Raw genomic sequence first — 72089 nt, forward strand, 5'->3', positions numbered from 1 at the left:
GATAGCATGAACTATACTTCAAAAGAGAGAGAAATTAAGCTATTGACAACAGTTGAGGACCTGATTTTCATGGAGCCGGTCCCCCCTCCAAAAGGCTTTGGATTATGGTTTCTCCCATCAAGAGAGACATTTTACAATACAATTCTTTGTGTTCCTTCAATACTAGTTAGTGCAATGAAGATGGAAACTTCAAGCACTAAGAAAAACACTTATAAAACACAACATCAATTCCCTCACGGTCTCAGACCCAAGACCTCACACACCTTCGAAGATGGTGAGAGCTAGCGGGGTATGGGAGTAGATTGAGAGGAAGAAGGAGTAGTCTTACGAGAAAGATGTACATCTCCTCACATATCACTCATATTAGCATAGCTTAGCTTAGTAATTAGCATGGTAGAGGAGATGAGCATGCATTGAAGCTTGGCTCTTGGTTGGATTTGCATCACAAAGCCAAGAGTTGTTGGTGTAGGCCTCCCTTCTCACAAGCTTGGAGTAGGTGATAAGCTTTCCATTAAAGCTTGAGAAGGAGAGAGAGAGAGAGAGAGAGAGAGAGAGAGAGAGAGAGAGAGAGTCTTCTTGCTTCACACATGAGTTTGTCTGAGTGTGTGTGGATAATGCCTTGAGAAAATCAGCCCCCTGTCTCTCTTGGTCGACCCCTCTTGCTATTTGCTCATGCTGCAAACCTATTGGCCCTTTCCAGGCTTAGCCAATGAGTATTAAGAAGCATAAGTGATAGCCTTCTGACTTGTGTCCCCCTTTCCCCTTTTGTGAGAGCTTTAGGTAATTAATAAATGCAACTAAACTCTCACTGGACCCCTTTGCCTCCTGGCCAATAGGAATCAGGCAAGCCATTGGCCTGTTGAATGCTCATTGGACCCCTTGGGAGACTGTCCAGTAGTCTTCTAGAGAGCTTAATTCTTATTGGTTCTTTTATTAAATGTTTTTAAATCAATTAAACTAGACTTACTCTGGCCTAATTCTCATTGGTCCACCTCCATGGCCATCCAATAGGATTTGAGTACACCTTGTGGACATCTGGCTAGGGAGCTGACATGTGTCCCTCTTTCCCCTTGTGTAAAGGAAGCTTGTGAGTGTGTGTGTGTGTGTGTGTGTGTGTGTGTGTGTTTCTCTCTCATCCCCTACTTCCAGGGCTCGCCCCCTCCTATGTAGGACTTTTGAAGACTTTTTGGGACACACAAAAAGCATCCAATTTCCCTAGTGTTTGACCTTTGGACACAACTTTTGATTTTTGGAACCTTAGCATTTTGGAAGTCTTAATGGGCTGAACCTTAGGGTCTTTTTGAAGGAGTATGAGCGGAAGTGCGACGCGAGAGAGAGTGCGAGAAGAAGAGCACGACGATATGGTGCACTCACTCTACTGTAATGTGTAGAGCATAGTGATTTCTTATTAGGTTTTAACAAAAGAATATGTGTACATACCTGGTGGCCCGCCCACTTACCTGGGCGACCACATTGGGCTTTATACCCCAACAACCTCCCACTTAAAGTCCAATGTGGTACTTTAAGTGTGAGAGAAGCTACTATACAAGCTAATATACAAGAGATGTAGAGAAGTGATGTACTACCCTACACCTAATTGCTTGCAAAAATGCGCAAAGCTCTCTGAGGGAAGTCCTTTTGTAAGTAGATCAGCAGGATTTTCTGTGGTGTGAACTTTGACAAGCTGAAGTTGCTTATCCTCGAGCATTTCCCTGATGAAATGATACTTCACATCCACATGCTTTGTCTTTGAGTGATAAACTGGATTGCGAGCCAATTGTATAGCACTTTGACTATCACAATATAACACAGGCATCTCTTCTTTGATTCCCAAATCTGTTACTAGTCGATTAAGCCAAATTGATTCTTTGCATGCCTCTGATGCTACAACATATTCAGCCTCTGTAGTAGACTGAGTAACACAATCTTGTAATGTAGAACTCCATGATACTGCTCCACCAGCCAATGTAAAGACATACCCTAACGTAGATCTTCGGTTGTCTAAGTCACCTGCATAATCTGAGTCTGTAAAACCCTTTACACTTAGCTCCTGACTCCCATAGCATATACGCATACTCTTTGTAGCTTTCAGGTATCTCAATATTCCTTTCACTGCCTCCCAATTTTTCTTGCTTGGGTTTGACATGTATCGACTTACTACTCCCACTGCAAATGCAATGTCTGGGCGAGTAGCAATCATTGCATACATCAAACTACCCACTGCAGACGCATATGGAATCTTATCCATTTCAGCCAGTTCTTCCTCAGACACAGGACAATCTTGTTTGCTAAGTTTCACATATGGTGGCAATGGAACACTCAATGCCTTTCCCTTCTCCATATTGAAACGTTGCAAAACCTTGTCAATATACTCTGTTTGAGATAACCAAATCAACTTCTTTGATCTGTCTCTCTCAATGCGCATACCAAGTATATGACTTGCCTCACCCATGTATTTCATGTCAAACGATTTTGCCATCTTTGACTTCAAAGCTGAAATTTCTTCCAAGTGCTTGCCAGCAATCAACATGTCATCCACATACAAAATAAGGATCAACCAACTACCATCCTTAGCCTTCTTTGTATATAGGCAGTGATCGAACTCACTACGTTTGTAGCCTTGAGAAAGCATAAACTTGTGGAATTTATGGTACCATGCCCTCGGTGATTGTTTTAAGCCATAAAGACTCTTTAACAACTGGCAAACCCAATCTTCCTTGCCTTTCTCAACAAACCCTTCTGGCTGCTGCATGTAAATTTCCACATCTAAATCACCATGGAAGAACACTGTCTTGACATCCATTTGGTGCAACACCAAATCTAATATGGCAACCAATGCAAGAAAGCATCTCAATGTAGTCATTTTGACCACCGGAGAGAAGACTTCATCAAAGTCAATGGCTTGTTCTTGCTTAAAGCCCTTGGCAACAAGCCTTGCTATGTACTTTGGCTGACTATCATGAGCGGTGATCTTATACATGTAGACCCATTTACAAGGTAGAGCCTTTTTGCCCCGTGGTAATTTAACTAGCTTCCATGTCTGGTTTTTATGCAGAGATGTCATCTCTGACTGCATGGCCAATTGCCAATTCCCGGAGTCCTTCATTTGCACTGCTTCCTTGTAACATGAAGGCTCATTGCAATCAGTAAACGTGACATAGTTCATAGATGGAACAAACCTATCAAGAGGTCGCGTGACACGTCCAGATCTACGCACAATAGGTGGCTCAGGCTCAGCCACAACATGTGGTTCCAATCTATCCTGTCCTTGCTCCTCTTGAGCCCTGACATTTTGTCTTGCACGTGCAGGTCCATCTTCTTGGAAGACAACTCTTCTAATCTCCTCAACTTTCTCTGGTTTAGAATGATATTTGGCTTCATTAAAGTGAACATCATTGCTGCGGATAACCTTTCTGGATTCGGGATCCCAAAGTCTGTACCCCATCTCACCAGAATTACCATAGCCTAGAAAGATGCACTTTCTACTCTTTGGCTCAAGTTTGTTCCTAAATTTCTTTGCAACGTGAGTATATGCCTCACAGCCAAAGACTCTGAGATGCTTGTATGAGGGCACCTTGCCTGACCATACCATCTCTGGCACTGAATCCTTCTGCAAAACCTTGCTAGGAGATCTATTTACAAGATGAACAGTTGTTGATACAGCTTCAGTCCAAAACCCATTTGGCAGTTGTGCATTAGACAACATACTTCTGACCTTCTCTTGTATGGTCCTATTCATCCTCTCAGTAACACCATTTTGAGGAGGATTGTAAGGAGCAGTAAGTTCACGTTTTATACCTTTTGACTCACAAAAGTCATGAAAGGCCTTTGAAACATACTCTCCACCATTGTCAGTGCGTAAGCATTTAAGCTTCTTGCCACTCTGATTCTCCACAAGTGTCACAAACGTTTTGAAAACACTGAACGCTTCATCCTTGTGCTTGAGAAAGTAAACCCATACTTTCCTCGAGTAATCATCTATAAATGTCATAAAGTAAGAAGCTCCCCCTAGAGATAGGTTAGGCATAGGTCCACACAAATCACTATGAACAAGTGCCAACTGTGTATCTCTTCTACTGCTTCTATGCTTATGTGGCTGTTGTGTTTGCTTACCATACAGGCAATGTTCACAGAATTCAAAATCATTAAATGAAAAGCCAGGCAAATAACCAGAATGAGACAAGATTTCCATTCCCTTCTTGGACATATGTCCTAACCGGCTATGCCACAAAAAAAACATTCGGCTGCTCGGTTACATTGATAACATTTTTAGAGACATTTGATACATAAATCATGTAAAGTCCTCCAGAGTTTACTCCATGTGCTACTGTCATAGAACCCTTGGATATCTTCCACATGTTCTGTCCAAAAGTGGTGACGTAGCCAGCATCATCAAGTAAACCTGTGCTGATCAAGCTCTTTGTAATTGCGGGAACATGTCTCACATTCTTCAGCGTGAAAGAAGAGCCATTCTGAAACTTCAATTGAACATCTCCAACACCTAAGATCTCACATGTCTGCCCATTGCCTAGCCGAACATGATCTTTAGTAGTCACATAAGAGGTAAACCACTCCTTGTTTGGAGACACATGAAGTGATGCCCCTGAGTCTATAATCCAGTCACTCAGTGCATTTCCATCAGATGCTGTAAGAAGAGCTGAGTCCATTGTATTCTTCAAGAAGTAGATGTCTCCTGACACTAGACTGTCATCCTCTGCAACAGTGTTTGTCACATTTATTTCTTGAATCTTCAATGAGGACTTGTTCTTCTCACCATAGTCTTCAGCTTTCTCTTTGCCTTTTTCTGCTTTCCATTCTTTGCAGTCTCTTTTCATGTGACCCTTCTTGCCACAATGGTAGCATTCTATGTCACTCTTGCCTTTAGCACTGCGGGACTTGCTACGAGACTGATTCCTCTTTCCACCTTTGTACTTTTCTTTGGTCCTTCCCCTGACAACTAAGGCTGTTCCTTTGCCTTTGTCCATTGTCTTTCTATTGGTTTCTTCAGTAAGCAGACTTCCTTCTACACCTGCTATGTTCAAACCATCTGGAGGTGCAGAATTACTCAAAGGTGTGCGAAAAGTGTCCCAACTTTCCGGCAATGTGATCAACAGGAACATAGCTCTAACAGGTTCATCAAACTTGACACCTTGAGCTGACAACTGACTGTAGATTGTGTTGAATTCATTCAGATGATTGAACATAGGCGTCCCTTCTTTCATCTTCAAGTCAACAAGCTTCTTAAGCCAGTATACCTGTGAAGCTGCACTGTGCTTCTCATAAAGATCACTCAGCTTTAACCATGCTTGATAAGCCGACATCTCGTCTGCTACATTGAAGTAAACGCTTTCTGCCAAAGTCAGCATAATGGTAGAAAGTGCCAATTCATCCATTTCGCTCCATTCATCTTCGTCTATATCTTCTGGTCTTATCCCCTTGAGCTTTATAGGTTTTATCTGCTTCTTTTGTACCAACACGTGCCAAATCTGCTTCTTCCACAATGGGAAATTGGTTCCATCCAGTTTCTTGATATTGTAAAGTGCAGTGTCCTGTGATCCAGCCATAGCTACGCTTCACAGTGGTTTACTTTCCTGGGAAAAATTCGACAGAGTTTCCCCTGTAAATTGACCTCTGAACCAATATCAACCTGTCAAATGAACCAAGAAAGCTTCAGATTCTGCATAAATTTCGGCAGAGTCTCCTTTGTAAAATGGCTCTGGTGTACTCAAAAAACACTGTCTCTCTGACACTGTAAGCTGCGGGTAAACCTGTCCTGCACCTGTATTGTCTCTCACTGTCCTGTCACTGTCCTGTAAGCATAGACTGTGACCATGCCTCAACGGCAGTAAAGCAAAGATGCAATCCCAACTGTCTAACTCACAGTCAATACATCCTAGCTGCCTATCTAAGGGTGCTCGAGGGATCGCTCCAAGACCTGTATCACCGAAAGGATCTCAACATTCGAGAATCCCCCAGCTCAATAAAACCTCACTCGACCCTCAACAAAGGCTGCAGTAAATCTGACAATACATAGACTTCCCACAAAGTCATACATCCACAAATTTCCCACTATATGCTGTAACCGCTGCGACGGTTGTTTGCTGCGTGACTCACATCCAGCAAACCCTCAACAAACATACATCATCTCTGACAATACATCCCATGTGGAAGTACCTGCAATGTCAGGATGAAATCTGGAATATCAAGCAGCAAACACAAGCTACCTGATGAACTAGTGGATGTCGCCTATAGTCTGTGTGTAGATGCGCCCGTGTCGTATGTGACACGCCTCCAAGAACTGTGAGTCGTCCTTCGATGTGTAGACAGCCACAAATCAACACTCTGGGAGTGTCGATATCCTCAGCACCTGCATTCGTAGGCCGAAAACCCCAAACTTGCAGAGTCGGATCTGCACCCGCCGAGACCACGTAGTCGAAAATGGCCTGCGCAGACCTTTGTCGAAGCCGAACGGTGGCCGAGATGACCTCAGAATGAAATTCTGAGAACACCTAGGCCTTCGGGCCCTCCCACAGGATTAGGGACCGTGTCTTCGCCTGTCGAATTTCACTCCAATCTGAGCTGGTGACTCTAGCCTCCTGCAGTGCTGCCCCGAGCCTCGATGTGAGCTCTGATACCAGTTGAAGGAGTACGAGTGAAAGTGCAACGAGAGAGAGAGTGCGAGAAGAAGAGCACAACGATATGGTGAACTCGCTCTACTGTAATGTGTAGAGCATAGTGAGTTCTTATTAGGTTTTAACAAAAGAATATGTGTACATACCTGGCGGCCCGCCCACTTACATGGGCGACCACATTGGGCTTTATACCCCAACACTTTTAAGCCCATAGTTGCACATTGATCTTTTGCAGATGGCCCCCCCTTTGGATCCCTATTTTCCCTCCTTTGGATCCCTATTGTGGCCGGTCTGCCAATTTAACCAATATTCTAACGTTTTCTCCCCTGGTGCTTCCCCATATTAAATGATCAGTTTAACATGAGAAAATCATGTAGGAGAATTAGATATTAGTTATTATGACATTACCTCTCTCTTGAAATCATAGTCGTCCTCGACTATGGGGTAGAGAAGATAAAGCATATTCATTAGTCTATTTTCTAGCGGGTAGAGGATCCCAATGTTACCCTACGACATCGTTCCAGAATGGATGACTAGTCCATTTGGCGCTTGAGAGCCTAAGCTGCCGCCGCAAGCATGTTTGCACATTAGTCCTTTCAATCTTCCATAGTAGAGTGACAAGCTCTACTTGTTGTTTGGGAGACGTCGTCTCCGCAAACTTGATCTAAGCATGCATACTACTTCATTTTTGTGCACAATAAAGAAAAAGAGAGTCTTATAAAAAACTTTGTTCATTTTTAACATTTGTACATTTGCTTACTCTAGGGAAGCATCGTAAGCATTGACAAGGTTTAGGTTATCCTTTAGTTGTATGCCTTGCATCCATCTAGCATCTTTAAAAGGTTAATGCATAATAAGACATCGTTGGATAATCTTACCGCCTCTTAGTACCTTGTCTTCATGTCGGAGAATGGACTTGGCCTGCAGCACCTCTTCTTGGTCCTTGACCTCTAGTGGGTCTTGAGGTGGCTCTCCTTTGTAAGGCTTTAATAGGCTCACATGGAAAGCATTATGTATGAGCCAATGGCTGGGCAACTTGAGTTGATAGGCCATCTCATTGATTGGCCTAAGAATCTGGAAGGGACCATAGTACCTTTTTGCTAACTTAGCATAGTACTTTTGGTGTCTCGTAAGATTCTTGCCCATCGTGTGCCTTAATCGAGCCTTGGGAAATTTGAGTAAGACCCAATCATTTTCTTTAAAGGCTTGGGCTCTTCTGTGCTTGTCAGCAGTAGCCTTTTCCCTTTGTTGTGAGATAGAGATGACATCCTTAATCTTTTGGAAATATTCTTGTAGGTCTCGGCTATATTCATCTGCAACAAAGATCTTCCCGTGTACCTTAAGTAGTAGGGGACTTTTTTATCTTCCCTCAATTACCTCAAAAGGTGCTTTTCCCGTGGAAGTATGTACAGTGTTATTGTAGGCATACTCCACTAAGGGTAAGTACTTCTCCCATTGGGATGTTTGATCTACTTCCATTACATAGGATTTTAGTAGATCAAGAATTGTTAGGTTAACTATTTCACTTTGGCCATCCGTTTGTGGGTGATAGGCCAAAGAGAAGTTTATCCTTGTCCCTAAATTCTCAAAGAGACCCTTCCAGAAATTACTGGTCATTGTAGGATCTCTATCCGACACTATGGACATTGGCAAGCCATGGTACTTGAAGATCTGTGAAATGAAGAGGGCTGCCATTTGATGGGCTTTGATAGTCTTTTTGACAGATATAAAATGAGCTTGTTTACTGAACCTGTCTACTATCGTCCATATTCATGTATTCCCATGGATAGGCTTAGGCAATCCAAAGATAAAGTCTATGGATATGCTCTCCCACAGTGAATTAGGGACTGGCAGAGGTTGAAGCACTCCAGGTTGCTTCCCTCTATCAAACTTCGTCTTTTGGCATACCACACATTTAGAAACATACTTTTGTATGTTTGCTTTTATGGTAGGCCAATAGAAATATGTTTCAATTCCCTTTAGGTAGACTGAATCCCTCTATGCCCCGCATAAGGAGGAGCATGAGATTCATATATTACTTTCTCACGTAGTGAGTTAGTAATGCATAGTATATTGCCATAGACAAGATAACCATCTTGTAAGGTAAATGGTTCCTCTTTCTTCCCTAATGCAAGGGCTGAAATCACATCTCTAAAATCGGGATCAATAGCATACTCATCTATCATAAAAGATAGATCATTGTGAGTTTCTATGGAAACCGCATTCACTCTCCGTCGTCTTGAGAGTGCATCGGCTACTTGATTATGCTTTCCAGCAATGTGAGCAATATGAAAATGAAATCGCGAAAGGAATTTGCCCACCTCATTTGTTTGTCGGAGAGCTTGGTCTGCATCATGAAGTACTTAAGACTTTGGTGATCCGTTCACAGAATGAAAGGAGTCCCCAATATATAGTGCTTCCATGAGTCTAAGGCATGTAGAATTGCAAGGAGTTCCTTTTCATATATGCCTAGAGCTTGCTCAACAGGGTCGAGCCTTCGACTTTCATAGGCTATGGCATGCCCTTCTTGGAGCAAAACAGCTCCAAGGCAGTCACCACAAGTGTCACATTGGACCTCAAATGGCTTTGAGAGATCCGGTAGTGTAAGCACAGGTTGAGAGATAAGCTTTTCTTTAAGCTTTTTGAAAGCATTGTTCTCCTTGGTAGGTCATGTAATGGTCCTGCAATTTGTGAGAACTTTTCTATGAAGCATCTATAGTATGCATAAAGCTTCTTAGTTCATGAAGATTCCTTGGTTTAGGCCATCCTTTTATTACCTCTAACTTTGATGGATCCATTTGGATGTCATCTTGAGGGATAATGTGACCTAAATACTGAATCTCTTGCAAGAAAAATTCACTTTTCTTTTGATTAACATAAAGTTTATTCTCTCTTAGAACTCAAAATATTACCTGGAGGTGTTGCTTGTGTTTGTCTAATGAATTAGAGTAGATGATGATATCATCGAATAACACTCTAGTAAAGGTTTGGTGAGGCCTGAATAGCTTCTCCATCAAGCGGTTGAATGTGGTTGGTGCATTGGTCAAGCCAAAAGGCATGACTATATATTCGTAAAGACCAAACGTAGTGCAAAATGCGGTCTTTACAATGTCTTGATCAACTACCCTTATTTATGTCAGCCATTCTAACAACTTTTAGGTGTACTTTGGCACTTCAATCCCTAGTTGGTACTCCTCTTTACCCCTTTAGAAAAAGCACTCAAGCTACTGTACCTGTGGCTCAAACACCATTAATTGCAAGGAATAGAAGAGAGGGTCGTTCAACACCAAAATAGCACTGGCTCCTGTCAAGCTTCTAATAGCTCCATAGTGGTTAAGCCGTAGGAGGCAAGCCCCGTAGGATCCACTATTAAGGCCATAGCTCTCGATGATGATGCCCCGTTATTTGCACAAAGGCAGGCGCACTGCAAGGCTAAAAAATCCCTATTCTACTCACTCACATGCAATTAATAATACCAACCATTTATAGATAGCTTGAGGACCTCTCTTCTTGAGCAAGAAAAGAGAAACCTTGTGCTCTAATACCAATGTAACATTTAATGGCCTAGTAACTTGTGTGTAACGGAAAATAGCACGAACATAGTGAGCATTTCATTAGAATAGATTCCCAATGAGAATAACAAGAGTGCTTGGGTGGAGAGAGCAACAAAAAGTATAACACCTAGTTAGATAGCATGAACAATACTTCAAAAGAGAGAGAAATTAAGCTATTGACAACAGTTGAGGACCATATTTGCATGGAGCCGGTCCCCCCTCTAAAAGGCTTTGTATTATGGTTTCTCCCATCAAGAGAGACATTTTACAATACAATTCTTTGTGTTCCTTCAATAATAGCTAGTGCAATGAAGATGGAAACTTCAAGCACTAAGAAAAACACTTATTAAAAAGAACATCAATTCCCTCATGGTCTCAAACCCAAGACCTCACACACGTTCGAAGATGGTGAGAGCTAGCGGGGTATGAGAGTAGATTGAGAGGAAGAAGGAGTAGTCTTTCGAGAAAGATGTACATCTCCTCACATAATCACTCATATTAGCATAGCTTAGCTTAGTAATTAGCATGGTAGAGGAGATGAGCATGCATTGAAGCTTAGCTCTTGGTTGGATTTGCATCACAAAGCCAAGAGTTGTTGGTGTAGGCCTCCCTTCTCACAAGCTTGGAGTAGGTGATAAGATTTCCATTAAAGCTTGAGGAGGAGAGAGAGAGAGAGAGTCTTCTTGCTTCACACGTGAGTTTTTTTGAGTGTGTGTGGATAATGCCTTGAGAAAATCAGCCCCCTCTCTCTCTTGGTCAACTCATCTTGCTATTTGCTCATGTTGCAACCCTATTGGCCCTTTCTAGGCTTAGCCAATGAGTATTAAGAAGCATAAGCGATAGCCTTCTGACATGTGTCCCCCTTTTCCCTTTTGTGAGAGATTTAGGTAATTAATAAATGCAACTAAACTCTCATTGGACCCCTTTGCCTCCTGGCCAATAGGAATCAGGCAAGCCATTGGGCTGTTGAATGCTCATTGGACCCCTTGGGAGACTGTCCAATAGTCTTCTAGAGAGCTTAATTATTTTTTGTTCTTTTATTAAGTGTTTTTAATTTAAATTAATTAAACTAGATTTACTCTAGCCTTATTTTCATTGGTCCACCTCCATGACCATCCAATAGGATTTGAGTACACCTTGTGGGCATCTGGACTAGGGAGCTGACATGTGTCTCTCTTTCCCCTTGTGTAAAGGAAGCTTGTGAGTGTGTGAGTGTGTGTGTGTGTGTTTCTCTCTCATCCCCTACTTCCAGGGCTCACCCCCTCTTATGTAGGACTTGTGAAGACTTTTTGGGACACACACAATGCATCCAATTTCCCTAGTGTTTGACCTTTGGACACAACTTTTGATTTTTGAAACCTTAGCATTTTGGAAGTCTTAATAGGCTGAACCTTAGTGTCTTTTAAGCCATAGTTGCTAAGCCATAGTTGCACATTGATCTTTTGCAGATAGCCCCCCCTTTGGATCCCTATTTTCCTTCCTTTGGATCCCTACTATGGCCGGTCTGCCAGCTTAAACAATATTCTAGCTTTTTCTCCCCTGGTGCTTCCCCATATTAAATAATCAGTTTAACATGAGAAAATCATTTAGGAGAATTAGATATTACTTATTATGACACATGGACTTGAGTGGTTAAAGCGAAAAACTCACATGCGGCATTGTGGGATTGAACCTATCGCGTGGTAACTCAAAGGCATAAAACCAGATTGGCAAGGTGCCGAAATCCATGGATAAGGCATACAAAGTGCAACAAAAATGAAAGCGGACGGTTCGTAGGAAGCTTCCAAGTTAACCATCGAAGGATAAACGTATTGATGCTCAATCCAAAGCACAGAGGTTTTTCCTAGTCGATCTGTTGGAATTAGGGTCGCAAGAAAGCACACAAGCTTGGAGAAGACGAAGGAAGCTCAAGACACACAACAAAGAGTATATTACTTAGTGTGCAATGGAAAGATAAGTTAGCCCTGGAGTGGTGGGCGCATATACAATGCAAGGGGTAAAAAACCTCTTAGTGATGGAAAAAGTACCCCGACGGTCCTAAGTGTGTTCACACACATCACTACCACATGTATATGGTAACAAATCCCCTTGGGAGTGATGCGGTGAACGAGAGCTGGCACATAGAGTGTAGGGAAGTGCCATGCCCTGAGGACATGATCAGATCTACAAGGTTGTCCTGTGTTGGCACATAAGCCAAGCTGATCTCTCTTGCTGAGAGCCTCTCCTTGTGGTAATGCACCTCAATGTGCTTTGTGCGAGCATGAAAAACTGGGTTCCTCGCAACTTCCAAGCGCTATGATTGTCAGTGTAGATAGTGTTTCTAGTGTCTTGTCCAACACCCAAATCAGCCATAAGGCATCTGAACCATACATACTCAATTGTAGATGTGAAGACTCCTTGTACTCAGTCTCACAACTGGAAGTGGCCATAGTAGGTTGCTTCTTGCTCAACCATGATATGCATGAGCTACCAAGCATGAAACAAAAACCACTTGTGGACACTTGTGTGTCAAAACAACCAGCCCAATCTGAGTCCAAAAAAGCATGTAAATCTCGCGGCAATGATCCCCTCTTGGGATAAAACAAGCCACGATGTAAAGTGTCACTCAAGTAGTGAAAAATCCTCTTGACAGCCTGCCAATGCTTAGACCCTGGGCTATGCATAAATCTGCTGACCTGTGAGACTGCAAACTGAATATCCGGCCTCATCTTGCATACATAAATAAGGCATCCAACATCAGTTTGGTAAAGAGTGGCATCAAAAGAATCAACAAAATCAGTAGAATCATCAGCATCATGAAGACTCAATTTCAAACCTGTTTCCATGGGAGTGGCAATAGGTTTGCAATCCTCAAGTCCAAACTTACATAGTAATGTCTCTATGTAACTTGTTTGACACAAGGCAATACCACCATCACACTTCTTAAAATGTATGCCTAGATAATGATGTAACAACCCCAAATCTTTCATCTTGAAAGTAGCATTCAAATCAGCCCTAAATTCAGCAATATGTCTCTCATTTGGTCCAGTGATCAACAAATCATCCACATAGAGAACCACAATGAGAAGTGCATCACCCTCACACTTTACATACAATGTGCTTTCTGTTGGACTGTTACGAAAGCCTCCTATGACCAAATGAGTGTCAGCCTTCTCATACCAAGCACGAGGAGATTGCTTCAACCCATACAAATCTTTCTTACATATGCACACTTTATCTTCCTGCCCTTTAATGACAAAACCGCGAGGCTGCGTTACATACACTTCGTCAAATATGTCATCATTCAAGAAAGCAGTAACAATGCCTGACTGATGTACATCCCAACCAAAATGAGCTGCCAATGCACATAGAAAACACACAGTAGTCATACGACAAGTGGAAGCAAAAGTCTCTTCATAATCTATGCCTTTCTATTGTGCATAACCTTTTGCAACAAGTCAAGCCTTATAGCGATGAATCTCACCATTCAGCTTGTGTTTCAACTTGTAAACCCATTTTGTATCAATGTCCTTTTTGCTAGGAGGCAAATCACATAAATTCCATGTGTCATTTTCTATAAGTGCATCATATTTTGATTGCATGGCAGCCATCCAATTTTTTGAATTTTCTGCTTCATTAAAAGACAGAGGTTCCTCAACATCACATAACTAATCACAGCCAAAGCATAACAATATGATGCATAAGATGCATGGCAAAAACCTGAACAAGTACAAGTAGACAAAGGTGCATCCAATTTACTGTCACGCAAAGTATGCACCAACCATTTAGGCATACCTATAGCCTGCTCATTCTTAGCCCTTTCCTCATCAAGGACATCATGTACATCTGCATCAGTAATAGGCTGATCTGTAACATTTTCAAAAAATGCCATATGTTGTACATTTGCCTCATTGGAATTTACATCAAACTTCCACCACTAAAAGGAGGCAACAAAGTGTCATAAATGTCCTGTGAGCTTACATATTGTCCCTAGTACATGACAACAAGGGCTGAACAGAATCTTCCACAAACACAACATCCCGTGAACCCAAGATGTGCTTTATTTTGTGGATGATACAACATGTAACCTTTGCTTTCAAAACTATAACCAACAAAAATACATTTGACAGCCTTATCATCTAATTTTTTGCGTTGTGTTTGTGGCACCAAAGCATATGCCAAATAGCCAAAAACGCGCATGTGCTCGATAGAAGGCTTTCCATCATGCCATGCTTCATATGGAGTGATAGACTGCAAAGATTTTGTAGGACACCTGTTGAGGACATAAGTGGCACACGTGATGGCCTCAAGTCAATACGAATGCAACAAAGCTTGACTTTTGACCATGCATCATGCCATTTTCGTAAGTGACCTGTTTTTCCTCTCAACAACACCATTTTGGTGAGGCGTATAAGGCACTGTACGTTGGTGTTGTATCCCACGATTAGCCAAAAATGCATTAAATTCATGAGACATATACTCCCCCCCTCGATTGGAACGGAGGGTGCCCATAGTACATTTCAAGACATTTTCAACCATAGCCAGAAATTGTTTAAAGCACATAAACACTTTGGAATTTTTGTCTAAGTGGATACACCCATGCATGCCTGGAGTAATCATCAATGAAATTCATGAAGTAAAGGTAATTGCACAAGGATGGAGTTTGCATGGGCCCACAAACATCTCTATGTACAAGCTGCAACTTGCATGTGGCCCTAATTGAACCATCCTTTGGAAACTTTGAATGCTACATCTTACCCAAAATACAGCCTTCACAAACATGTTTGACAGTTGCTTCAAGGGGCGGCAAAGAAGCAACCATATCATATTTTTACAAACGCAGCAAACTATCAAAATTTAGATGTCCAAAACGTGCATGCCAAATTTTTGTATCTGAAATAGCCTTAAAATCCACAATTGCATTTGCAAAATTTTTCCCACACTTGTCATACAATGTGAGCTTATACAACCCACGTCATAAAATGCCAGATGCAGCAATTTCATCATTGAAACCGAGATCATGTAATGTACATATGTCATCCACAAATTTGACTACAAGTTCAAGTCTAGCAAGTGCAGATACAGACAAAAGATTCTTCTTGATCCCAGGTACCTAAAGTGAATCAACAAGTGTGAAAGAACTACCATTTACGGTAGTAAGCATAATCTTTTCGACTCACCACTATCAAAGTACCACACTTGAGCATCTGTAGCAACTGAGAAACATGCATCATGGACAGAAGGATCATAAGTGCACTCTGCACTAAAAGCCCATTCTGCATCAACATCAGGATCAGAGTCTCCTTTCACAAAAGACTCAACAATAGCTGCATTTGTAGTTGAACGAGCATTAGTAGTGGAACTAGCCTCTTTCTTCTTAGCCTCTTTGGCCTTTAACTTAGGACACTGCTTGATCAGATGTAATGTCGTACAAAATCTTAATGAGTGTTCGATTTACAATCGCGCAACACTCAACCTATGGAATGGCCTATGAACTTTGAGAGTAGCGCAATTAGGGAATTAGATGAAGCACTTTTGCGAGATTACTTTGTGAGCATAGCGGGTGAACTTAAATGATGGTAGCAACATAAACATGGTACTTAGTTAACCTGGCACGAATAACAATTTTGCAAGAGAGAGTTTAGAGAACATGACAATAATTGAGGATCGGATTCATATGGAGCCAATCCCCCCTCCAATAGGCATTTGCATTATAGTTTCTCCCATCAAGTGAGACTTGGTACAATACAATCTTTGTGTTCCTTGTGAGCTAGGTGATGCAATGAAGATGGAAAGCTTCATGCATCACAAGCATAACATAAAATTTTTAGAAAGCATTAGCTATCCCAAGCCTCAATCCCAAAGCCTCAAACACCTTTGAAGGTGGAGAGAGCTAGCGGCAAGAAATGAGGGTAGGGAAGAGGAAGAAGAAACATTCCATAGGAGAAAGAAATAGTTCCTCATTTATCATCACTCTTCTTGCTATCGTACATAATAGCATAGTAATGAAGATGGAGAAGATGACAAGCTTAAGCATTGAAGCATGGCTCTTGGTTGGATTTGCATTCCATAGCCAAGAGTGTTAGTGTAGGCTCTCACTTCTCAACAAGCTTGGAGAAGGAGGTGGAGTTCCTCTACTTTCACCAAGTGAGAATGTACCAAAAAAGTGAGTGTGTGAGAGGTGTATACCCCCCAAGAATACCCCTTCCTTCCTTTGGGTGAGCCCTCCCTTTTTGCTCAAGCTTCAAGCTTATTGGACCCCTCTCCCCCTAGCTAATCACATGCAACATGCATTTCAAGCACATGGGTAGTCTTTGGACAAGTGTCCTTCTTATCCCTTTGAGAGAGAGATCCTAAAAATATCTACATATTTGTTGAATGGAACTAAAATCTCATTGGACCCTCTTTAGCCTAGCCAATAGCATTCAAGCACACCATGTGGCTAAGAATAGGGAGAGTCTGACATGTGTCCATGTGCCCCTTGAGAAAGGGGGTTGCCCTTTGGGTGAGTGGGAGGTTAAGTCAAAGATTCCCCTAACTTTGGGGCTTTCCCCCTCCTTTGTAGGGTCTCTTTTTTAGTCAATCACCTTACCCTCGATGCATGGGAAGCTTCTCAAGCACATTCCTCATCAAGCATGACAAGCACCTCAAGCACCTTAGTCATCAAGTATGACAAGCACTTCAAGAACCTGAGTCATCAAGCACGACAAGCACCTCGAGCACCTTAGTCATCAAGCATGATAAACACCTCAAGCACAGCCCTAGCTTGTTGCCTAAGTTCAAAGGACTTTTAACACTAACTATTGGAGGTCTTTAATGAAGTTAACCCTAAGGTCTTTTAAGCTCCATTAGTTAGCCTTGCTCTTTGACAGACCATCTCTCATTTGGACCCCTTTACCATTGGCCCCATGTTGAGATAGATCCGTAAGCACATGTCTATATTCTAACCCTTGTTCTCGTTTATTATCCCATATTAAATGATCAATTTAATATGAGAAAATCATTTGGGTTGGTTAGATATTAGATTTTATGACATCAGATGATCATTAGCTTTACAATAATGGCAACGCATCTTCTTTTAACCAGGGATTTCATTAACGTGATCACGATCGTGTGATTTCGTCAATAACTCTAGTATTTACACAAGAAAATCACGTGATCACGTTAATTGTTAATGTGACTTTGATTATGACTTGCAAAAACCCGTAGAGCCGGTTAGCCCTCCGAGGTTTTAATTTTTCTCGGCGGGTCCTGTCGGGCTTTTTCATTTTCCCGACGGGCCCGTAGGGGTTCTACAGATACCCGGCGGGCCCGTCAGGAAAATGAAAAAGCCCAGTGGGAGTAATTATATATAGTAAATAGTGTGCTAACCGCGGTCTTTTAGCTAGGCAAATCCTTGGGGAGTGTACCCAAGTGCCGTATATAGTCATCTCCTTGTGAATTGACCTAAGGTTACAGAGTCACAGGTCCTTTTTTTTGGGTTGAACGTGATTCTTAATTCGGTAACCACTTTTAAAAATTTTTAATTCATTTATCGACATAAAGGTACGAAACCAAAACAACTAAAAACTTGGATAGTCATACTCATTGCGAAGAAGCCATTGGTCCAAATGAAGGCTGTAATTGGTTTTAGAAGATGAGCATATGTAAATGATGAGCCGATAGTCAAGGGTTGGATGTCCTGTACTAGTGTATTGGGTATATAAAGATCCTTGAAGTCTTGCATTTTGCACCATCATAGATTTGAGTTTATTTACACTTGTCACTCCACAATATAAGAGCTATAATCCTTAATTGGGTTAAAATAGCTTTTATATATTGAATTAGTTGCATGGGGGGGGGGGGGGGGTTACAATCCTTCACTGGGTGCAAGTAGTCCTCAATTGAGAGATTATATTGAAGATTTATTTGTGTTAGTTCATGCATCGGTTTATACAGAGAGTGCATTATGTATTATGATAGATTATTAGTGCATGAAATGACCAATCATATATTTTATTGCTTTCGTTTGTTTTTTGTAGCAATTGAAATTCGATGTGTCTTATTGTTTGCAAATCAAAGTGGACATATAAATAATCATTATAATAATAACTGCATTGAGAGATTCATAGCATTGTTGTACTCATTATGCCGTGCATAGATTGTATTGCAATGTGTATGTTTGCTCACAATATAGGTGATCGATATGTGGATTGACTAGCGTGCATTGAAAATCTCATATTGTGCATCATGGTTACTTTCATATTGAATGGTTTTTAAATTTTAATATATATTGAAAATAAGAAAAACGTTTCAAAAACTGAACATCTAGTTCTTTTGTCTTTAGTTTTAATTTAAAAGCGATGGAGCAAAATGTGGGCACAAGTGGTACAAAGAAGCCAAAGAAAAAAAAAAGCTCCTAGCAAAGAATGGGATTATGCTCGCAACATATGTGGCCGATATATGGAGTGGCAATGTAAATATTGTCACACAACAAAATCAGACCGTGCACCACATATTAGAGATCATTTTCTGGGTAGCATTAAAAAGAGTTGTAAGAAATGTGAACATCCTCAGGCACCTGCAGCAGTTGCAAAGCGTTTGAGAGAAGAGCTCGCCAAAAAAGGTGGCAAGAGACAACATATATATAGCTTTGAGGCTTCGAGTCAAGGGTTCTCAGAGCCAATATATACTCCACAAATCGTGTAGTGATGCCAACTAACCTTGGAGAACAACCTACACAGGGAGAGGAAATTCCAGACAGTGTTCCTTTTAAGCATCACAATAAAGGTGGACTTAGTCAAATGCGTCAAAAATCATTACATCAAAGATTTTGAGTGTAGTCTCTAGAAGAAGCACAAACTGCACTCGCCAAAGCAATTTTATTTACTGGAAGTGCTTTGATCATGGTAGACAGCAATCATTGGAAGGCTGCTTGGAAGAAAATCGGTGAGTTTGGCCCAAGATTTTCAGCTCCTTCTTATCACACGATACAAAATGTTTTCTTGGACAAATGTTATATCAAAGTCAAAGAGCGTGTTAGCAAAATAATACTTGGAAATATTTCGCTTTTAGGATGTACGATTGTGAGTGATGGCTGGTCAAATGCTCAAAGAAGACCGCTGATCAATGTAATGCTGGTTTGTCCAAGGGGAGAAACGTTTATAAAGGTGATTGATAGTTCTGGTGCAATTAAAAATGGCAAATACATTTCTGAGGTCTTGATTAATGTAATTAAAGAAATTGGTGCTGAACATGTCGTTCAAGTAGTCATGGACAACACAAAGAATTGTAAAAATGCAAGTAAATTAATAAAGAAGTGCTTTCCACACATTTTTGCCAATGGTTGTAATACGCACAATTTAAACTTGGTACTGAAAGATTGGTACACTAGCGACGAAACCACATGGTCCGCCAAAATAACTAATACAGCGTGTCAGGTTGTGAAATTTATCTTGAAACGACAAAGAGTGCTGGATTTGTATAGGATGCGCATGTCAGTGATGTTGAAGCTTCCTGCTGAAACTCGGTTTTGCACACACTTTTATACCTTGGAATCAATTTTCCGTAATAAATGTGTTGTGATTGACTCATTCAATTGTGCGGCCTTTGATGAATGGCAGCTTGAGCAGAAAGAAAAAGTAAAAGATAAAATTACATGTCTACGTGGCAATGTAAACAAGGCTGCTTTATGGAGGAGTGTAATGGATGCATACCATGTAATGATGCCCATTATGTTCGCAATCCACAATCTTGATCAAAGGGCGCCAAACTTGGGCAAAGTGTGGATGACATGGTGGTCAGTCCAACATAGTCTTGAAAATCCCGAAGAGCTAAAAGAGTCTATAGTAGAGAAGGAGTGGCGACTACCATTCTCTAGCAAACAACGAAATTTTTTGGCTAAGTATTTTCATGCAAGGTGGAAGAGTGCGCATAGTCCACTCCATAATGTTGCTTACATGCTAGATCCAGAGTATTGGAATTTAGATATGATGTCCAATACAGAGGTGGTAAGCGATTTCTATCACGTGGTCAACACGTGCTAATCCAACGTTCAAAACCAAATTGATTGCATCAAAGAAATGAGTACATTTAGATTAAAAGAAGGTCCTTTTGCAAATGATTTTGTACAGGTAATGGCAAAAGAGCAACTTGCTTGAAAGTGGTGGATGATGAATGGTGGAGAGTATTACTCAACCTTACGTCCCCTTGCAATGAAAGTACTGGCACAATGTGCAACAAAGTCAAGTTCAGAGAGAAACTGGAGTATGTACAAGTATGTTCATAGCACTATTCGCAACAGACTATTAGCAGAAAGAGCAAAAAAATTAGTGTATATGTTTTGCAACGAAAAGATATTGAATCACATCGAAAGTGCTAGCTATGAGGAGGAAATGCCAACCTGGTTGTATGATTTTCAAAACAAAGACGAAGAAGAGTTCAATGTTGGTGTATCCCAATGCACTATAGACAATATAGAAGAGAATTTGATACTAGATGTGGAGGTTGAAATACAAGCAGAACCACAACACCCGTTGACTTAGAACCATATAACAACTTTATAGATTCAATATAACTGGAGAGTAGAATGAAGATCGTGTCAAAAACCATTGTAAAAGACCTTGTATTCAAATGTGATTTGATCATATACAATGCTTCATATTTCACGATTATACATAGTTTGTCGATCTCAAGTAGCATCTTGTTCACCAAACAAATTTCTAATTGTGCTAGGGGTATCTTAGTGGGCTTGCTTGAATTTATACTCATTTGCCATGCCAAACATAATATATATTCCTTGTGGAATATCTTATGAACAGATTGCGCATCGGCTACTATTTTGCATTAAATGAATAAGACAAACGAAGTGATAACATTGACTGCATGTCAATGTATAATATCCACTCCATCCATCAAAATTCTTGTAGCAAACTGGACATTGGGAAGAAGAGGATGCATCTGAAGTAGATGAGGGGACCAAATCTGGATGGAGGACAAGGTGGCTATGTGTGTCCCTTGTACAGGTGTTGGATTCACTCACTGTGTCAAATTTTGAACGTCTTGGCTTAAGCGGTGAATGCTTTTCTCCATCCGGACTTGTGAGGGTTGGGGTGTCTGGGTGGCTATAGAAAGCCGTGATATTTTTGCATCTTTCTCTGCCAACTGTGTCGTGTAAATATCCTTCTCTCTCTTTAACTGTAGGTCAGTGCCTTCCACTATCAGTGCCAGCTCATCTCCGGTGAAAGTGACACAACTCTCCCTTATATCATGAGTGGCAACAGTTGTCTCCTTTGACGAAAAGTCTACTGGTCGCTATTGCACAAAGTGAACATATAACATTTTTGCAAAATATAGCGCACAATTTGCATTGTGCATGGGATGGCTATAAACTTCCAAGTAAATCCTCTCAGCATTTTCTTTGATCTCGGCATCCCTTGCTCTCTGTGCCTCCAAAACTGTAGAGTCCAACTGTGTGCTTGGATGCAGATAATTAATTGTTGCATGCTTAGCTGGCATTCTAAGCATCATTGTCCAATCAATGATGCCGACGCAGGGTTTATTGGCGCGAGTAAAGTCCAGCATTATGTTGAACGGGTGTAGGTCACTGTGCACTATCCCGGCCGAGTGGGCGATTGCAACGCCATCGATTAAGGCATGACAAATGGCTGGCATATGCTCGATCACTACTTTGATCCGTGCCGTGTCTACCTCTTGTACAAGAAGATTTGCTGCAGGCAATGACCTCCAGCCGTGTTGTAGCCTGTGCATGTGTCGTTTGAACAATCAGTGAGCAAATGGTAAGCGGAACATTATGTCGCCCACGGTACCCCCATTGTAGTATTGGGAATATTGTGATCCAAGGAGCTTCGGTAGTAAAGCCAATGCACCTTACAATGGAGGGGTGAAGCGTTTGCATTCTTTGCTTTGTCTGAAACCTGTCAAAGTTCTCCTCACTCCCTCCCTTGTAACATTTTCCCACATATGTAATGTGGTCTAGAAAAAAAGAGATGCCTTTGATGGTGTACAATGTGCACACACCAAAGGGGCCTGCTCCAGCCCTCATACGTTCTACCAAGGCTTCGTGAGGGATGCTGACAAGATGAGCGCACTTGGCATTCAAAGCCGTGCACATGATTGTGCTGGTGCCGCTAGCATCGGATCGACCTCCCAAAGCTACTTGCGCATCTTGGGCCATCTTCAATCTCTTGGGTAAGGCTGCTTGGTCCTGCGCTTTCACACGCTTCATCTTTACCTTTTGCTCTTCCCACAATTTATCCCAAAGCTCTAAGTTTGACACGTCGTAGGCAGGTGGGATATCTTCCTTTAAGTCTCTGCAACATACTTTCATATTGCCCAACACTGTCCTAAACTTGTGGTGGGGGTCAAATTCTCGAATCCCTGCTGGAATCAACAACTTGTATTGGCCTTCACCTCACAGCCTACGCTCTGTGTTCTCCCATATAGCGCTAGTGAGGTCTTTGATGAAGACATCGCTTTCACTAATCTGCTGTATGCGACCATCTGCACATGATGAGATTGCCAAAATACATTCTTTACGAATGGCACACATAATACTTTTCTTTTGATCTGGCGTCATATTTGCATTGGACAATAAAAAACAACATATATAATACAAATTTATGGTTGCGAATGACACTAATACTCTCACACTATTTCAGGCAAACCCTTAACCACCACTTGAAGACTTTAAGAAATGTGCAAGGAAATATTGATAAAAATTGAAAACAATCTTCACTTAAAATTGCAAGCTGTTACACGTGTAAAATGCAGATCAAACAAGTGGTTTATAAGAACTTAATTCAAATCAAACAATACATGTTAACAGTCTGGCACATTTCAACATATATTGAATTTTTAACTTATATTTTTCTCCGTGCGCACATACTAGTTCAAACAAAGCACACACCGACTTAAAGACTTCAAAAACATTTAAAACATTGGAAGTATACAAATCGGACTAGCAAATTGTGTTCACACACTTTTTTACATAGAATTTATGTAAATGTAGCAATCAAAAAAGCGATGATAATTGATGCTCTTTAAAAAGATACAAAAGAATATTTAACATGCAAATTGTGTGCAAATTTTTTTATATAGAGAATTTATGTAAATGAAGCATTAAAAATAGCGATAATGCTTGAGATCCTTTAAAAAGATAAAAAAGAATATTTAACATGCAGTTTGTGTGCAAATACTTTTTTGCATATAATTTATATAAATGGAGCATTTAAAATAGCGATGATTGATGAATAAAGCATTATTTTGAATATGATTAGCTAGTATATAATTTCATACGGACAATTAAAAACAACAAAATCAAACAATTCATACATTTGTATATGAAATACTCTTCATAGCCGCATTACCAACCAAGTATTTCATATTCTTAATACTTAAAAAATTAAATGCACATGCACATACAAATTATATGACATTTGTACGGCCGCGTTAACGACCTGAATGCCACATTTATGCAAAAATAGATGCTTCTAACAAACGACACTCTATTAGCTGCGTTATCGATCGAGTGTCGCCTGAATCTAAGGAGAAATAATGGCTTGCATACGAACATCATATGGCCGCGTTACCGATCGATGCCCATATGTTTTTTGGATAAGGGGAAGGGAAGTTGAGTTACTATAAGGATACTAGATTTGCTGCGTTACCGACGTAGTACCCAAAAAGTAAGCCAATGCTTACCACAAGGACACCATCTTCCCCACGTCACCGAGGTGATGCCCCTGTGATAAGCACTGTTCCGTAGAACATCTTACACACACACTCCCATTGTGTGGTAAGGTACCTTATCACTACCGTGCAATACGACAAAAGGCACACTACCACACAACGCATACACACACACACAACACATACCCGGATCGTGTGGTCAAGTACTCCGCCAGTGCCATGCACTGCGACGCAGAGCACGCTCCCACACGACCCCTCTCTCGCTCTCTCTTCTCTCCTCTCGACGTACCTGCAAAGGTGGTCTACAAGCTCTCTCTCTCTCTCTCTCTCTCTCTCTCTCTCTCTCTCTCTCTCTCTCTCTCTCTCTCTCTCTCTCTCTCTCTCTCTCTCTCTCTCTCTCTCTGAAGATGAAAGCAAGAAATAACACCCAGTGGGCCTGATCAGACCCGCATATATATAATTCTACGAGCCCGCCGAGCTTTTTAGTATTTCTAGTGGGCCCGCAGGGAAAATGGAAAAGCCCGGAGGGAATTTAGTGGGTTTGAAGGTCGCCCTTAACCGGATTCTTTGTGATCATGTTTAGTGTAATCATGTAAATGTGTCAATAAGACCTTGTGATCACACAAAATTTGTCATAATTACGTAAATATTAAATCCCTGCTTTTAACCCTTTTCACTAGAATTCCTAGACAAATTGTTGCCAGCAGACGCATTAGGAACAGGTGATTTACCACTCGCAGAAGAACCATGAGAAGTGGCTACATTACTACTACCACCTTTTCTTTGAGAAGCAATAAAGGCCTATTCAACTGCAAGCAATAAAGGCCTATTCAACTGCACGCTGTCTAGTCTTGTTTTTTTTGGAAAGTGACTCTTGCAACAACAATGTGCATAATGCATTAAACTTGACAACTTCAGGATTTCCTTGAATCATAAGTCTCCAAGTACTAGCAAAAGTCTGGTAAGAATCTAGCAAGGCATTAAGAATAGTCTGCACAAGGGGACTGTCTAAAATGACTTCGCTTGCAAAAATAATTTGCTCATTGATATTTTTGACACCAGCAAGGAAAGTGTCCTTGTCATCTTCCTCATGCATAATCTTTGACTCCAACTCTTTATGCAACAATGCAATTTTTGCCTCATTACGACTTGCATAAAGACCAGCCAGAATATCCTAAGCCTGTTTTGCAGATTTTGCTGAACGAATGTGAGGAGTAATAGTGCGCTTCACAGACAACGCAATCAATGCATGAGCCTGCACATGTTTTACATCCCAACGAGCTTGCTCAGTCGTAGGCATAATAGCTCTAGCATGAGAAATCTTACCACCAACCAGCAACATCCTCACCATTTTCTACATCCTCAGAACTAGGACGTACATCAATGCCCTGCACAATGTTCCAAATGCCCTCTGACACAAGGACATGTTGCATCATGTAAGCCCAGATAGGGTAATTGTCCCCATCCAATGTGCCCTCAACCCTCACAAAAATTGGAGAAATTGAGCAGGCGTGTGCTGGAGCTGCTAACGACTAAGCCCAGGAGAACACAACCTGCTCTGATACCAATTGTTGGAATTAGGGTTGCAAGAAAACACACACAACTTGGAGAAGATGAAGGAAGCTCAAGGCACAACGGAGAGTATATTACTTAGTGTGCAATGGGAAGATAAGTTAGCTTTAGAGTGATGGGCATATATACAATGCACGAGGGAAAAAACCTCCTACTGAGGGAAAAAATGCCTTTGGAGGTCCTAAGTGTGTTCACACACATCACTACCACATGTATATGGTAACATGATCGACATAGTCGAGAGTAAGCTATATATTTCTTTTGGGTTTGATTTTGAGTTTGTTTGCAGCAATATGCCCTAGCTTGATGCAAATAGTATGACTACCTTTTCCACATCTCTAAGGATTTCTCATAATTGGGACAAAGGAGCAAGGCTCCGTATAGGGCCGCTCATGAGTACGCCTTGTGTAGCCAGGTTAAAATGGGAATTTGCCACATGCAACGACTAGGACAAGATTTGCAACATTGGGGACTTTTGGGAGATGGGAATAACGCAAGTACATGCAAGGCCTATGGCTTATAAGGTAGAGGTATTCAACAAGGCCGACCATTTGTTGCTCTTTAAGAAGTCGATAGGGATCTTTCTTTCTGGTTGAAGTTTTGAAATTGCTAGCGAGACAAGTTTTCCAAACTCAATACAATCATGATCAACCCATTATCAGCAAGCCAGATCTGACCAAATTTCAAGAGTAATTGGCAACGGGTGCATGCAAGCAATAGTAGGCAACTTAGGTACACTTTGTCTGTACAATTACTGTGGATACTTTTATGCTTCCAATACGGTTTCCTACTCAACAAGCTCGGCAATCCACAGGGTTAATTTTCTTTTAACTCTATCTAGTAAGTTCAGTTTAAGTTATAATGTTTGTAACTTATTCATCTTGTAGAATTTTTTGCAATGCCAACTTGACAAAAAAATGTTGCTTCGATCAAGTAGAGTCTAGCAATTAAATGACATTTGATAGCTAAGCTTCAGGATCTATATCTTTCAATATTGGGCAATATCCTGATTCTCAATAAGTTGCATAATTTGGCAAGGACGATTCTCTATGAAAGCTCGTAAGACCGACTTTCTTTTGCTTTGACATTTGTGTGTCAACAAGAGCACATGTTAGCTATAATCACTCAAGATTCGGTCTGTCTCATCTTTTGGGTGAACTTATGCAAAGCAAGGAATCACTTTGGGGCATATTGCATGTATGCTTCCAAAGTTTGGAATATGCTATTAGCATACAAACTTGGGAAAACTTGGCAACATGTCTACCTAATTTTTTATTGGAGGTCGGTATGAACCAATCCATGAGGGCATCTGGGGTACATTTGACAACTCTAACTTTTTTTAGCATATATGACTATGAGCTAGATTCAAGCAAAGGCAACTACTCTCAAAGGGTGACAAGGTTAGACAATTTACAGTTCTACTTGTTTCTTTGTCTTTAAATGTTCATTTGAAAAAAATATTTCTCTGTTGTGAAAAGCAAAGTGCTTTGACAGAGTTACCTTGAAGCAAGGCTTCTATTCCGTGTCAAAGTACTATCCGTTGACTTAGGCTTAAGGATAATGGCACATAGGTTTGGCAATAAGAGGATATAAGCTCACAAGTAATTTTTGGAAGCGTTGAATTGTGATGTATCCATGCTAGTGCAATCGTGCAAGTCACATATGGAATCGATTGAAATAGCTGAGTACATGGTACATACACAATTGGGGTGTTTAAAACCTTGGGTTTAATGGAGAACTCAAGATTTTCAAGAGTATTTGTGCAATAGAAAAATCAAGATAGAGTTCAAGCAACAAGATTTAAGTGAGCTAGGGAGCAGAAAAAATATGTAATTTCTTGGTTTTAACATAAAAAGTCATTTGTAGTTGTCAAACTGCACTAGAATAGCCATAATTCCATGAGGGGACCTTTGGAAGACCAAAATTATGCTTTTATTCAACACATGCTCAAGTATGAAATTATCTCTATAACTTTGTGTGCGTCTTGGAAACTAGTCTTTGAAAAGCATTCCAATGTTTTGTAACACTAACTACTAACACTTGGCTTTTATAAACATAAAAAAGACCATCTCTACAAAAAGATATAAGAATTTTATGATTTTTTGGCAAAACAGCTTGAAATTTTACTAAAATTTATGACTTAGAACTTACCATAATTATCTCCATAGGGATAGTATTTTGGCATGGATAAAAATCCAATGCTCTCTTTTCCACATAACCAACCTATGGTAAAAGCAAGATGTAAAAAAATTGTGGACACTTTAGTGTCTCAAGAAACTTAGGTATCCAATCACACGACTAGTGTTAACCACTAAATTATGACATTAATCAAGTACCATTGTACACATTCAACTGTTTCCTAATCGCATATGTTGATTTCATATGTTGACCATTAACCTTGAACTATACACGATGACAACATGTAATGAATGTTGCTGTGACTATAGTCAATGAATTATAATATAGTGATTGCTCCAACTAGCACGAAGAGAAGGGATGTGAGGTAGGAAACATGTATAAAATGAATTGACGCAAAAGGGAAAAATTAAATTACAATAGTCAATATGAATTTTGACATACCTCCTTACAATTGACATCAAACCTAAAAGCATGATCATCTAAGAAAATTTCAAAGCATACATAATCGTATGTTTCATGCTTATTATCCAAATAGAAATTAAAACGGATACCCCATCAAGATTTTTGTTAAAAATTATAGAAATGTAGAAAATAATAATTATGGACATTGTAACAATGAAAGGAGATACTTATTGATTGCTTCTTCGGACCAAAAAAGAACTTAGGCAGAGTACTTGTAATTCTTCATAGATTTTTGTATTCAACTTGATCATTGTCAAAAGAGATCTTCATTTATCAGACGATGGAGCCCACTGCTTATCAAAATTGAGGCACACACAACATTGGAGTTTCTCAAAGTGATAAGTATCCTCGAGATCAATTCTTTCATAAATACTAAATTTTAGTTTATATCCATGTCCTAATATTAATTATCAAAGAGTATTTGAATAAGGACCAAGAAAAACTATGGCTGAATTGTGGCGATAAGTGTCATGCCGAGGAGGTAGTTTGTGGATAAATTTTCCTATGAAAGTTAGGAGTCAGGGTGAATCAACTTTGGACCCCAACTGTTGGGGTGTGTACCACATCCTCACCAGCACAAGTGAGAACCCCCTCTACTTTGAAATCCTACACATTTGACATCACTAATTAGGCCACCAGATGCGCTCTGCCAACTCTATAGAAGGAGCCTAAGATACACTTTGTATCCAATCTCACATCCATGCTCTACCCATCACTCTAGCCTACTTTGTATCCACCATTTGCATAAAGTCTAATCATGGTTTGCTACTTGTGTTGATGTCAAGTTCTCTCTCTAATCTCTCTTGTAATTAACATATTAATCATGCCACGAATGGCTCATTAACATTTTTTCCATAATTGCCATTCCCAACATGTGGCATTAGAGCTTATGGTTTTACACCTAGGTTAATTAATTTCTCTTGCATTAGCACCTCTAATAATCACACTCCCTAATTACCATTTGGGCATGAGCATGCTCCACTACCCTTTGGTGATTAGGTGAGGAGAACATTGCACTTTGTATTTTTGGATGGCAATTTGTGTTTGTGTCTGATTTATTGCATTTTCATGTCAATAATTAATTAAGCATGGTTTAGGACTTCTTACTAGTGTGTTTTATCCTCCAATAGAGCTCAATTTTGAGCTAGATTAGGTGCATCATCATTGATCATTGCATCCTCCATCTCAATTGAGTGATTGGGCTAGTGAAAAGCCCTCTGCACTGGCATCAATTAGAGCCCTTAACTATTTAATTGTAGTAGATTAGAGGCCTAACCTTATTGCTAACTTTAGGTGTGTGGAGTTCTTTTGCTTGTTTGAAGCCCTACTTAGCCATAGATAAACTAACTTTTTTAGGGCTTTCCCCACGTGGAGTTCTCTTGGCTATAGTGGTCAACTCACTCAACATACAATATTGATATGGTGTGTATGTGGTTTGAATTTCCTTGTCCATTTTTAATCATGGGGGGAGTGGGCGGATCTGAAGTCAACTGCAACTTGTATCCCTGGTGGGCTCGCCACCGACCGGTGCAAATCGGCTCGCCATGCAAGTATTTGAGAGCCGCTCCAATTGGTAGCAAGACCACCAGTTGCCAATGATCAAAATCGCGAGATGATCACCTTCCATGATCCAATCGCCTAGAATTCAAAGCCTTTTCAAGCCCAATTTTGGATAGTATCAAGTCGGCCATCCCAAGTTCCTACATGATCCTCTCAATCCAAAGCTCTTATCCAACCTCTGTTACGGCTCTTGGGATTTCCCATGGTAAAGCTTGACCCTATTTCCCAGGGTTGCAAGCAACATCGGCCATTGAGCCCCATTAGTGCCATTCTCTCGAGGCTTCTCACCATGGCATCTTCGAGCTATAAGGTTAGGCACCAAATGACTTTATCTCATCAAGGGCCATCCACACACAAAGGAGACAAAGCCGTGAGTGCAAGTTTCGTGCACCGTTCCAGCTTCACAATTGATATGTATGAAAAACCTAATATGAAGATTACACTAATGACTTCACACCATGCATTTACACACACATATCCTCACCTTTATATCGTCAAGGGCCATTCACACACAAAGGAGACAAAGCCATGAGTGCAAGTTTTGTGCACCATTTCAACTTCATAATTGATATGTATGCAAAACCTAATCTGAAGATTACACTAGTGACTTCACACCATGCATTTACTCACACATATCCTCATATTTTGCACAAGATCTCTGCATTTAATCTTGCATCGGACACAAAGCAAGACCGCTTTTTTTTTTTGGCTTCACAAAAATAACAAAAGTTGTACAAGGATCAGACACTGCTCGACATGAGGTAAGACCATCCTCATGCACATTCGCACAAAAATCTATTTTGTATGCCATGCCACCATCAACACATGATCACTTTGATGACATATTTGGAGGGGAGGAAAAGCATCGATGACGACGACAATTTTGCAGTTGCTATTGGCAATAAAACCCAATACTACATACTTTGAAGATTTGTAGTAGGACTTCACTTTGATCTCCCACATCGACAAAGTCCCATTTGTATTTTGATTTAACCTACCACCTAGTTGCCTACCATTCTCTAGGGGAGGTATATTTGGTCTATACCTTCTGTCAATTCTCAAGGGACTTGCATTTTGATCCTACACCCAGTTGATAATTCTCTGGGGAGGATGTTTTGACTTTGGTCCTACACCCATTTGAAAATTCTTTAGGGAGGACACCTTTGTACTTTTGGGTGCCAGTATGACACACATGGGGAGGCTTGATGGGGTGTGTGCCACATTTGCACCACCACAAGTGAGAACCCCCTCTACTTTGGAAGCCTACACATTTGACATCAATGAGTTGGTCATCAGATGCCCTCTCCCAACTCTATAAAAGAAGCCTAAGCTACACTTTGTATCCAATCTCACATCCATGCTCTACCCATCACTCTAGCATACTTCGTATCCACCATTTTCATATTAGGTAAATCATGATTTTCTAGTTGTGTTAGTGTCAAGTTCTCTCTCTAATCTCTCTTGTAATTAGCATATTAATCATGTCATGAATGGCTCATTAATGTTTCCTCCATAATCGCCTTCCCTCAAGGTATTGATGGAAATGTGTATTATAATTTGTAAGGTTCACTTTTAGTAGCCATAAAGTGTGGCATATAGGCACTTAAGTTTAATATAAAGTGAAACCCTCAGTGAAATTCTCGATAGCAAGTAGCCTAGCAAGAAGGTAACGTGGGAGAGTGGGGAAGATGCAACTCATGGTAGAAGACTCGTTGGATGATGACACAAAAGAAAAGATGTGTTGTAAAGCCTGGGCGACAAGAGTGGTAGCACTTGTGTATTTTCATGTAGGTCCATTGATCTCGCCTGTCAGTGGAAAGCTTGCTTGAGCATTTTGCATAGTGTCAAGATGGCCTTTTATCTAGAGAGTCTAGCTTGGTCATGATAAGTGGTGTTGATAAGACAACACACTCACACTAAGAGCATTTTATACTTGAGTGTACAGTGAGATAGAAGTGAACTAGAGTGAAGCAATGGGACTAAGGAAATTGTAATTCCATTGTATTGAGTCGTGTTGAACTGGGAAACACGCTCAAGATATCGCTCTATAATTTCAAACACATTGGTTTTGAACTCTCTCAAGCTCCAAGTCTTATCGTGGTACCATGATCCTACTAGCAATGGGACTAAGGCAATTGTAATTCCATTATATTGAGTCGTGTTGAAATGGGAAACACACTCAAGATATCGCTCTATAATTTCGAACACATTGGTTTTGAACTCTCTCAAGCTCCAAGTATTATCGTGGTACCATGGTCTTACTAGCTCTTTCTCAGTGTGGTATGCAGATATAGGTGCATCGAATCACTTGACCAGCCATGGTGAATGGTTTAGGACTTCAAAATCTGGACAGTTTGGTTATGTTGAGATTTGGGAATGATACAACATATCCTGTTGTGTATACATCAAATTTTTTATAATCATTGACAAATGAAAAAGTGAAGTATTTGGCTAATGTAGAGCATGTACCCAATATTCCAAAGAACTGAGGTTATGTTGGACAAATCATTTAGTATGGTCCGTAGGTTAGATTCCATTCAAATGATCTATATGTAGAAGACTTCATGAAGAATGGTAGAATGTTTATTCTTGATGTATGCACAAAGTCAAGGAGTTGATGCAGATATTACCATTAGGCATAATTGTATTGCACATGTAAATGTGCAAAGACTGAAAATAATGCAGAGTCAAGAGCTTGCTATAGGTTTCTACTATTCAACGTGGCAAAAATACGTAAGGTTTGTGAGGCTTGTCAATTTGGGAAGCAAACAAAGGTAACGTTTCCTCATAACAAACAAATAAGCAAAATTGTGTTGGAGATGTGTAGATGTAGGTTTTATGTTACCTTCATTGAGACCCATACAAGGAAAGGATTATTGTGCTTCATGAAGGAGAAAAGTAAGATTTTTACAAACTTTTAGAATTTCAAAGTTTTAATTGAAAAACAAACTCAAAAGTATGTATTGTGTCTAAGGTCAAATAAAGGGAAAGAGTGCTTCTTCAACGATTTCAACATTTTTTTGTAAAAGCATGGAATTTAGAAGCAATTTTCAAGCATGTAACAAAATGATGCTATTGAGCAAAAGAACAAGCACATTGCAAAGGTTGCAAGGGCTATGACATATGAAAAGAATATGCCTCATTGTTATTGAGCTGATACATTTTTACGACGATGCACACTACAAACAAGACTCCCTCTGCCCATAACATGACACTCGAGGAGAGACACGCCTTAAAGTGATTGGATGCATTGTTCATATGCATTACTAAACGAGTTACGAACTAAGTTGGATCCAAAAGCTAATAAAGTCATGTATTTATTAGCTAAGTTGGACCCAAAAGCTAAAACTATATACAAATATTACAACCTTGTCACATCTTTTTTATAAGTTAAAGAATTCGTATGTTGATGTAAAAGGCATCTTTGGATTGATGTAAAGAAGAATGTGGCTACAAAAAATATAGGCATCCAATCAAAGGTTTTGAGTGGATCACAAGGGTCGCCTAATTTAAATCATGCTAAAAAATCTATGAAGTGACAAATTGCATGAGAAAGTTATGAAAAGCTAAAAATGCTTCAAGATATCAAATTCGAGTTTAAGTCATAATGGCGATTCAAGTGGCTCGAACAAACTCTTGATGAGGGGCTTGGTATGCCCTAGATAAAGATTCTAGGTGCAAGGATGATGCAAGCAAAAAACGTTGCACGTGATAGTGATGTTAGACCAAGTAGATCTAAGAGTAAAGAATCATGTGCAACAATTGACTTACAATAGTTTTGTGGCTTGCCATTTCTGGCTTTTCGTAATATGGCCGTGTGTTTTGTATATCCCACCTCTAGCTCTAGTTGTAACTACACCTCTAGCCTGGTTACCTATCAATTATGAGGACCAATTGACAGTAAATGTAACAATTGAGCTTTTCTTTCAATTATGCCTGCATACACTACAAGCTGGTCAAACCTGAAGTCTCATCTCTTGTCGACTAGATAAACAGCACCATTTCGAGGAGCACAAGAGATGCATTGCCAACTTCAGGATACAGTTGTGAAGGGAACAAGACAAGTAACAGCAACCAATTAAGAGCAGTGCAATGTTTGAATGGCCAAAGCAAAATGGACCGCTTCAAACTCAATGGCAACCCACTTAGCCCAAAGAAATTAATGCTAATGACAACATGAAAAAGCACAGTGACTATTGCACTGGATTGTATTATATAGCACGCAGGATAGAGGTGAACTTGTAGCTCAACAATGAAGCCCGGACTGTACATCTCAAATCAGTTGTTACTCTGATATTGATCCCCTCGATCTAAACCTTCCCGCCAATTGCAACTAAAAAACCTGCTTATAATTCCAAAATCTTATACAGCAGCTCAGTGTGTTGCAAGCAATCGGCAACCTCAGCAATCTGTCGAACTTTTGATGAAAGAATCTCTTGAAACTCCTTTGCCTGCTCTTGGTATGATTGATTGGTCAGTCTGCCACACCGCGGTACACTGAAACCTCTGATCATTCTCCGTTTATTAGAAGACATATCAGAAACCATTGAGTCACACAAACTGGGTGCCTGAATATGATGCTTTTTGCTCTTTGTAGCACCACATGGGTCTCCGCTCATACTGTTATTATTAGTCAAAACTTTACATGATGCTGAAACCCCTGCAGTTGGCATCTGAACAAATTTCTCCTTGCTTGGCTGCCTGCAATAATCATTTCAAATCCCACGCCTTCCAGTTAAAAACATGACAAAATGAATTTCGACTTGATCAGCAGTTGCAAACTGCATCAACCTTGGATTTTGGCTACAGGAGTCTTGGGAATCCAGACATATGATCACTGGGTCTATGCTCGAATCTAACGAGCTTGTAAATGGTGACAGATGAGCTTTTGTCGGGGTTATCGCTGACCTGAATTTCTCAACAGCTTCTGGCTTCAAAAGGTCACAGAAATCAGATGTGCATTGCACATCTACCACCTTGAGCAGGCCTACAGACCATACAATTTCCGAGCGTCAATAGGTTAGTCAGCAACTGCCAAAGTTTGCAGTTATAACAGCATGCCAAGTGGTGTAACTACTGAGGCACTAGAGTCTTCTCTTTTACCAGTTAGGCCCCCGTGCATGAGGCAACCAGGGGCTGCATTCATTGTATTAGCTTCCGGCAGTATTTCAGGAGTGGAAAGTTCCTGCACACAACACACCTTTGTGATCCCCAATCATCTAACATCCACTGTTACAGGTGACATCTTTTCCTTGCATGATCAGCTTCTAGACGATTAGATAGAGGTTCCCTTTTGACGGCCTTCACTTACCGCTAACAAAATTGGCGTCTTTTTACTGCTGGTTCCAAGAAGGTCACTTGTTGATGAACTGTGTCCCTGGTCCTCCTTATGATATTGGGCTTGCTTCTTTAGGTAAGACTGCTGTTCTAGGTCACATTTTTGTTCACAGCCAGTGGGCTTGCTACTGAACAATGACCTGCAAACTTTCTGTCTGGAACCTCTTTCACTAATGCTCTCTGTCACTGGATCCAAAGATTTTAGTCCATTCTCTTGAGACCTATTTGAGGACCTGCATCCAATCTAAAAGAAGAATTATGAGTGCCATCTTACGAGGATTTTCATGACAAATGCTTTTTTGTTGGCTACAGAAAGGACACGAAAGCATTACTTAAAGCAATTGCAATAGTTCAAAGGTAAGAGGGAGAGAAGCACAATGTACATTAAACTCTCCGACTTGGACACTTCCGCTCTCGAGGATGATGCTGGTGTAAGGGATGGCATGCTCCATTGCCCCTGCCATCCAAGGAAAAAAAACCAACATTAGAATTCTCCAACAAGTAAAACTTTTCAGCTCGCAACATTTAGTAAGTCTGTTTCTGTTGGGCTACATTCTTGAGACCATCTTTTTCCTCGTCTCCTATTGGCAGCTCTGATGTCCCAGCATAATAGAAACCATGCTTAAGAGTTGAGAACCATGGCCATAGAGGTGTGATTGATAGTTAAAAAGGCTCCTGATAGCTTGAAGTTGAGACCTTTCCTATTGCCCACACGTAGCACCCTCTGGTTCTGACATAAAGCCAGAGCAAAGTGAAGCCTAAGAAGTATTTTCACTCAGATGAATCCAGGTCATAACAAACAACAAATGCAACAATCCTGAACAATCAAGCATGCAAAACGATTGCAGATAAACCAGACATATGGGCTTAACTATAGAACACCTCAAGACAAAGTCCAAATTACATTCAAATTTGTAGAAACTCTGCAGAAATGAAAAATTTATTCGCCAAAAACCAGCAGCTGGATGAGTGTGAAACAGAGCACTCAGCATGCCAAGTAGCTTAAATGAACTAAAGTGCCACATAAACGCTTATCATGGAAGCTTACTTGGTTATTGGCACTTTTCAGCAAATCCATGCACAAGGACAACACTACAACCTTACAAACAAAGCAAGCTGAATGGTGCGTTTGCCCCCGAATTATCTTGACAAGAGACATATTCAAACTTAGGCGCACAGAGCTACAATGATAAAATGATTGAAGGCATTTTGCTCAACTCCATGAATAGGTGACAGTTCCCGCTGTAGAGTGGAAGCGAGGGGATAGTGCTTGTTGCCTTCTGCGCTTGCCCTTGAGATAGAAAAGGGGCTCGTAAACCTCTTGCGGAGTACAGTATCCATATCTGCGAGGTTGAGGACACGGTTGCATCAGAACTCGTCAGGCGGGATCAAACTAAGCTCAGAGCCGCATGCGTTTGCCATGGCTTGAGCAGAACAGATCATAGACATGCATGAGAGCTCGGCAACAATGGACTTCTAGGCAGGGAGCTTCACCATACCCGATTTTGCTCCAAACGTGTGCAGACAATTTGAAATGCCAAAGATGGTTTGCAACTATGCGGCAGGAGGTCTTAAGACATGTGAGTTAATAATGAGCAGCCAGGGCTACAAAAATACATTTTCAGAAACTAGTCTTGCTTGGTGGGCCTTTGCCGTACATAATTTAATAGATTTTGGAGCGCAACTAGTTAGTTGGTTGTCACTAGTATCGGCTTGGGTTTTGTTGTGGTGACACGAGAAAATGAGTAGAACCAATTGATAAGCACCAATAATAGCTCAGCTTGGAACTTGATGAGCATTGGGACGAAGCAAGTTGTGTCCCATAGTGCTCCACATATGACAAAGGGGTACTAAAGAGGGTAATTGAATCGAGCAAAAGTGCAACTTAACTTACTTTGGTAGTTGTTTGCAGATTGTACCATTCAACCTAGTTATATCGACCATTTAGTCTCTAAACCATGGAACCATCTTTGAGACATTCTTAATTAAGCATAGTCAATTTTGCTTAATTTCAATATATAGGTTGAATTGCCAAACTATGAGAAAAGAAATACATGTTTATTTGATACATAGATACTGTTGGAATTAGGGTTGCAGAGAAACGCACACAGCTTGGAGAAGACGAAGGAAGCTCAAGGCACACAATAGAGAGTGTGTTTCTTAGTATGCAATGGAAAGATAGATAGCCCTAGAGTGATGGGCGTATATACAATGCTCGGGGGGAAAAACCTCCTAAAGAGGAAAAAAATGCCCCGGCGGTCCTAGTGTGTTCACACACATCACTACCACATGTATATGGTAACAAATCCCCCCTGGAGTGATGCGGTGAACGAGAGCTGGCACATGAGTAAAGGGAAGTGCCATGCCCTGAGGACATGATCAGTCCACAAAGGGGAGTCAGCCCAAAGCTTTGCGGAAAGCTTCAAGCTTCTCACGAGACAATGCCTTTGTGAAAAGATCTGCAAGGTTGTCCTGTGTTGGCACATAAGCCAAGCTGATCTCTCCTGCTGAGAGCCTCTCCCTGACATAGTGGTAATGCACCTCAATGTGCTTTGTGCGAGCATGAAAAACTGGGTTCCTCGCAACTGCCAATGCGCTCTGACTGTCAGTGTAGATAGTGTTGGCAGTGTCCTATCCAACACCCAAATCAGCCATAAGGCGTCTGAGCCATACACACAAACTGGGTTCCTCGCAACTGCCAATGCGCTCTGACTGTCAGTGTAGATAGTATTGGCAGTGTCCTGTCCAACACCCAAATCAGCCATAAGGCGTCTGAGCCATACACACTCAACCGTAGCTGTGAAGACTGCCCTGTACTCAGCCTCATAACTCGAAGTGGCCACAGTAGGTTGCTTCTTGCTCAACCATGATATACATGAACTGCCAAGCATGAAACAAAAACCACTTGTGGACACTCGCATCAAAACGACCAGCCCAATCTGAGTCCGAAAAAGCATGTAAGTCTGGCGGCAATGATCCCCCCTTGGGATAAAACAAGCCAAGATGTAAAGTGACACTAAGGTAGCGGAAAATCCTCTTGGCAGCCTGCCAATGCTTAGACCCTGGGCTATGCATAAATCTGCTGACCTCTGAGACTGCAAACTGAATATCTTGCCTCGTGTTGCATACATAAATAAGGCAGCCAACAGCAGTTTGGTAAAGAGTGACATCAGCAGGATCGCCGGCATCATGTAGACTCAACTTCAAACCTGTTTCCATGGGAGTGGCAATAGGTTTGCAATCCTCAAGTCCAAACTTACATAGCAATGTCTCTATGTAACTTTTCTGACACAAGGCAATACCACCATCACACTGCTTAAACTGTATACCCAAGTAATGATGCAACATCCCCAAATCTTTCATCTTGAAAGTAGCATTCAAATCAGCCTTAAATTCAACAATATGTCTCTCATTTGGTCCAGTGATCAGCAAATCATCGACATAAAGAACCACAATGAGAAGTACATCACCCTCACGCTTTATGTCATAATAATCAATATCTAATTCTCCTAAATGATTTTCTCTTGTTAAATTGATCATTTAATATGGAAAGTGCCAGGGGAGAAAAAGCTAGAATATTGGTTAAGCTAGCAAACCGGCCACAGTAGGGATCCAAAGGAGGGAAAATAGGGATCCAAAGGGGGGGCCATCTGCAAAAGAGCCATGTGCAACAATGGGCTAAAAAGACCCTAAGGTTCAGCCCATTAAGACTTCCAAAATGCTAAGGTTCCAAAATTCAAAGGTTGTGTCCAAAGGTCAACCATAGGGGAATTGGATGCTTTGTGTGTGTACAAAAAATTCTTTACAATCCCTACTTAGGAGGGGGCGAGCCTTGCTTGTAGGGGATGAGAGAGAAAGCCACACACACACACACAAGCTCCCTTTACACAAAGGGAATGAGGGACACATGTCAGCTCCCTAGCCCAGATGCCCGCAAGGTGTATCTAGTTCCTATTGGATGGCCTTGGAGGTGGACCAATGAGAATTAGTCTAGAGTAAATCTAGTTTAATTAATTTAAAAACACTTAATAAAAGAACCAATGAGAATTAAGTCCTCTAGAAGACTATTAGACAATCTCCCAAGGGGTCCAATGAGCATTCGCCAGCCCAATGGCTTGCCTGATTCCTATTGGCCAGGAGGCAAAGGGGTCCAATGAGAGTTTAGTTGAATTATTAAATTACCTAAAGCTCTCACAAAAGGGGAAAGGGGGACACATGTTAGAAGGCTATCACTTATGCTGCTTAATTGTCATTGGCTAGCCTTAGGGAGGTCCAATGAGAGGATAGCAAGAGCAAATAGCAAGAGGAATCGCCCATGAGAGAGAGGGGGCTGATTTTTGCAAGGCATTATCACACACACACTCACACAATCTCATGTGTGAAGTAAAGAAGACTCTCTCTCCTTCTCAAGCTTTTATGGAAAGCTTATCACCTACTCCAAGCTTGTGAGAAGGGGAGGCCTACACCAACAACTCTTGGCTTTGTGATGCAAATCCAACCAAGAGCCAAGATTCAATGCATGCTCATCTCCTCTACCATGCTAATTACTAAGCTAAGCTATGCTAATATGAGTGATTATGTGAGGAGATGTACATCTTTCTCGTAAGAGTACTCCTACTTCCTCTCAATCTACTCTCATACCCTGCTAGCTCTCACCATCTTCAAAGGTACGTGAGGTCTTGGGTCTGAGACCGGGGATAATTGATGTTGTGTTTGATAAGTGTTTTGCTTAGTGCATGAAGCTTTCATCTTCATTGCACTAGCTAGTCTTGAAGGAACACAAAGAATTGTATTGTACAATGTCTCTCTTGATGGGAGAAACCATAATACAAAGCCTTTTGGAGGGGGGACCGGCTCCATGAAAATCCAGTCCTCAACTATTGTCAATAGCTTAATTCCTCTCTCTTTTGAAAGTATTATTCATGCTATCTAACTAGGTGTTATTCTTTTTGTTACTCTCTCCACCCAAGCACTCTTGTAATTCTCATTAGGAATCTATTCTAATGAAATGCCCACTATGTTCATGTTAATTTCCGCTACACACAAGTTTTTAGGCCATTAAATGTTACATTGGTATCAGAGCACAAGGTTTCTCTTTTCTTGCTCAAGAAGGGAGGTCTTCAAGCTAGCTTTAAATGGTTGGTATTATTAATTGCCTGTGAGTAGGTAGAATAGGGATTTTTCAGCCTTGTAGTGCGCTTGGCCTTCGTGCAGTTAACGGGGCATCACCGTCGAGAGCTATGGTCTTAATAGTGGAGTCCTATGGGGCTTGCCTATGGCTTAACCACTATTGAGCTATTAGAAGCTTGACAGGAGCCGGTGTTGTTTTGGTGTTGAACGACCCTCTCTTCTATTCCTTGCAATTAATGGTATTCGAGCCACGGGTACAGTAGCTTGAGTTCTTTTTTCTAAAGGGGTAAAGAGGAGTAGCAACTAGGGCTTGAAGTGCCAAAGTACACCTAAAAATTTTACACCTAAAAGTTGTTAGAATGGCTGACAATAGTAAAGAGAGTGAAATTAATGTTGATAACTTTGATTTTGCTAATGAGCAAGCTACTAATGATGCTCCGATGCTTGTTAACTATCTTGTTTCTAGTCTTCAACAAGCCATGGGCAATCCATCTCTCCCAAGTGAAGTGCAACAACACCTTCATGCTCGTGGGATTCTCCAAGCTCATCACCATGACGAGAGAACACCTAGGAAGCCTCCTTGTGAGACTTCCAAAAGAGGTCTCTCTCCGATTCGAGAAGAAGAAGAGAATCCATATGAAGGGCTCAAGAATTTACTTCTTGATGATGCATCTCCTTCCCAAAGGAGAACTCAAGAGCCTTCACCGAAGGAACGAGAAAGAAGTGAGTCTCCCGCCACCTCGGCGGAGATGGCTCCACGAAGAGGCAGGCTAAACGCTCTCCATCACCACCAAAGAGGAGAAGACCATCGCACCCTTCTCCATGGATTTTATCTTTGGATTGCCTAAGTCTATCCATGTGTGCGCTCCTTGCCGCACTGTCGAAGCAAGGGACTTGCCGATACACCATGTGCGAGCCACAAATGGCTCCAAGCACACAACAAGACTAATCTAGCAAGCTCAAGAGAGCAAAGGGTGTGTCACTCACCGCTCTATGCTCGCCTTCGTGGTGGATTCCTCGCCGCGATGAAGAAGAAGTTGCAGTCGTGCCGCGCTCAACCGCTTCGCCGCCGTCGTGCCTTCGTAATGCTCGATCGCACACACACTCTCCCTCTCTCTCTCTCTCTCTCTCTCTCTCTCTCTCACATACACACGCACACAAGGAGTTGAAGAAGAAGAAGATGGAGATGGAGATGGAGCAAGAGCACTCTTCTATTGCACAAATGAGAGAATGAGTGAATTTTAGGTTTAGTTGGCTTTTATATGAGCTCACCCCATTCACACTTGGGCGCCCATGCTTAGCCAACTAATCCCTTGAATGTCCCAGTTAGAGTGCGCCTCTCATCGGCGATCACTCTTACCCTTTTCCTATTGGTCCGACAAGCCCGGTACCTGACTCTACCAAATACATAATACACGTCCGTCGTAGGTGATGGGGTGTCCGTGAGCCGTGAGGGTTAACATGCCCCCCTTCCTGATGTAGATTCCGTCCTCGGAAGCTATTGAGTTGAAGCTCGTTCGTCGAGGTGGAAGAGCATTTGAGATGAATGTCCTTAGCCTTCTTCAGTCACTGCAAAATCAAACAACATTGGCACAGTAATTGCATTCTCATAAGTGATTAAAAAGCATATGTAGTTTTAGGTAGACAAATTGATTGGTAAAAGAATTTCAAACAATTTTTCAGCAATGAACATTAAATTGCAATGTAATCAAATGCATAAACAGATGTAAAGGTAAAAAATTAAACAAGTCTGGGGTCGCTAATTTGACGGTCGAAAGGCACTAGAGATCGAATATTAATACCATGGGTAAGCTTCGTAATTTTCTGTGGTCAATTAAGTTGTTTAATCGCGAGAGCCAAGTATTCATGTTCGAGGGCTGACTAGAGGCTATATCTAGAAGACCTTGTAGTTAAGCTACCATAAAAGGAATTTCTCATGAAATCATCGCCTGACTGATTACTTTTTCTTTGACCCCCCAAAGTCTTTTCACAGTGATTCAATTTTGATGTGTGTGCTTATTTTGTATGCCTTGGGTTTTTTGCTTTTCAAGGAAAAGCGCCCACACTGGGAACCTCTAGGGCTCTAGTACCATAGGCAATACATGTGAGTGAAGTACCAAATCAAGCTGAGATTTCTCTTCCAGCTTAAGATTTTACAGTGTGGCACTTTGATTTTTTGTTTGTTCATTTTCAGCATTTTAATTTTGTAACTTTGGGGGGTCATATAACACTGATACACCTCCCCAGGCTCATCACACTAGTAAACTCCCTTTTATAATACTTAAGCTAAAGGTCAATAGGGTCAAGCCCACTAGAAAGCCCTAGTACATTTTACACAATGCTGCCTAAATCGGATTAAGAACCTAAGTAACCATTAATTATTAGGAAGGCATCTAACACCTAACTTGGTCAAACTAGTTTGTCGGACTGCTTGATTTTTAAACCTAGACAAGTGATTATGACAAAAAATTACATTGAATTAAATGTTTGATACTAAGCAAATGTGGTGAATATTAGGCTACCAATCACAATTAAAGCTGACAATCATAGATGCAAAAAAGATAAGGGGCAATGCTAATGGACAAGAAACACCTGTTTGTGTCGATTGTCGCGCTTGATTTGAAGAGTGAGTTGAGATAAAGATTCCATGAAGGTCCAAATCCTACCCATAGCAACACGCTCCTGTACACACTAGGAAACAAAAGGAATACCTCCAGGAGGCACATTAGTGGAAAAAGGTACCAACACTTATTGAACACAACAAAAAACATAAGGAACCCTAACCTAATTATTTGCACTCCCCCTAGAGAGTCAAGGGAATAGGATATTGTAGAGGTTGGGGGGAAACCCTAAGGCTAAACCCCTATCCTCGTCGTCGAGATAAACAAAGTCATCATCCATGAGACCATATGTGCCATCCGTGTAGTCGTGTAAATTTTCTTCTTCATCATAGGTGCCCATGTTTACTAAGAAGGTCACTAGACGCCTATAGTCATCTTGGCCAAAAGGGTAGGCTTGTGCAATGGGAGAAACGCTCTCTACTAAGTATGGATCAGACGTGGTCAAGAGACGTATCAGCCATTCTAACTCCTCAAAATTCCTCTCACATGCTAGCGTACCTATCAAATCCCATTCACATGCAAGCACTGGAAAGACCATGTGAAATATTTGTGAAAAGTAACGAGGGTACCTCTCACCCAAGGCAGGAGTGGATGACTCTAGCGTACTAGCCATATCTGTACACGCAAATAGATGATGGTTAGAGTGCAAATATTACAAGGGTCGTGTTCTTGTGCATAATTTGTTTTTATGATTTGTGTTATGGCTCTTGCTCTTTTACTTTTTTATCTTGTTTTTGTGAGTATAAGACTTTATATATACATTCCCTAAGATTGGAGATTAAGAGGTCAGGGAAAAAGGTTGAGAGGGAAGCAAGTGAATGATGGATGTCCACAAACACTCCCCCCTTCCTTGGGTAGATCATACCGTTTGAAATGATGTCGTCACCCTTTGAAACCAATTGTTCCAGTTGGTAATAGGTGAGGATTTTTGCCAGTAGTTTTCTATTACCCTGGGTGCCTCGTCAAGTTGCAAGGGTGGTAATGTACTCTCCCAGGATCGAACTTGAAGTGGTTCATCAGGTGATTCTTGAACACTGGGAGGTGTGGATTCTTTTGTAGCTTCATGGAGGTCCACTACTATAGATGGAGGCTGTGTAGAAGCTTTTACCTCTATGGATGTATTACATGAGGAGCTAGAAGCTTCATGGAACTCCCCCCTTCCTGAGCTAGGTGGAATAAATTGGTTTTGCCTTGGAGCCCAAACTAGCTCTGGACTAGGTGTGTAGCATTCTGTGATCTTTCCCTTCCCACGGTCTGCCATTGGCTTTAGCGTTACACTGTTTGACTCATATGGGTTTGTTGTCGATAGGGAAGGACACATTTTACGTTTAGGTACCCAAATTTGCTCATTTCCATCATAGTAGCCTTGGGCTTCTAATAGTTGTTTTGGAATCCATCGTGATTTGGTCTTGACTCTCCTAGGGCGCGCTCTTGGTTTTCCCGGGAAATTTTTTCTTGGAATGGATGGGAGGGTTGAGGTAGTTGGAAGTAAGGCCTTGGGGACCCATTGATATGTACTCTTAGGTCGTGCAGGTTGAGTACTTGCAATATTACTGCTTGCTGCAACTACAAGTGTTGAAGTGCTAGATTCATGGGTAGCCGGCAAAGACGAGTTAACCACCTTGGCTTGTGAATGTTGGCTCTCCTTCAACTTTGCTAGAGTTTGCGACGTAGGTGACTTTGCTTGAATGATAGGGGTAAGAGTCGGTGGTCGCGTCGTGACACTACCAGTATCCCAATCAATAGTGCATTTGGTTGCCAATATCCACGTGCGTCCCAGGTTTACGTTGCCTTCCATAGCTCCTGCGGGCATGACTAGAAACCTCTGCACTATGCTTCCATTGTCATAGACAACAGAGGTCTGAAGGACTCCAAGAATAGCAGTTTTCTTTTATTGATGCCCTTGACTTGCATCGTACTCGGGGATAGGGTCGGTTTCCCTAATTGACACCAAACTCCATAGGATAACAAATTGTGTTTAGCTCCCGTATCTAATAAGGCATTGTATAGTACTTTCCCATAGGGGCTATTTAGCTCAATTGGGTATCGTAGGGGTGGCTCAGATTCTAATGAGTCGTCATCTGTGTCCTCGAAAAATGCTTGCGTGATTCCCAGATTAGCCTCTCGTTGGCGTCTAAGACGTTGTTGTCGTTCTTGAGCCTCAACTCTTGCTTGGATTTTTTTAAGCTCTGCTTGTTCCTTGGCAGCCTTCTTTTGATGGATGGCTTGCAACTCTTCCTGGCTTAGAGGATCATAATATCTTTTGAATTTACTCCCATTAAGGAATCCAATGGTTTCAACTCCATCTAGAGTCTCCACACGAATGGTACCTTGCGGAGTAATTTCACACACTCGATATGGTCCCTTACCAGCGTATTTCAATTTCCTCTCTTCATTACGTACCCCGTACATAAGAACTTTATCACCAAACTTGATGTCTTTATCCTTTAAATGGCTATCAAACCACTTCTTTCTCCTATCCTTCTCCACTAGAGCATTTCGCACAGCTAATTGCCTTTCTTCATCTAGCCTTTCCAGGATATATAATCGCTCCACTAAGGGGTTACCATTCCAACCTTCTTGAGAAGCTACTCGAAGACTAGGAAGGACAAACTCCCATGGCATAACTACTTCTTGGCCATACACCATCTTAAACGGTGTGCAATTAATAGCAACTTTATGCGCAGTACGATAAGCCCATAAAGCTGATGTAAGCTTTAGGTCCCAATCAGTGCGATGAGCCTCGACTGTCTTTGTCAAAATGGAGATGAGAGTTTTGTTGGTACTCTCAGCTTGGCCATTTGGTTGGGGATAATAGGGTGTAGACTTGTGGTGTGATATCATGAAGTTTGACGTGAGTTCTTTTATTACTTCATTTATAAAATGAGTTCCATTGTCACTCACAAGTTCAAAGGGGCATCCAAACGTGTGATAATGTTCTCAAAGAGGAACTTAGCTATTGTTTTTGCATCCGCCTTCCGTGTTGCTTTCGCTTCAGCCCATTTGGTTACATAGTCGGTAGCCACAATGATATATCGTGAATGCGTGTTACGTGCAGCCGGACTAATCGGTCCTACAAAGTCTAAGCCCCACTTTTCAAATGGTTGGGTTACCTTGATGGGATGTAGAGGCATCCTATCACTTCTTTGTGGCTTCTTGAAGCGTTGGCATTCATCACATCCCTTTGCAAAAAGTGATGCATCCTTAAACAGAGTGGGCCACCAATAGCCTGACTGTAAGATCTTTCGGGCAGTCAAGTTTCTTGAAAAGTGACCACCAGCTACGCCCATGTGTGCCTCTTGTAGAATATATAAATACTCATCCTCGCGGGCACAGCGTCTAAGAAAATCATCTTTTCCTCTCTTATAGAGAGTTCCAGCCAGTAAGCAATAGGGTTCGCATTCCTTGATTAATTTTCGAGCTATATCTTTTTGCAGTTCTTTGGGTGGAAAACCATTAACTAAGAAGTTAACAATCTTTTCACTCCATTCAGGCATTGTCTCAACAATGAACAAAGGAGTATCAGGCAATTCATCATCAACCCCCGTAGGAGCTTCGCCATTAGGGATACGAGATAAATGATCCGCCATGACATGTTTCCTTCCAGGCCTCACAACAACGGTGAAGTCAAACTCAAGAAGAATTAACAACCATCGTGTGATTCAACCTGTGGAACACGGCTTGTTTACCAAATATAGCAATGCTTGATGATCAACATAAAACACAAACTTGGTAGCAAGAAGGTAATAGCGAAATTTCTTTACTGCGTAAATCATAGCTAGACCTTCGCGCTCTGTAGTAGTGTAGTTCATCTCGGCATCATTTAATTGGCGACTTGCAAAGCTAATAGGGTAGTCCAATTTATGTTCTCCTCGTTGAGTTAGAACACACCCAATAGCAAAATTTGATGCATCAATATGCACATGAAAAGGTACATTCCAATCAGGTGTTCGCAGGATTGGAGCACTTGTTAGGGCCTTCTTTAAAAACTCATAAGATTGATGACATTCTTCCGTCCAGTGAAACTCGATAAGAAGCTTGTACAATGGATGCGCTATCTCGACAAAGTTTAAAATAAATCTTCGATAATAACCAACATGGCCCATAAATCTTTGAACTCCTTTATAGTTCGTAGGTGGTGGCAAATCGGCAATGGCTTTAATCTTACTCTCATCTGTGGATATCCCATTCTTGGACACTATATGCCCTAGAATGACTCCATGCTTAACCCAAAATTGGCATTTGAAAGGGTTCAATGAGGTGCGATAAAATCTGCACCTTTCAAATATTTTTCGTAGATATAACAAATGCTTCTCCCAAGAAGAATAAACACAAAGGTCGTCTAGGAAAGCTTCACAAAACTCCCTTAGAAATTCTTTAAACGCAGTGTTTATTAATCGTTGGAATGTAGCAGGGGCATTCGTTAAGCCAAAAGCCATAACACGAAATGCAAACACTCCGACTATGATACAAGCAGTTTTAGCTTGGTCCTCTAATGCAATTGTGATTTGATTGTAACCAGAGTACCCATCTAAAAAGCTATAAGCTTCCTTGCCCGCAACTCTTTCAAGCACATGTTCTGAATATGGCAAGGGATAATGATCTCTCCTAGTGGCTGCATTAACTTTCTTGAGGTCCACGCACACTCTTAGTTTCCCATTCTTTTTTGGCACAATGACTATTGGAGAAACCCATTCTGAGTGCTCAATAGGGTATATGAATCCACATTGGATAAGTTTTTCAATCTCCTCTTGTACAATTTTGGCGTACTTAGGATTCATTAGATAGGGTCGTTGCTGGACGGGTTTAGCAGTGTTGATCATGGGAATTGTATGTTGCACCACAGAAGGTGGAACGCCCTTCATGTCATGATATGTCCAAGCAAAGATATCCTTGTATTCCTTGAGGAGCTCCTTAAGTACAGCCTCTTCAGTTTCGGTAAGGTCTTCAACAATAAAGACTGGTTTAGTCTCCTCACCTGGTTCTGCTAATTCTATCTCTTTAACTACCGCTGGACCATCATAGACTCCACTGCTTCCATTGGTAGGTATTCGTTGGGCTTTGGAATACACAACCTTTCGCTCCCCCGTGGTATATGATTTAAAATGTTCAGGAGCCGTATGTAAGTCAGCAGGCTCTTGTCCTGACGGAGACCTTTCTTTTAGTTCTACCTCCTTTTGTTGTTGTGCTAACTCTCGGTTTTGACGTCTTCTTATAGTTCGACTCAATTTCGGCTCTGTAACCTCCAATTGAGCGAGGTCAATGGGTCGCGGGCTGCACCACATGACACTCTAGAGATGTTCACCCCAATTGTCTACTAGCTTTCGATGAGCATCACATGCCCCTAGATAGCTAAGCCATTCTGCAGTAGATCTTTCCTTGTTTATCCTAGCTCTCACATTTGCTCGATATCGTCGTCTCTTATATGACCTTTGTTTCTTGTTAAGGTTTTGATTTTGGTAAATGTTTGAACTCGACTCGCTTGATAGGTCTTCGCTTGTATCTTCTTCACTCTCATATAAATTACCATAGATGGTCGTACTAGACCTTGAGTGTTCAGTTTCTATACTTGGCTCACTGGATGTTTCCTCAGGTTCTGACTCCATTTCTTTCTGAGATTCCGTTTCTGATGTGTATTGGCCTGAAGCCTTTGAGGAATCATCGGTTTCACTCTCAAGTAGGTGTGCCTCTTTCTTATCACCGGATGTTACATGCGCTACACCTAACATGTTTACTGGTGCAATGTGTGGTATCTCTTCCCCATCTGGTGTTACCCAGGTTGTTCCTCTAGCTCCCCATGTATCTATAGTTGCCGCTAGGTGTACCCAATCGACATTGTCTGACTCAGCCATTCCGGGTAGGATATCCATATAAGGAGAGTTCTCCCCAATATCCGTGTCTTCGTTACACGTGTAACAATACTGTAATGGAGCTGAGTGAATTGTTGTGTCTGATCGATTATCAATGATGAATTTATTTCCTAGAGGATGCGTTCGACCACTTAAAAGATCAACTCGAATGACAGAGTCTTGGAACTGTAAGTAGACGTGGTTTTTGGACCAGTCATGCACCATTTTTGCTTCCCTCATGAATGGACGCCCTAAGATCATCTCAAATGACATAGGATGCTTGGAAAAATCCATAACAATGAAAGTTTGCCTTACCTTGTGTCCCAAGACCTTGATTCTGAGATCCTTTAGCATTCCAATAGGCGTAACAATAGATCCATTAGCCATTTTTACCACTACACTTGTGGCTTCAAGGTGAGGTCGCCCCATAGACTCCCAACAACTCTTTGTCACCATGCTGACTCCCACACTACCGTCAAGGACTCCCTTTACAGTTAATCCTTTAGTAGTGATTGGTAGAGTAGCATTAGATTCATCACCTTCAAAGTATTGCCCCAACTAGTTAACGGGTACTTCAATTACAGATTCATGTCCCGCTAGGTCAGATGGTGGTGCTAAATGTTCCTCATCATTCATTACCGAGTCAGGTTTGTTCATATGTGCAAACTTTGGTAATCCGGCCTGTAATTCTCCATTGAGGAAGGCTCAAAGAGCAGAGACTAGCTCGGGGTCTTTATATAGTTTGGACATGATGGTGGTTCTAACTTCTGAAGACATGAAATCCATCAATTTGGCAACATTTAATGGCATCTTGTGGGACGTAGGACCCTGACAAGAGAATGGTGAAGATGGAATCTCCACTCCCTCAAGGGGGTCGGGCATTCCCTCACCAAACATTCTCTCTAGTAGGAAAGGTGTGTGTCCACTTTCAGATGTCCTACCCTCACTCTCTTCCCGAATGATACTGGGTATAGCTAACGGCCTGTAGTTCTTGTGAGGTTGAACTTGTGTGGGAAACACTGTGTCCGACATCTGGATGTGTTTGGGTTCAGGTTCTAATGTTCGTTGAGTTTCTTCCACCAAACCCCTCAGTTGTTGGACTCATTCAATTTCCACTGTTGGGTTTGGATAGGTTCCAATCTTTCTCTTGCAATCCTCATTTTTTGTCTCTCGTGGCTTATCTTGGGGGTTCGCAACTGGGTAGTTTAACTTTGAATACTCTTTTGGTGTTCGTCGTAATTTCCTCTCATGATCCTCCTCACTGGCTTTTTCCTTTGTAGTAACAGTTTTGGTCTCCGTGGTCTCTATCGAATCTGAGTCATCCTCAGGGTCATTCATATACACGGGATCCTCTCCTGTCCCTATGTTAGTCTTTGAACTAGGTTTTGAGCTAGAAGCATTAAGGGATTTCTTTCTTCGTGTTTTCTTCTTTCTCGCTCGGCCAATGGATGCAACATCTCTCTCTTCGAGGATGTAATTTTGCTTTTGGAGCATCGACCGTGTGAGTGCATTCACTGGTGCTATGTTTATAGTTGGTGGTGTCCCATCAACAATCTCTATTATGTTCAATGGTGTGATTTTCGGTGCGTTTGGATTGTTAGGACACTGTGCGATCAAATGATCTATGCCACAACGATTACAAGTGAGTATTGGCATTGCCAATGCACTCCCTTGACTTGTTTGCATTAGTGCGGCATTCTTTTGTATTCTAATGGGGCACTCAGCTACTCGATGTGGTCCACCACATTCGTAGCACTGAAGAGGTGGTCTCTTGGTAAAACTATTAATGTTTTGGCCTCTTGCTGCTAGCGCAGTAGCTTGATATACCGGTTTGATTTGTCCGCAATGGTCTTCCATATAGTACATGGGACACTCCTCAAGCATGTCGACTCCATAGGTGATACTAGAGTCTATGTCCTCTTCGCAATCTACATAAGTATTAGATGACTCGCAACCTATTTGGTTCATAGGTGTAACTCTTGGATGAGGGGGTTGCGGTCCTAGCACTGGAGGTGGCAACGGTGTGGTTTGGACCACATTTTGGGTTCTAGGGACCATGTGTTGTAATGGCAAATGTTGCTCCATGGGTGGGGTAGGCATCAATGCAGGAACTCGAGGTGAGTCTGCCCAAGCTATAGGCGGTCTATTTTCCATGATGTGTTTAAGCATTAGGCAATCCTTCGCTTGATGGCCATACCTACCACACGCGTTACAAGTCCCGTTAAACTTTACTCTGAAAGTAGGGCATTCACTCGTAGTATGTGGGCCCAAGAAAATTGAGCACCATTGTTGCTCCCTTCTTGGATACATATGAGTGTTTTGTGGAGCACGATTACCCCTAAGGCTTTCTTGGATGGCCTTTGTGAGATCTGCCAAAGTCATCTCAGATATCGTTTGCTCTTTCACGATTGGCTTTATCTTCATTGGCTCATGCCCTGATGCTTGCGAGCTACTAGACTTCGGCTCGGCAGACACTCTTTCTCCTGCAATCATTAAATTATCCTCCAATTGGATTGCATTCATGGTGACTGCTTCCCAAGTAGTGATACCTCTAATGACTAGGCCATTATAGATACTTTCATGTTGTAGTCCCCTAATGAATCTATCGAGCAATTGGTTGTTGTTAAATCGCTCGTTTGGATTGCATCGAGAATTCAAATTCTTTAGGCGACTAATGAAGTCTCTCACGGATTCACCTTCTTCTCGTTGGGCTTTCTGGAGCTGAGAGGCTACACCCCAAAGTACTCCCTCTCGTATGTATTCTTTTAAGAACAGTCTCCTAAGAGTAGAGTAGATCGTTTTCTCTTCTACTCTTAAGGTTCTATACCAATCTCCAGCTTTTTCGCTTAGGGTCAAACTCAAAGCCTTACACTTATGTAGCTCATTGTGATCTTCCAAGGAATCGCACACATGTTCAAAGACTTCCATATGCTTTCTAGCATCTCCGTCTCCACTGAATTTCTGTGTGAGCTTAGCTACTTGAACTGCCTTGCTCCTAGGCTCTCTATCAGGTGCACTACGCATGCTTTCCGCAATAGAGCAACCGATAGTTTGAGAAAATGCTTCCAAATCTCCTATTTGAGCAGGTATAATGGGTGTATGTGCTCCTGGAACCACATGTGAGATGGGAGTTGGCCTTGGCCTTGGCATACGCGCGGCTCTTGGGTCCCAAATTTCGTATGGTGGTGTACCAGACGGTGGTCCAAAGTTTACAGGCGTGGCCTTAGGCATAGGGGGTGCCTGATATGGCATGTTATTATTAAATGGCATGGCTCCACTTGTATAAGAGCTTGGATAATTCCATTGTGGATTGTAAGCTCTTGGAATAATCGGAGGTGTAGGAGCTACATGAGGCTGAGGTACGACAGGTGCACATGATTGATACATACATGTAGGTATAGTTGGGGGCAATGTGCTACTAGGCATCGACGCAGTATTAACAAATGAACTCCATGGTGTACTTCTTGTCATGCTCACCATTGGGATATGCATGGTAGCCGTAGTGTCATTAAGAGAAAGATGAGCTAGATCTGGGAAGGTAAAGCTGCCACTTGTGGGCTCAGATTGTACTGAGGCTCCTGGCGAAACAACATATGGAGGATCAATGGGGCTCACTGAGGGAGTCTCCATTTGTGATAGGGTTGGTTGGTTGGCCTTTCCCGTATCCAAGAATCTCCTTAGGCCTGTTGAAGGCATGTTGATCCCGGTGTTCTGTCTTTCTAACTCGACAATCCTATGGAGGACATCACAGACTTTCTGTTGTTGCTCATCTATGCTAGTAGCACCTGATGTGGATTGTAGAACATCTAACCAACCCACATGATAGGTGTGTCCTGTGTACTGATCAGTTAAAGCTTCTGCTTGTAGGTCATACTCCCAATTTTTGTTTAAGAATATCCCATCTAGGCCTGGCGTGCTGGAGGTTTCCCTTGAAGTGGAAGCATTATTGCTCCCCATAGCTTGCCCCTCCGTGACTGCTACCTTGGGAGCACTCGGTTGCTCAGCTGGCATGATTGTTGTCATAGGAGCCTTTGCTTTCAGGGCTCGACTTTGTTCTAGCCCTCGTAGGTTCTCAATTTCCCTCTCCCTTGTTGCTTGCATATAGCATTCGATCTCTTGCACTTCGGCAAGACTCCTACCATCGGGTAGTAAAACCTCAGAGGGAGATAGTCCTAAGGGATCAGGAGGTGCAGTGGATGGAACATTCGCATGCACACTCTCAAGAAGCATAGGGTCCATTTTAGGCATGAATGACGAATTTACTGCCCCACTCCCTTCATTTATTTCATTAACTGCATGTTCGGAGCGAGTAGCTCTACTAAGGGTCTCTTTTAAGCGGCTAAACACGCTGGACCCGGGCCGTGGGCCCATGGCATGCATGTCTTGACTTGAACTATCAGGGTTTGGTATAGGATACCCCTCCATGACTTCGTAGTCAGAGTAAGAATCACTAGACGCGATATGAGGATCTTGGGTCGCGCTACCTTGAGTCCCGGCCGAAGGTCCAGAACCTAGGGTGGAGGAATAATGGGTGCCCGCGTAAATGGAGGCACTACCAATATGCTCGTGCTCTAACACTCGTCCAGAGCGCAGGTTCATATGACTTGGATCCCCTAGAAGTGTCAGTGAGGGCCCGTGAAGGCTGCTCACCTAGTAATTTTGGGTGTTTTACAACCCAAGTCTTTTCTTATTTTTTGATTTTTTGTCCTTTTTTTTTGACCCAGCTATAGAATAGAACGTATGATAGCTCAAAATGAGCGTCTCAGTCAGAGGGACGTGTCGTGCTTTACAGCCCTCCGTTTGGTCACTTTATGCCCTCGGAATCCCTAAAACCGTCAATTTCTAGTAGGGAACTAGGCCCAAATTAGAAAGTCTAAGGGTGCAAGTGGGAAGAGAAGGGAGGAGAGTGGAGGACTTGCCCCACATGCTCTCATTCCCTCTTGAGGGAGTAGGGTATATATAAGAGTGAGTCTAGTATATATCATAGGATTGAGGACTGAGGCCTGGGCTTGGGCTTGGGCTTGGGCTTGGGGAAATGATTTCGATCCCGATCAAAATTTTAGTGTGGCCGCCCAGTCACTCACGCTTAAATATTTTCGTTTTTTTTTTAAATAAATTATTTTTATATTTTTTATTTTGGTGGCGACGACCGCGCGCGGTTTTGGTGACCCTTTCTTGGCCACACACACTGTCACCTACCTAACCTCCCAGTCAACAGCTCACAGCTCACAAACAGCTCACTACCTTATCTACTTACTAACAGTGCTGCTAACCACTAACTAATCTACTAACTAATCTGTTAACTGCTTACTGACAGTGAGCTAACTGTCCACCTACTTCCTCTCTCACTACCTTGCTGTGCAAAGACTGTGTGCAGCCAAACCTTGACAGAAAACTGTGTGCAGACTCTGTGCAAACAGAAATTGCTAACTGCCTTCCTACTCATTCATTCACTGCAAACAAGCTAACGACTACTAATTGTGCAAAGACTGTGTGCAAACAGAAAACACAACATTATATAGAAATCACAGAACTTGCAGACAATACAGAAATTAACAACTTGAAGAAAAACAACTCATTCCTCTTCCTCTTCCTCTTCTTTCCTACTACAAACAACTCATAGGGGAAGCACAAAGTGCCTCTTGGGCTTAGTGCAGGGCGATTCCCCGGCAGCGGTGCCAAAAATGTGCGCTCCTTGCCGCACTGTCGAAGCAAGGGACTTGCCGATACACCGTGTGCAAGCCACAAATGGCTCCAAGCACACAACAAGACTAATCTAGCAAGCTCAAGAGAGCAAAGGGTGTGTCACTCACCGCTCTATGCTCGCCTTCGTGGTGGATTCCTCGTCGCGATGAAGAAGAAGCTGCAGTCGTGCCGCGCTCAACCGCTTCGCCGCCATCGTGCCTTCGTAATGCTCGATCGCACACACACTCTCCCTCTCTCTCTCTCTCTCTCTCTCTCTCTCTCTCTCTCTCTCTCTCTCACATACACACGCACACAAGGAGGTGAAGAAGAAGAAGATGGAGATGGAGATGGAGCAAGAGCACTCTTCTATTGCACAAATGAGAGAATGAGTGAATTTTAGGTTTAGTTGGCTTTTATATGAGCTCACCCCATTCACACTTGGGCGCCCATGCTTAGCCAACTAATCCCTTGAATGTCCCAGTTAGAGTGAGCCTCTCATCGGCGATCACTCTTACCCTTTTCCTATTGGTCCGACAAGCCCGATACCTAACTCTACCAAATACATAATACACGTCCGTCGTAGGTGATGGGGTGTCCGTGAGCCGTGAGGGTTAACACCATGGGAATACGGGAATATGGATGATAGTAGACAGGTTCAGTAAACAAGCTCATTTTTTAACAGTCAAAAAGACTATCAAAGCCCATCAAATGGCAACCCTCTTCATTTCACAAATTTTCAAGTACCATGGCTTGCCAATGTCCATAGTGTCGGATAGAGATCCTAGAATGACCAGTAATTTCTGGAAGGGTCTCTTTGAGAATTTAGGGACAAGGCTAAACTTCTCTTCGGCCTATCATCCACAAATGGATGGCCAAAGTGAAATAGCTAACCTAACAATTCTTGATCTACTAAAAGCCTATGTAACCGAAGTAGATCAAAGATCCCAATGGGAGAAGTACTTACCCTTAGTGGAGTATGCTTACAATAACATTGTACATAATTCCACGGGAAAAGCACCTTTCGAGGTAATTGGGGGAAGATCAAAAAGTCCCTTGCTACTTAAGGTACATGGGAAGATCTTCATTGCAGATGAGTGTAGCCGAGACCTACAAGAATCTTTTCAAAAGATTAATGATGCTATCTCTATTTCACAACAAAGGCAAAAGGCTGCTGCTGACAAGCACAGAAGAGCCCAAACCTTTAAAGAAAATGATTGGGTCTTATTAAAGTTTCCCAACGCTTGATTAAGGCACACGACGGGCAAGAATCCTATGGGACACCAAAAGTACTATGCTAAACTAGCAAAAAGGTACTATGGTCCCTTCCAGATTCTTAGGCCAATCAATGAGATGGCCTATCAACTCAAGTTGCCCAATCATTGGCTCATACACAATGCTTTCCATGTGAGCCTATTAAAGCCTTACAAAGGAGAGCCACCTCAAGAACCAACTATTGAAGACCTACCGGAGATCGAGGACCAAGAGGAGGTGCTGCAGCCCGAGTCCATTCTCCGACATGAAGACAAGGTACTAAGAGGCAGTAATACTATCCGACGATATCTTATTAAGTTTAAGAATTATCCTTTTGAAGATGCTAGATGGATGCAAGGCATACAGTTAAAGGATAACCTAAACCTTGTCAATGCTTACAATGCTTCCCAAGAGTAAGCAAATGTACAAAATGTACAAAATGTACAAAATGAACAATGTTTTTGTCTTATAAGACTCTCTTTTTCTTTATTGTGCACAAAAATGAAGTAGTATGCATCCTTAGATCAAGTTTGCGGAGATGACGTCTCCCAAACACCAAGTAGAGCTTGTCACTCTACTATGCAAGATTGATAGGACTAATGTGCAAACATGCTTGCGGCAGCCTCACGCTCTCAAGCACCAAATGGACTAGTCATCCATTGTGGAATGATGTCGTAGGGTATCATAGGGATCTTCTACCCGCTAAGAAAAGGACTCATGAATATGCTTTATCTTCTCTACACCGTAGTCGAGGACGACTATGATTTCAAGAGAGAGGTAATGTCATAATAATCAATATCTAATTCTCCTAAATGATTTTCTCATGTTAAACTGATCATTTAATATGGGGAAGTTCCAGGGGAGTTAAAGCTAGAATATTGGTTAAGCTAGCAGACCGGCCACAGTAGGGATCCAAAGGAGGGAAAATAGGGATCCAAAGGGGGGGCCATCTGCAAAAGAGCCATGTGCAACAATGGGATAAAAAGACCCTAAGGTTCAGCCCATTAAGACTTCCAAAATGCTAAGGTTCCAAAATTTAAAGGTTGTGTCCAAAGGTCAACCATAGGGGAATTGGATGCTTTGTGTGTGTACAAAAAATTCTTTACAATCCCTACTTAGGAGGGGCCCGAGCCTTGCTTGTAGGGGATGAGAGAGAAAGCCACACATACACACACACAAGCTCCCTTTACACAAAGGGAATGAGGGACACATATCAGCTCCCTAGCCCAGATGCCCGCAAGGTGTATCCAGTTCCTATTGTATGGCCTTGGAGGTGGACCAATGAGAATTAGGCTAGAGTAAATCTAGTTTAATTAATTTAAAAACACTTAATAAAAGAACCAATGAGAATTAAGTCCTCTAGAAGACTATTGAACAGTCTCCCAAAGGTCCAATGAGCATTAAACAGCCCAATGGCTTGCCTGATTCCTATTGGCCAGGAGGCAAAGGGGTCCAATAAGAGTTTAGTTGAATTATTAAATTACCTAAAGCTCTCACAAAAGGGGAAAGGGGGACACATGTCAGAAGGATATCACTTATGCTGCTTAATTGTCATTGGCTAGCCTTAGGGAGGTCCAATAAGAGGATAGCAAGAGAAAATAGCAAGAGGGGTCGCCCATGAGAGAGAGGGGGCTGATTTTTGCAAGGCATTATCACACACACACTCACACAATCTCATGTGTGAAGTAAAGAAGACTCTCTCTCCTTCTCAAGCTTTTATGGAAAGCTTATCACCTACTCCAAGCTTGTGAGAAGGGGAGGCCTACACCAACAACTCTTGGCTTTGTGATGCAAATCCAACCAAGAGCCAAGCTTCAATGCATGCTCATCTCCTCTACCATGCTAATTACTAAGCTAAGCTATGCTAATATGAGTGATTATGTGAGGAGATGTACATCTTTCTCGTAAGAATACTCCTACTTCCTTTCAATCTACTCTCATACCCTGCTAGCTCTCACCATCTTCGAAGGTGTGTGAGGTCTTGGGTCTGAGACCGGGGATAATTGATGTTGTGTTTGATAAGTGTTTTGCTTAGTGCATGAAGCTTTCATCTTCATTGCACTAGCTAGTCTTGAAGGAACACAAAGAATTGTATTGTACAATGTCTCTCTTGATGGGAGAAACCATAATACAAAGCCTTTTGGAGGGGGGACCGGCTCCATGAAAATCCAGTCCTCAACTGTTGTCAATAGCTTAATTCCTCTCTCTTTTGAAAGTATTGTTCATGCTATCTAACTAGGTGGTATGCTTTTTGTTACTCTCTCCACCCAAGCACTCTTGTAATTCTCATTAGGAATCTATTCTAATGAAATGCCCACTATGTTCATGTTAATTTCCGCTACACAGAAGTTTTTAGGCCATTAAATGTTACACTTTACATACAATGTGCTTGTTGTTGGAGTGTTACAAAAGCTTCGTTTAACCAAATGAGTGTCAACTTTCTCATACCAAGCACGAGGAGATTGCTTCAACCCATACAAAGCCTTCTTACATCTGCACACTTTGTCCTCTTGTCCTTTTATGACAAAACTGTGAGGCTACGTTACATAAACTTCCTCAAATATGTCACCATTCAAGAAAGAAGTAACAATGTCTGATTGATGTACATCCCAACCAAAATGAGCTACCAATGCACATAGAAAACACACAGTAGTCATATGACAAGTGGGAGCAAAAGTCTCTTCATAATCTATGCCTTTTTGTTGTGCATAACCCTTTGCAACAAGTCGAGCCTTATGGCGATTGATTTCACCATCCGGCTTGCGTTTCAACTTGTAAACCCACTTCATACCAATGGCCTTTTTGCCAGGAGGCAAATCACATAAAGTCCATGTGTCATTTTCTATAAGTGCATCATATTCTGATTGCATGGCAGCCATCCAATTTTCTGAATTCTGTGCTCATCAAAAGACAGAGGCTCCTCAACATCATGTAAGCTAGACACAGCCAAAGCATAACAATCTGATGCATAAGATGCATGACAGAGCCTGAATGAGTATGACTAGACAAAGGTGCATCCAATTTACTATCACGCAAAGTGTGCACCAGCCATTTTGGCATACCTCTAGCCTGCTCATTTTCAACCCTTTCCTCATCAAGTACATCATGTACATCTGCATCAGTAATAGGCTGATCTGTAACATTTTCAGAAACCCCCATAGGCTGTACATTTACCTCATTGAAAATAACATTTGTATTTCCACCACTGAAAAGAGGCAACAAAGTGTCATAAATGTTTTGTGAGCTTACATTACTGTCTCTAATACATGACAGCAAGGGATGAACAGAATCTTCCACAAACACTTCATGCCGTGAAACCAAAATACGTTTTGTTTGCGGATGATATAACCTGTAACCTTTGCTTTCGGCACTATAACCAATAAAATCACATTTGACAGCCTTATCATCCAATTTTCTGCGCTGTGTTTGTGGCACCAAAGCATATGCCAAACAGCCAAAAACACGCATGTGCTCAATAGAAGGCTTTCTACCATGCCATGCTTCATATGGAGTAATAGATTACAAAGCTTTCGTAGGACACCTGTTAAGTACATAAGTGGCACACATGATGGCCTCAAACCCAAAAGAATGCGGCAAAGCTTGACTTTTGACCATACATCGTGCCATTTCCGTCAGTGACCTGTTTTTCCTCTCAGCAACACCATTTTGCTGAGGTGTATAAGGCCTTGCACATTGGTGTTTTATCCCACGACTAGCCAGAAATGCATTAAATTCATGAGACATATACTCCCCCCCTCGATCGGAACAAAGGGTGCCCATAGTACATTTTGAGACATTTTCAGCCATAGCCAGAAATTGTTTGAAGCACATAAAAACTTTGGACTTTGCTTTAAGCGGAAATACCCATGCACTCTTGGAGTAATCATCAATGAAAGTCACGAAGTAAAGGTAATTGCCCAAGGACGGAGTTTGCATGGACCCACAAACATCACTATGCACAAGCTGCAACCTGCATGTGGCTCGAACTAAACCATCCTTTGAAAACTTAGAACACTGCATCTTACCCAAAATACAGCCTTCACAAACATGTTTGACAGGTGCTTCAAGAGGCGGCAAAGAAGCAACTATATCAGATTTTTGCAAACGCAGCAAACTAGCAAAATTCAGATGACCAAAACATGCATGTCAAAATTTTGCATATGAAATAGCCTTTGAATCTGCAACAGCATTTGCAAAATTTTGTCCACACTTGTCATATAAAGTGAGCTTATACAGACCACGGCACAAAAGGTCAGATGCAACAATTTTATCACCAAAACTGAGATCATGAATTGTACATCTGTCATCCACAAATTTGACTACAAGTCCAAGTCCAGCAAGTGCGGATACAGACAAGAGATTCTTCTTGATCCCAGGTACATAAAGTGCATCAACAAGTGTGAAGGAACTGCCATTTGCAGCAGTAAGCACAATCTTTCCAACTCCCTGAACCGGATAAGAGGCATTGTTGGCACAAGTGACTGAATTCCCATGAGGGACATACTTGAGAGAGGTAAACAATTCACGATGTGAGGTAATATGCTTTGTAGCACCACTGTCGAAATACCACACATGTGAATCTGTAGCAATTGACAAGCATGCATCATGGACAACAGGATTGTAAGTGCACTCTGTGCTAAAAGCCCATTCTGCATCAACATCAGCAACACAGTATCCTTTCACAGAAGACTCAACAATGGCTACATTTGTAGTGGAACCAACATTTGCAGTGGAACCACCTCTTTCTTCTTAGCCTCTTTGGCCTTCAACTTAGGACACGACTTGATCAAGTGATCGTTAGCTTTACAATAATGGCAACGCATCTTCTTTTTGCCCTTATCACTAGAATTTCCAGATGAATTGCTACCAGCAGAAGCATTAGGAACAGAAGTTTTGCCACTCGCAGCAGAACCATAAGAAGTGGCCGCATTGCTGTTACCACCCTTTCTTTGAGAAGCAATAAAAGCCTATTCAACTGCAGGCTGCCTAGTTCTGTTTTTTCTAGAAAGTGGCTCTTGTAACAGCAATGTGCATAATGCATCAAACTTGACAACTTCAGGATTTCCTTGGGTCATCAGTCTCCAAGTACTAGCAAAAGTCTGGGAGGAATCTGGTAAGGCATCAAGAAGAGTCTGCACAAGGGAACTGTCTGAAATGACTTCACCTGCAGAAATAAGTTGCTCATTGATATCCTTGACACCAACAAGGAAAGTGTCCATATCATCTTCCTCATGCATAATCTTTGACTCCAGCTCTTTATGCAGCAGAGCAATTTTAGCCTCATTGCGGCTTGTATAAAGACCTGCTAGAATATCCCAAGCCTGTTTTGCAGATTTTGCTGAACGAATGTGAGGAACAATGGTGCACTTCACAGACAACGCAATCAATGCATGAGCCTACTCATCCTTTACATCTCAACGAGGTTGTTCTGCCGTAGGCAAAACAACTCTAATAGCAGCAATCCTTGCAGCAATCCTTGCAGCAAGACCTGCAACATCCTCAACATCGCCTACATCCTCAGAACCAGGACGTACATCAATGCCCTGCACAATGTTCCAGACGCCCTTGACACAAGAACATGTTGCATCATATAAGCCCACATAGGGTAGTTGTCCCCATCCAACCTGTCCTCAGCAGCAAACATCTTGAAGACATCTGTGTTGTTGTCAGCCATGGTAAATGTTGCACCTGATGTGAAAACTGCCCGAAAATAAGAGAAATGGAGCGGAAACAACACGTGCTATAGAACAAAAACCATAGAAGACTATGACCCACCTATTATGCATAAAACAACACTGACAAAAATTCTGCACAAAATGACAAAATAGCCTGTGCAGTACTGCCTGTAGTGTAAACGGAGGCCGAAATGAGCCCGAATAAAAAATTTGAGCAGATTGAGCTCTACTAGCTCACCCAAAATTTTTGTTGACCTGCGAACGCTGGCCAAAGCTCACTAAAATCGGAGAAAGTGAGCAGGCGTGTGCTGGAGCAGGTGGCGACTAAGCCCGGGAGGACGCAACCTGTTCTGATACCAATTGTTGGAATTAGGGTTGCAGAGAAACGCACACAGCTTGGAGAAGACGAAGGAAGCTCAAGGCACACAATAGAGAGTGTGTTTCTTAGTATGCAATGGAAAGATAGATAGCCCTAGAGTGATGGGCGTATATACAATGCTCGGGGGAAAAAACCTCCTAAAGAGGGAAAAAATGCCCCGGCGGTCCTAGTGTGTTCACACACATCACTACCACATGTATATGGTAACAGATACGATGATCAAAATTGAGCATGCAACACTCGTGAGGAAAACATACGGCGAGATTAAACTCAAGGAAGCTTTACTCAAAATCACAGAAAGCATAAACAGACTATAAAAATTGAACTACACTACCAAACTGTAATCGTGTACGAATTTCATCCAGTCGTGCAAGCCGGAGGACAATGTTTGAGTAAAGCTACAAAAAAGCAATGTGAATAGTTAAACATATCATCTTGCAATGGAATGTCACAGATTGAAACTACAAAGTATATAGTGCACGTCATGCAGAGGTGCCATACAAAAGTATGGTGGAGAGCTGGCACTGTGGTCTCTCCAAAAATTATAAGAAACGAAAGCCATGCCCTGCCCCGCAGCGTTTATGTGTTGCGCCAAGCAAACGCATAGTCATGGGGTGCTGGATACAGCTAACAAACCTTGTAGTGTTGTCGAGGTGGAGTTGCGCTTATGTATTTGAAACATCCAGTGTTGTGAATATATGTCCTCCCTGCTAGACACAAAACACAGATAAGACAAATACAAGAGATGTGACATATTGATTAAACTTAAAGAGAAGCATATCTAAGTTTATATTCTATGTCGAAGATTCGCAACATAAAGAGTTATGGGTGCTTTTTGATAGATTTTTCCTTGTTAAAATTTCATTATCACTCTCTGCTCGGCCATCAACTCTTTCTCATGCCTTATGTTGTAGCTAGTTTCCTATTTGCAGTGCATCCTCTCCTTGTAGACCAAGCAAGGCTTCTCCTCAATTATGCAACTCGTCGGCCATGCAGTAGCATGCTATCATACGTAGGGTCTGTCCTCTAGAAGTCTAGGAGCCTTTCCAATATGTTCTTGGGACCAGCCAATGCTTGAATTTGACCTTGGAAAGAGAACGCTATGTTGCGAACTTGCATTGGTCAAACAATACATTCGCCTGCCGCTTTTCCTATGCAAGGTTGCTTGATGATCTTGGAACAAAAGATCGCGCAGAGTGCTTTTTATTTTATTCACTTGGTAGCTTTTCACGGTGCAATTTTTACTTGTTTTTGAAGCTTTTCATGGCAACGATGCTTTATTTTAGTTTATTTTTAATTTAAATCTAATGCCACGTGGTGGCTTCTGCTTTGAGATACTGCAAAAAGAGCCTTGGGCTCACCAAGTAAATAAGGTTCCGAGTTTAGTGTGTAGGTAAAGATCGTTAAAGTAGATATTTGAAGCCCCTTTTCCCACTTATACTTTGCAGTTCAATCCCTTTTCCCACTTGCAATCAACTATTTACTAAAGCATATAACAAGTTGAGAGAGAGAGAGAGAGAGAGAGAGAGAGAGAGAGAGAGAGAGAGAGAGAGAGAGAGAGAGAGAGAGAGAGAGAGAGAGATGCCTTCAAGATGCAAGCATAGGTGATTACATCTAAAGAAATGTCCTCGCTTGGCATTTGCTAAAAACGACCCAGAGCTTTATGGCCCTACCATTGTTGAGTATATCCTGCAGTCAATGTGTTCCACGAGACGACATTCTAGATAGAAAGCTCTTCAAGACACCACATTTGGCATACATGCTGATCAGGGCAGTGTCAAGCACGCACGTCTTGTCTCAAAATTGTTTATTTGACTTGTTTATTCTATGGTGAAGATTGAGCCAAGTGGCTCATTGCCCTGGAGTGATTTGAGAAAAGAATCTTGGGCTCACCAAGTAAATATCATCATTGCTTGTATTGGAGTTCTATGTAGTGCGAGAAGTGCCCTCGCTTCGCATCCTAAAAGCAACAAGCCATAGCTTTGTGGCCAAGTCCTTGTTGTGCCTATCCCACTATCAATGCATTTCAAGTGACGAAATTCCGGACATTCATGTCGACCAAGGCAATGTCAAGCATAATTTTTGTTTTGGACAACCGTTGACTAGGAATGTCATTGTGAAATCTTTTGCCCATCTTAGCGTTTTCCAAATCGCCACATTCCTTTCATATGCAAGCATATGTGATCTCATTTGAAGAGATGCGCTCGTTTCTCATCGGCCTAAATAAGGTTTTGAGTTTAGTGTGTAGCTAAAGATCATTAAGGCAAATATCCGAACCCCCTTTCCCACTCGTAATTTGCAGTTCAATCCCTTCAGCAGTTCAATTTCTTTTCCCACTCGAAATTAATTATTTACTAAACCAGATGAGAGAGAGAGAGAGAGAGAGAGAGAGAGAGAGATCTTACTGGATGCTTGAGAAACGGTGTTTAGAGTCGAGATGCAGTTGTAATGTAGAAGAGGAGAAAATCAGGCTGAGGTTCTTGTGAGTACTTTGTCATGCTCTCTTTCGCCAAGATGCAGACAAGAAGGAAAGCGACAATCAAAGCATGAGTTTCGGGCTCCCAAAAGCATGAATGTGTGCGCTGATTTTGATCTACAACTGTAATTTTTTTTATAGCAGTGCGGATTATTTAGAGGTAAAAAGCTGCACATCAACACTGCAACTGCAACTGTAGATATGCCTGTTCGTTTACTTCTCTTTTTCTTTTATTATGGCAGTGCACGGAAAAGCTGCGCTTATTGGATTAAGATCGTGATCATTTATTTGACTTGTTTATTCTATGGTGACGATTGAGCCAAGTGGCTCATTGCCCTGGCATGATTTGAGAAAAGGATCTTGGGCTCACCAAGTAAACAAGGGCAAACTTCAAAATTTCCCACTTTTTAGGTCAAAATTTGTAGCTTTTGCCAGTAATATCAATTTCCTGGTTTTCTACAAGGCAAGCCAAAAATCTAATCAGGGTTTTACGATTTCAGCCGATTACAATACATTGGACCCCGGGTTTTTTCTAGCACTTCACCAGCCCTCAAAAGTCTGTAGACTCTGTCGTTTTGCATGCATGTTTAGCTGAGAGTGTGAATGGACAAGCTCAGAAGTAACATTTGACATTCATTCTTCAACAAATGAGGATTGGCCTCGTGGCTACATTACTGGTCCCCATCATCGTGGGGTCATGGACTCTCAAGCCTTCCTTGTGTTTTGTGTGCGCTCTAAAGATCAGAGACATGGTGCTTGTCCGGGACCTGCCATAAACCAACGCTTCCTTTAATCCTCCAACCATGTTGTGCCACAAAAGATGTGCCCTCAGGGTTGGAGGGCTTGGATCACCAGTCTAAACCCAGCTTAAGGCCATCCATGTCAGACATGCTCGGTGGACAAGCTTTAAAATAGCTTTTTTGGGGCTTGTTTGTGTCACACATGACCACTGAACAAGGTTTAAGCCCTTGTTAGATGCAAGCACCATACAGACCCCTAAAAGCCAGATTTGGAAGTGCTTGCTCTTACATAAGATAAACACGAATTATTTTTTTACCTTTTATTGAATATTTCTAGTAAATGGACGTAGCACAGCTAGTATAGCATCCGCCTTTGGTTCGCAACTCGTGTGCTCAAACCCAATAAGCGCGTATCGTGTTGTTGCTGTTTAGCATGATCTCCATGAAGTAGGGATGGGCTAGGGGTCTGCTCTATTTGTTTTTGCAGATCAGCGGACTAGCCTACTCACACGCTCTCACACCATTTAATGGTTAGATGTCCGTCAATGAAGTTTATGATCTTAGATACGCAAAGACATCTGACCTGTCCAATAGCCTTTTTCTCGATTGAATCGCACACGCATCTGGGCGGATGTGTGTGACACGGGCCTAATATAAATGACACCTCACTTTTGGAGGGGCATCTATGGTAAAAAATCAACACAAATCTGGGTTGTAGATCAAAATGTGAACTTGGTGTGACCTAAATATCAAATGGACGATTGTGAACTTTGTGTGAACTTGGTTAAAAAATATTCGCAAAGCAAAATGTGAACTCGACATGTGATGAGCATGGGATCCTTCGCAGTGTGAACTAGATGTGAACTCTATGTGAACATAAAGTGCAAGTTTGCCACAAAGTAAACAATAAGGATTAAAATGCTCAAGCTAACATGACTTATCAAATCGCATGCACTAGTGCATTGGTAAGGCATTCGGTTTGGGATACCCCCTCAAGGAAATTGAATGTGGAGAGAGAGAGAGAGAGAGAGAGAGAGAGAGAGAGACAGACAGAGAGAGAGAGAGGGAGGGAGGAGGGGGAGAGGGAGAGAAAATCATCGCGCAACAAAATTTGATTTTGATGTAATTTAAGCTTTCTCATTGCCTTTCTCTCCTTGAAAAATGAATGACCTGAATTAATGCCATCAAAATTATGTATTTTGGCTTTATAATGGCCTTTCCCTCCCTGAAAAATAAATGTACCAGTCTTAATGCCATCAAAATTTAATTTTGATGTATTTTTGGCTTTATCATGGCCTTTCTCTCCCTAAAAATGACTACACTAAAGAGAGAAAGCACATGTCAAAGAACAATGAGGCATGCAAGGAAGTGTACCCATGGCTAAGGAACTACTAGAAGATGAATGCCGCTTTATAAGTGCATAAAAAATTTTCCTACGATCTCGCAAGAATTTTACGAGGTTCAAATCAATTCTCGATCAATCCAAAACGACAAAGTGGAAGAGCATGTGATGGGCACGATGACCTAGAACATTCATTTGCCTCTTCAAATATACCAAAGGAGGTTGAATCTCCACTTTCATACTCCCATACTCTGAATCCATCCACCTAGGCTTAGAAAATTGAATACATCTACCAACTCTTAGAAAATCAAAGTTACTAATTTTTAAAATTGGGAAAAGGTGGTCTTTACTGAATCGGTCATAACTTTCTCATACAAGGTAGAATCAACACTTTTTATTATATCAAAATTTAGATATTTTCAAAATCTACAACTTTGTAATAGAAATTAAAAGCTAGCTCAGAGAGAGATTATAAGAGTGGGGACTAACACATGCAACTCTCCATCCAACCATGCCACACATAGGCCCTTGGCCTGCTAAATATAGGCCCCTTATATCGCATGTGTGTTCTAGCCCTTGGCCTTGCCCGTCTTACCCTAGGTCTGACATTACTTCCCCCTTGGAGAAGTGCTTTCGTCCTCGAAAACAAAAGTGGTGATAACTTCATAAGAACATTGATATTTTCCACAATGGCATCCCTCATGGGTCCCTCTGTTCATTTGAGCAGAACAAGGTTCAATGAAATCAAAAAGAAAATCTTGATTTTTCAAAATGTTGTCCCTTTGCGACCGTTTTGTATAATTGGCCTATATATAACATAGTGTGTAGACTCTATTTATAACTTACTAGAGTATTTTAAGTGAGGTATCTAAAACAATACCTCTTATCAAATTTCAATGAAAATGACACGGCAAAGAATAAGTCCTTGATTTGCTATCAGGTCCATTAGTAAACAACTCCACCATAATTAGTGATTGAGGTTGAAAATCTGACATAAACATGAACGGACTAAACCTAGTCGTAGAATGCTTTTCTTCATAATAAGAAAACTCCAACTAGAGAGATAATGTTTTTGATTGGATTTTTTTGTGCTAACGTACACACTTAACATATCGTTTAGCACAAGATCAACGCTTGTAGATTGTACATCTGCCTATGGATGGCTAGCAATACTGAGGTGTATTTCCCAATCGTTTACATATAGTCTTCCAAAAATGACTAGTAAACTTGGGGCAAAAAATTTTGCAACATTGCTAAGTAATCAACAATGTTATGAACAACCAACTTGGTTAACATTAGAGATTGAAAAGGGAACTGGATAAATTGTACAAAGTCAAATCAGCTTATCTACAAGCACATGTATCAAGCCATGACCTTTGACGGTGATTGGTAGACCCACAATTAATGTCATAGAAATAGTGCACATATAGTATGAAATAAAAGCTATCAATTTCATGAATTTGCATGTCGCTTCAAATCTGCCTTTGCTAATACTAGAGCTCATAACACCTAGTGTGCATGCATTTAGCAAACACAAATCCGAACTTGCATTTTCATGACTATAATTGCCAATGCTTATCGTAAATGTTATGCTCATACCACACATGGAAGAGGAGGGTAGATAGTTCTCAAAAGAAACTAAATACTTCCTACTGCAGTCACTTGCAAACCTTGCTAAAACATTTGAACCATAATAGATTATGAAAAACAAATCACATTTAGGTACAAACAATCACTTGCAAACCTTGTTAAAACATTGAACCAGTAAGTTTGCCAAATTTTGTTTGAGTTGCTTAATCAAGGGGGATCTTGGGTGATGCCTTCCATGGCTTCAAAGTGAAAATTCAAGGAGGAGACACGTCGAGGGGAGAGAAAAAGGGAGATGCCATGTGTGTGGGATAGCGCGCAGAGAGGGAGAGATATTTTTTTCTATCTCAACTTTGGTCAGATTGCGGGGTCCTATTTGGTAGCCATCTCCAATAGCTCGCACAAAGAGAGAGAGAGAGAGAGAGAGAGAGAGAGAGAGAGAGAGAGAGAGAGAGAGAGAGAGAGGAGCTCATTATCTCAGTTGTGTGGACATTGCCAGAGTTGGTCGATCTTCATTGTGTGGGTTCCCATCGCAAGCAAGTCATAGGTCGAGCACAAAGAGAGAAAGAGAGGGAGACAAGCTCGTTATCTACCAACGAGAGAGAGAGAGAGAGAGAGAGAGAGAGAGAGAGAGAGAGAGAGAGAGAGAGAGAGAGAGAGAGAGAGAGAGAGAGAGAGAGAGAGAGAGAGAGAGAGAGAGAGAGAGAGAGATTTTATTATCATCCTCGGAGGTCAAATATGACCCATGGGACCAAAGTTACATGTGTTGTAGTATGTGTATGGCTGATGAGTGACTCTCGATGCTCCAAAATTGTGGTGATGAGAGTTGCAATGGAGAGACCACATTGTGGCTAGGAGAGGAAAGTGTGTAGGTCTAAGTCATGGTTTTGAAAAACTGCAAGCATAAACTCACTTGGCACTTGGAAGTTTTTTATCCTTCTCCACAAATTGTTACGTGGAATCATATTAAGATCGAGGAAAATCATCGGAAACAAATAAGGTCTTACCTCGTCTTTTGAAAATTGTGTGAGTCCAATGCATGTGACCATCACAATGAGTAGAATCCACCGCGACTCTAAGGCGGATAGGGACATCCTTGACAGAGTAGACAGTGTTATAGGAGAAGCATAAACAATAATGGGGTGAAAATATGTCATAATAATCAATATCTAATTCTCCTAAATGATTTTCTCATGTTATACTGATCATATAATATGGGGAAGTGCCAGGGGAGAAAAAGCAAGAATATTGCTTAAGCTAGCAGACCGGCCACAGTAGGGATCCAAAGGAGGGAAAATAGGGATCCAAAGGGGGGGCCATCTGCAAAAGAGCCATGTGCAACAATGGGCTAAAAAGACCCTAAGGTTCAGCCCATTAAGACTTACAAAATGCTAAGGTTCCAAAATTCAAAGGTTGTGTCCAAAGGTCAACCTTAAGGGAATTGGATGCTTTGTGTGTGTACAAAAAAGTCTTTGCAATCCCTACTTGGGAGGGGGCGAGCCTTGCATGTAGGGGATGAGAGAGAAAGCCACACACACACACAAGCTCCCTTTACACAAAGGGAATGAGGGACACATGTCAGCTCCCTAGCCCAGATGCCCACAAGGTGTACCCAATTCCTATTGGATGGCCTTGGAGGTGGACCAATGAGAATTAGGCTAGAGTAAATCTAGTTTAATTAATTTTGAAAACACTTAATAAAAGAACCAATGAGAAGTAAGTCCTCTAGAAGACTATTGGACAGTCTCCCAAGGGGTCCAATGAGAATTCGGCAGTCCAATGGCTTGCCTGATTCCTATTGGCCAGGAGGCAAAGGGGTCCAATGAGAGTTTAGTTAAATTATTAAATTACCTAAAGCTCTCACAAAAGGGGAAAGGGGGACACATGTCAGAAGGCTATCACTTATGCTGCTTAATAGTCATTGACTTGACGTGGGGAGGTCCAATGAGGGTAAAGCAAGAGCAAATAGCAAGAGGGCTTGCCCAAGAGAGAGAGGGGGCTGATTTTTGCAAGGCATTATCACACACACACTCACACAATCTCATGTGTGAAGAAAAGAAGACTATCTCTTCCCAAGATTTAATGGAGAGCTCATCACCTACTCTAAGCTTGTGAGATAGAAGCCTACATCGACACACTCTTGGCATGTGGATGCAAATCCAACCAAGAGCCAAGCTTCAATGCATGCTCATCTCCTCTACCAAGCTAATTACTAAGCTAAGCTATGCTAATATGAGTGATTATGTGAGGAGATGTACATCTTTCTCGTAAGATACTCCTTCTTCTTCTCAATCTACTCTCATACCCTGCTAGCTCTCAACATCTTCGAAGGTGTGTGAGGTCTTGGGTCTGAGACCGGGGATAATTAATATTATGTTTGCTAAGTGTTTTGCTTAGTGCATGAAGCTTTCATCCTCATTGCACTAGCTAGTATTGAAGGAACACAAAGAATTGTATTGTACAATGTCTCTCTTGATGGGAGAAACCATAATACAAAGCCTTTTGGAGGGGGGACCGGCTCCATGCAAATCCGGTCTTCAATTGTTGTCAATAGCTTAATTTCTCTCTCTTTTGAAAGTATTGTTCATGCTATCTAACTAGGTGTTATGCTTCTTGTTGCTCTCTCCACCCAAGTGCTCTTGTAATTCTCATTAGGAATCTATTCTAATGAAATGCCCACTATGTTCATGCTAATTTCCGCTACACATAAGTTTTTAGGCCATTAAATGTTACATTGGTATCAGAGCACAAGGTTTCTCTTTTCTTGCTCAAGAAGGGAGGTCCTCAAGCTAGCTATAAATGGTTGGTATTATTAATTGCCTGTGAATAAGTAGAATAGGGATTTTTCAGCCTTGCAGTGCGCCTCCCTTCGTGCAGTTAACGGGGCATCACCGTCAAGAGCTATGGTCTTAATAGTGGAGTCCTACGGGGCTTGCCTACGGCTTAACCACTATTGAGCTATTAGAAGCTTGACAGGATCCGGTGCTATTTTGGTGTTGAAAGACCCTCTCTTCTATTCCTTTCAATTAATGGTATTCAAGCCATGGGTACAGTAGCTTGAGTGCTTTTTCTAAAGGGGTAAAGAGGAGTAGCAACTAGGGCTTGAAGTGCCAAAGTACACCTAAAAATTTTACACCTAAAAGTTGTTAGAATGGCTGACAATACTAAAGAGAGTGAAATTAATGTTGATAACTTTGATTTTGCTAATGAGCAAGCTGCTATTGATGCTCCGATGCTTGTTGACTATCTTGTTTCTAGGCTTCAACACAAGAGCAGAAAAAGGCGAGAAAGAGGACACCGTCTTCTCCATCTTCTTCATCCTCTTCCTCTTATGAAAGTGATGGTGAAGACGACGAAGATCAAGACAAGAAAAAGACGAGAAAGAGGTCACCCTCTTCTCCACCTTCTTCAAATTCTTCACCTTCTGAAGAAAGTGATGGTGCAATCTTTGAACCATCAAAAAGAAGAGGCCATAGGAAATCCTATGCCGCATGGAAGAGGTCATCCAAGCTGAAGAAGTTCAAAGAGGGAGGGAAGAGCATCTCTTTCCTTATCTATGATGGCACCTTTGGTGCTACGGACAAAGTCTTGGCCTTTATCCAACAGTTTGATGCGGCGTTTGGAGATGAGGGCTTCACGGAGTCCTCTTAGCTACGCCATGTAGCTATGCCCTTTCAAAAGTCTGCCAGACAATGGTGGTCTAGCCTACGAGCCAACGGTAAAGCTCCACGAACATGGAAAGCTTTAAGAGCTTCCATTATGAAGCAATTTTTGGCCACCGATGCCAAAGACAAAATACTCACCGAATGGCGAAGCTTAAACCTCTCTCCCTATGAAGCCATCCACAAATATGTAGACAAGTTTTGGGACCTACAACTCAAAGCCACTGTCTTCAAAAAGTTGGATTTTGGAGAGAAAAAGCAACAATTTTGTGCGGGCTTAACCGAAGAAATGGAGGAGTATGTCAACTCCCAAAGGCCATGTGCCATATCGGCGGCAATACACCATACTATGGTGGCCTCTCGAATCAATTTTCAAAAGCGGGCTAAAAGAAATAATAAGCCCACGGAAAACAAGGGTTCCAATGAGCCTAAGGGGAAGGACAATGTCCAAAGTCCCCTAAGGGCAACTCCAACAAAGCTAAAGAGAAGGGAGTTTACAAAGGTAAGAACAAACTCTCTCTTGAAGAGCTTGAGTGTTATCGTAAGGATAACCACTGTTTCAAGTGCGGCGAACAAGGGCATGCGTACCGCGCTTGTCCCCAAAAGAACAACCGCCAAGATCCTCCTAGAGCTTCCTTGGTTGAAATCCAAGAGGAGGAGACTCACCAAACTCACCACAAAGGATCTCCTCTATGCCATGCTTGGGGAAAGGTAAGAGAATATGATGCTTTTATTCTCTTTGACCCTGGTTCTACTCACAATTTTATA

General features: G+C 41.6%; 1 protein-coding gene across 4 annotated transcripts; it reads right to left on the reverse strand.

Moving 5' to 3' along the window:
- Positions 1–33732: 33732 nt before the first annotated feature.
- Positions 33733–36547, reverse strand: LOC147437061 (uncharacterized). 4 transcript variants are annotated; one of them, XM_086486473.1, is made up of 7 exons: positions 36424–36547; positions 36143–36267; positions 35308–35381; positions 34899–35157; positions 34691–34772; positions 34379–34574; positions 33733–34288 (listed from the first exon to the last, which is right to left on the reverse strand). In XM_086486473.1, the coding sequence occupies exons 2-7, from the start codon at positions 36263–36265 to the stop codon at positions 33934–33936; spliced, it is 1089 nt and encodes a 362-aa protein (XP_086342599.1). In that variant the 5' UTR covers positions 36266–36267; positions 36424–36547; the 3' UTR covers positions 33733–33933. The 4 variants fall into 4 exon arrangements, with proteins under 4 accessions (XP_086342599.1, XP_086342598.1, XP_086342597.1 ...); XM_086486472.1 differs by having other exon boundaries at positions 36143–36505; XM_086486471.1 differs by having other exon boundaries at positions 34899–35168; positions 36143–36505.
- Positions 36548–72089: the final 35542 nt, after the last annotated feature.

This window comes from Adiantum capillus-veneris, chromosome 17, assembly GCF_014529385.1.
Source record: "Adiantum capillus-veneris isolate H3 chromosome 17, ASM1452938v2, whole genome shotgun sequence".
In the NCBI taxonomy this organism is placed as follows: domain Eukaryota; kingdom Viridiplantae; phylum Streptophyta; class Polypodiopsida; order Polypodiales; family Pteridaceae; genus Adiantum; species Adiantum capillus-veneris.

Excerpts from the sequence above, each read along its gene's own strand:
- LOC147437061 (XM_086486471.1), bottom strand. The coding sequence starts at position 36,293 with ATGCAACCGTGTCCTCAACCTCGCAGATATGGATACTGTACTCCGCAA. Across the intron at positions 35,382-36,142 it reads AACTGTCACCTATTCATGGA|GGGCAATGGAGCATGCCATC; the intron begins GTTGAGCAAAAT and ends CTTGGATGGCAG. Across the intron at positions 34,575-34,690 it reads CATGCACGGGGGCCTAACTG|GCCTGCTCAAGGTGGTAGAT; the intron begins GTAAAAGAGAAG and ends TATGGTCTGTAG.